This window comes from Sceloporus occidentalis, unplaced genomic scaffold, assembly GCF_023333645.1.
Source record: "Sceloporus occidentalis isolate IW3139 unplaced genomic scaffold, rSceOcc1.0.p SCAF_13, whole genome shotgun sequence".
In the NCBI taxonomy this organism is placed as follows: Eukaryota; Metazoa; Chordata; class Lepidosauria; order Squamata; family Phrynosomatidae; genus Sceloporus; species Sceloporus occidentalis.
The window spans coordinates 21,684,364-21,742,788 of NW_028316993.1; the positions used below are offsets into that span (position 1 = coordinate 21,684,364).

The window sequence follows — 58,425 nt, forward strand, 5'->3', positions numbered from 1 at the left end:
CTAAATGAAATGTTCAACTTGTCGGTGAAAGGCAAGGAGGGAGAGGGCTAGCCTAGTCTCCTATGGAAGGGCCTTCCAGAGAATGGGAGCAGACACCAAGAAGGCTCTCTCTCATGTCCTCACCAGGCGAGCCTGCGAAGGTGGCAAAGCCAAGAGAAAGCCTTCCCTGAAAGATTTTAGCTCTCTGGTAGGTTCATATGGGGAGATACCGTTGCTCAGATAGTCTGGACCTACCGTATATACTCGATTGTATGTCGACCTCATGTATAAATCGAGGGCAAGTTTTGGAGACAAAATTATGGATTTTGCTATGACCCATAGATAAAGTCAAGGGTAAAACTTAGGGGCATATAGCAAAGGATCGAAAGGATGAAGCAAAGCAAAACAATGTCAAAGAACTTACAAAATTCCAGCAGACATAATTCTTTGTATTTACTCTTAAACCTGAATGGATTAGAGGAGGTTGCTTCTTCCAGAACAGAGTATACTCTTGCCTTTCATCAGGGGATGGTTCCTTCCTTTAAATAAAAGTCAAGCTACAGTACTTACATTGACCTGTGGATAAGTCGACTCAGGTTTGTGGGGTCAACATTTTGACCTAAATTTCTAGACTTCTTACATGAGTATATACAGTAAGCCGTATAGAGCTTTATAGGTCATGACCAGCACTTGTGCCCAGCACTTGTGCCCAGCACTTGTGCCCAGCACTTGTGCCCAGCACTTGTGCCCAGAAATGAACTGATAGCCAGTGAAACTGTTTCAACAAGGGAGTTATATGCTCCCTGTAAGTGGCCCCAGTCAGCATTCTTGCTGCGGCGTTTTGCATGTGCTGAAGTTTCCAAAGGCAGCCCCACATAGAGTGCGCTACAGTAGTCCAAACATGATGTAATCACATCTCAAGAAATGGGCACAGCTGGCGCACTAGTTTTAATTATGCAAATACATTCCTGACCACTGCTGAAACCTGGGCATCCAGGCTCAGAGTTGAGTCCAGGAACACACCCAAACTGCAAACCTGAGATTTCAGGGGGAGTGTAACCCCATCCAGCGCAGGCAAAGTCCCTATTCCCTGATCTGCCTTCTGACTGACCAGGAGCACCTGTTTTGTCTGGATTAAGTTTTAATTTGTTTGCCCTCATCCAGTCCATTACTGACAGCAGACACTGGTTCAGTATAGAGACAGCTTCCTTGGAATCAGATGGAAAGAAGATGAGAGACAACGGCCCCATTCAGACTGGCATCAAAGATCTGGAAGGAACTGGGCTGATTCGGATGCCCCTCCCCGAATCTCTCCGTTAGCAAGTGCCCACTACAAAAGAGGGGCATTTTAAATCGAATGCATTCTGTGCCTGCTGTCAAAGGTGCCTGCTGTCAATCAAGCGATCGTCATGGTGACTTTTTGCAGGGGCATCGGAAGTGTCTTCCCCCCTCCTTTTTTTAAAAGAGCCATGCACAAAATGCCCCATAGTGTCAATTTTTTAAAACCTCTTTTTTGTGTGTTGTGTGTATATTTGGGCATTTGGGTCAGATCTGCCCCTGTCCCCATTTTCAATCCCATGCAAGCTAATGCATCCCCCACTCCTTGCCCTCCTCCTCCTCCTCCTCCTCCTTCATCACTTTTTCCACCCTCACCTCTCTCTGAAAGCCCTCTGCAGCCCAAAAGTCACCCCTGATTTCCCCCTTTCCTCCTGTCACCCTTTGCATCCAGATTCCCCTTTTTTCGGCTCTTTCCTCCACCTCCTCCTCCTCCTCCCTTCTGATGATGGGAGGGAATGCTCCGACCTCTGCCCGCCCCCTGACCCTAATCCCTCCCTAAATTTGCCCCATTCGTGATCGAGGGCAAGTTTCAATTTCGCGCAACCCAGGTCTTTTCAGAAAAGACGGATTTTAGCCCGAATCTGGATACCCCAGTATAAGGGACATTTCCTTGTGCAAGCCCCGGCATGGATTGTGATGAATCGGGCCCAGTATGAACTTCACGTGGAAGAATCGCTTTCAAACCCGGTTTTTAATGTAGTCTGAATGGCCCCAAAGTTATCCTTGGTTACCTCTCAGATGGTGACTGTGCCAATTCAGCCTTTAGCTTCCACAGACAACCATAAGGAAGGTTTTCCTCTTCTTGACTATGTGTGCAGGGAAATAGCAAGTTTGCTGTACTAGAATGTGATAAAAAGTTTCCATCTGCTTTCACAGGGATAAAACGATTCTTTGTCTAGACATCACTTTACTCCCCAAAGCAGCCTCACAGTTTCATGTCAGCCAAGATATAGTCTGACCTGTGTTTTACCACTTGAGAGATCTCTTTACATTTTAGGTGTTATGTGCGTAAAGGGCACTTACAGTGTTCGGTGAGCCCTCACCTTCTGCAGTAAGCAAATTGTTCCTTTCTGACAATTCACTAGACTGTCTACTATAGGGGTCCTGGAAAGGGTTATCATGTTTTTTGCAGAAACTCTCTAAATAGGTGGTGTAAACAATTCAACAGTTCACACATGCTTGCCAAAAACATGTTCCTTCCAGCATTCCACCAGAGCCATAACATCATCTGCAGCTCTTCTTTCAGCATACATCCTTGCCTGAACTTGTAAAGCAGCCATATGGCCTCAGCCTTCAACTTTCAATGTCATTATAGATTAGACTCAGTCATATTGATTTTGGTCATGCTGTACTGTAATGTGAAGTCGAAGGCTTTCATGGCCGGCATCCATAGTTTTTTGTGGGGTTTTCAGGCTATGTGGCCATGTTCTAGCAGAGTTTCTTCCTGACGTTTCGCCAGTATCTGTCAGCCACAGATGCTGGCGAAATGTCAGGAAGAAACTCTGCTAGAACATGGCCACATAGCCTGAAAATCCCACAAAAACTGTGCTGCAATCTTTGTTTCAGTGTCCAGACCCACCTCCTGTTCCATCACCCATTTGTATGAGGCACAGAAAATGCCCTACATTTGATTGTCCTGATGAGAAATCTGTACTGTCCAGAAAATCTGTATCATGAATTACTTCCAAATGCATCTGAAGAAGCAGATTTTAGTCTATGAAAGCTTATGCTGCCAACTTCTTTCTTTTTGTTAATCTCAAAGGTGCTACAAAAGCTCTCTACATACTGTTTTCAGAACGGCCCAACAAAGGAAATGGTGATAAATATGTAGTTTTTAATACTGTATAATTATTTAAAATAATATGTATTTATTTAAACTACATGTAATTTTAAACTGCAACTTTGTTTCCTATTCAAACAGCCCTCTAGTATTTTCAGGGTTTTTTCACATTTATTTTTGAAACTGTCCATCTCAATAAGAAAATATATTGCTTTTTACTGTTCTCAGATCCAGTGGAATACATCCTGTTTGTAAAGTTCTGAGCACTCTTGCATCCTTCATGCATTGCACGCCAATATACTCCCTACCTCTTTTCCAACTCTTTCCTAAACAAATTTGGTATTACCCCTCTGCTAAACAGCTGAAATATTCTCTTTCCTTACATGTAAGGTCCAAGCATTCAATTACATATTTGTGGACCATTTATGTTGATATATTAGTTTTCAAAATTGCTTTAAGAAATTGTTAAAGCTTTTTCAGGTTCTTTATCTCTCTCTCCTTCTTGAATGACATCTAAACCTATGGTCCTGATGCTGTCTTGGACTTCAACTCCCCAAAGCCTCTGGCAATATAGCCAGAGAAATTCTGAGAGTACACCTCCGAGACAGTGCTTCTCAACCTGTGGGTCGCGACCCCCTTTTTAAAAAAAAAATAATTTTTTTATTTAATCTTATTGCATACATACATTTATCCAATTAGATGACTAAACATAAAAAAAAATTATAAGCAGACCAAATAAACAAAAAAGAAAGAAAGAAATAGAAAAAGACAGATAAAGGAAGGGGGGGGGGAGAGAAAAAGAAAGAAGAAAGAACTCTAAAAGATCTTCCTTTCCCAAATGGAGTCCTGGAATTTCTTCATTACTCAATATCTGATATCCTATTAATAATTAGTAATTAATTATCTAAATGTTCAACAGATCCCAACTTATATCATAAAATACTATTTCAAATAATAAACCTTATTTTTCCTATATACTTATTTTAAACAAGCTTCACATACTTATATATTCAGTCTTTAAACACATATTTCCAATGGTTCATGCCAGATGGAATCATAACACACCAAGGAGAACTCCTACCAGCAGATCCTCCTCCATCTTATGAAGCATATGCCAACACAGGCTTTGACAATCCAAGCTATTCAGGCCAGACTGAATAGAAAACCGAGACAATGCAATTTTATGGTTGAGGGGTCACCACAACAGGAGGAACTATATTGAAGGGTTGTGGCATCAGGAAGGGTGAGAACCACTGTCCTAGAGTTTGGACACCATTCCATGCAGAACATTCTGAATCTCATCTGATTTCAGAAGCAAGGCAGGGTTGGACCTTGTTGGTACTAGTATAGGACATTATTATTTTATTTATTTATATTCCTCCTTTCTCTCAAGAGAGGAGCTCAAGGCGGTTAAGCAAAAATTTAAAACAGTACAAATTAAAAGCAATTCAAATGCATTAAAATGTAGATTAAAAAACAAACAATTCAATTTTTTTAAACGTTACACATTAAAATCTAAAAGGTTTTACAAACTCTATACAAACTTTAACATCTGAATTGTACAGCACTTAAAGTCCAACTCTTGTCAGTTTGAGAAAGCCTGATGGCACAAGTATGTTTTTTATCTGCCTCCAAAAGGAGAGCAAGGATGGGCCATCCTGGGCTCTCTAGGGAGGGAGTTCCAGAGCCTGGGAGCAGCTACCAAGAAGGCCCTGTCTCTTGTAGCCAGCAAACAAGGCTGAGAAGGTCATGGGAAAGAGGCCTCTCCTGGTGATCTTAGTGCACTACTGTGCTCATAAATGAAATGAAATTTATTACAGTCGATGACCAGTATTGGGCTCATAAAGGGAAATATTGTTCTTCAAATAATCTGGATCCAAGCTGTGTATCATCAGAGATCTCCAGATAAGGCTGTTAAATAATGCCACTTGAAACCCTGGATTGACATTGTTGCTAGTCAGAGTTGATAATACTGGGATAAAAGGAACAGTGGTCCAAAACATTATGTTTCTGTGTAAGCTCAAAACATCTGAAGGGACAAATGCTGAGAACCATTGCCCGAGGCTGTTGCCACATTGCAGAAATAAAGTAGTTTGACACTACTTTAACTGGCATAACTCAATGCAATGGAATTCTGCAGTTTTGTGAAACTTCCCTGTTAGAGAGTTCTGGTGCCCCACCAAACAACACATCCCAGAATTCCATAGCATTAAACCATGGACGATAAAGCGGTGTTAAACTGCTTTATTTCTATCTGCAGTTTGTAATGACATGGAAGTAGAGTCTATGAAACATATTTTGCTGCACCATAGTCTTTACAACCAGATTTGACAAGCCAGAATCGATCCATTATTAAGTAAGTTGAATAGAAAATCAGATCTTTTTTATGTACAATTCTTGCTGGAAGATAAATGTTCAAATGTCACTCTTGTAGTTACCAAATTTCTCGCTGAGGCAGCTAGGATCAGAACCCACTGTGTATAAAGGGACAATTAGTATTAGAATTAGGGTTAGGGTTATATTTAGCAACTTCCTTACCTCTTGTTTTATTGTGGGGAATTGTACTGTGGGGAATTTTGAGAACTTGAGTATCTTGACTGAATGCCTAAATGTTGGTTCTGTGGGCCATAATAAATTATGACTGACTGAATGACTTTATTTCTACAGTGTGGCAGCAGGCTTAGAGCATTGTGTTCCCCTCAAGGCTGTCTGGCTATCTCTGGGCCTCATACAAGAACTACACATAACATATCCCTCTAGGAAAAGACTGGTAGGCTAGTGATGAGTGAATGATGCTATTACAGTGAAACACTTGGTTGGTAGCTCTGCTATTAGTATCTCAGAGACCTTTCTACAGAAGAGTTTGTTCATTTGTCCTCTAAATGCTTGAATGTCCTGCACCTTTAATTTGGTTAACACTGGCATTTTCCTTCTGATGGTGGCTGCTTCTTTCTCTGGAGACTGCTAGTTCTCCTATGAATCACTTTCACACCATCCCATCCTTCTTGCAGATCAATTTCCTTGTTTCTCAGAGCCTTGCAGATAGTATTGGCTATGGTCTCAAAAGCTAAATCTACATTGATGTTGTCCTTGGCTGATGTTTCAATGAAGCGTGTTCCCAAAGAAGTTGCCATTCCTTCCGCTTCCTCAGTGGTGATCCCGTTCATTGACTGAAGGTCACACTTGTGGCCAACCAGGAGGAAGATTACTTTATCCATAACGTTGGTCACTTCATTGTACCACTCAAAGATGTTCTCAAAGGACCTTCGGTTGGTCATATCAAAAATAAGCAGCACACCCACTGCATTGCGGTAAAAAGACCTGGTGATGCACCTAGGAACACAAACCGACAAACCCAAGGTGGTTAGCATTTGCAAATATCTTATTTCTGAGAATTCCAACACAATTCAGTTAGAAAATGCATATTTTAAATAATAAATAAATAATAAAATAATAAAATAAATAAAATGCAGATTTTAGAGAAATTTGTGTCCTCTTTAGTGGCTATTCTAGTCTACTTTGAATGGCAGTGGCTTTCCAGGTGTCTTATACAGCACTAACTAGAGACTGCTATTTTCTCCATGCCATGTGGAGAAGATGGCAAAATGCTAACAGAAGACAGAGAAAAGGCAGAATTACTCAACACCTTCTTTGCCTCAGTCTTCTCAGAAAAGGCAAAGGGAGCTCAACCTGAGGATAATGGAGCAGAGGACAGAATAGGGGAATTTCAGCACAGAATAAGTAAAGAGATAGTAGAGGAACACCTTATTAATCTAAATGAATTTAAGTCTCCGGGACCAGATGAACTCCATCCAAGGGTATTAAAAGAACTGGCAAATGTAATATCGGAGCCATTGGCAATAATCTTTGAAAACTCCTGGAGAACAGGAGAGATCCCAGCTGACTGGAGGAGGGCAAACGTTGTCCCCATCTTCAAAAAGGGGAAAAAAGAGGATCCCAACAATTATCGTCCAGTTAGTCTGACATCGATACCAGGAAAGATTCTGGAGCAGATCATTAAACAGAGAGTCTGTGAACATCTAGAAGGCAATGCCATAATCACAAAAAGTCAACATGGGTTTCAGAGAAACAAGTCATGCCAGACAAATCTAATCTCTTTCTTTGATAAAATTACCAGCTTGGTAGATGAAGGGAATGCTGTGGATATAGTATATCTTGATTTCAGTAAGGCCTTTGACAAGGTTTCCCATGACATTCTTGCAAACAAGCTTGTAAAATGTGGGCTAGACAAAGGAACTGTTAAATGGATCTGTAATTGGTTGACCGGCCGAACCCAAAGGGTGCTCAACAATGGCTCCTTTTCATCCTGGAGAGAAGTGACCAGTGGGGTCCCACAGGGCTCTGTCCTGGGCCCAGTGCTGTTCAACATCTTTATCAATGACCTGGATGACAGAATTGGGAGCATACTTATCAAATTTGCAGATAACACCAAATTAGGAGGAATAGCTAATACCCCAGAGGACAGGATCAAGATTCAAAATGACCTGAATAGACTAGAAAGCTGGGCCAAAGCTAACAAAATGAAATTCAACACAGAGAAATGTAAGGTATTGCACTTAGGGCAGAAAAATAAAATGCACAGATATAGGATGGGGGTCACCTGGCTGAATGAAACTACGTGTGAAAGGGATCTAGGAGTCCAAGTAGACCACAAGTTGAACATGAGTCAACAGTGTGATGCGGCAGCTAAAAAGGCCAATGCTATTTTAGGCTGCATCAATAAAAGTATAGTGTCTAGATCAAGAGAAGTAATAGTGCCACTATATTATGCTCTGGTCAGGCCCCACCTGGAATATTGTGTCCAGTTCTGGGCACCACAATTCAGAAAGGACATTGAGAAACTGGAGCGTGTCCAAAGGAGGGCGACAAAAATGGTGAAGGGTCTGGAAACCATGCCCTATGAGGAACGACTTAGGGAGCTGGGGATGTTTAGCCTGGAGAAAAGAAGGTTAAGAGGTGATATGATAGCCCTGTTTAAATATTTGAAAGGATGTCATATTGAAGAGGGAGCAAGCTTGTTCTCTGCTGCTCCAGAGAACAGGACCCGGAACAATGGATGCAAGCTACAGGAAAAGAGATTCCACCTGAACATTAGGAGGAACTTCCTGACAGTAAGGGCTGTTCGACAGTGGAATGCACTCCCTCGGAGGGTGATAGAGTCTTCTTCCTTGGAGGTCTTTAAACAGAGGCTGGATGGCCATCTGTCAGGGATGCTTTGAATTGGATTTCCTGCATGGCAGGGGGTTGGACTGGATGGCCCTAGTGGTCTCTTCCAACTCTATGATTCTATGATCTCTGTGATCTTTTCTTGAACTATGGTCCTTTCTTTCAGAAGGAATGAATCCTCATTTTCAGTTTTGTTATGCTGTTCTTACTTAGTGTACTTATAGCACTTGCTTAGAAGAATAATTTTATTAAGGTTGCACAAGTTAAACCAACAAGAAAATTCTGCATTTGTCAGGAACTTCCCAAGAGTGACTGCTAGATGCAGAGCTAAAGAGAGCCCTGTGATACTATAAAGACTAACAAATTTATTACTTGTGTGCTGTTAATTATCTTGTATTTACAGTCAAAAGGGATCTCAGTTACATCCAATAATGTAAAAGGTAAAGGTAGTCCCTTGACATGAATTTCTAGTATAATCGACGTAGGGGGCAATGCTCATCTCCATTACTAAGCCGAAGAGCCAAACGCTGTTACCTTCCCAACAAAGTGGTACCTGTTTATCTACTTGTATTTGCCTGCTTTCAAACTGCTAGGTTGGCAGAAGCTGGGGCTAGTGATGGAAGCTCACTCCATGTGGCACTTGGCCCTTGAACTGCCAACCTTCTGATCTTCCAATTGTCAGAATTGGCATCTTAACCTCTAAGCCACTGCAGGGGAATAAAAATACCAAAGGAAGGGAAATAACCACATTAGTTGTAAGTTTCTGTTAAAGCTGACCAAATGTTCAAATTTAAGTCCCTTTTGTCTATACATCATTCTTTCAAATGTTGTAAACATTGTTAGGTCAATGGATCAAAGGTGAAGCAAATTATCTTCCAATAATGAAGTCAAAAGAGTGCCAAAAATCCACTTCTGTTGGCCATTTGTTAATTTCCAGGACACAGTTAAACAATTCTAAAGTACATGTACAAATTTATTATAACATTAGGTTGCACAGACAGAAGCTCTAAGGGAAACAGGAAGGCATGGCAAAAGTGAGGGAGAGGAAAACAAATGTGATTATTTCAGTCTTTTCTCAAATCAGAAATTTAACAGACAGACATAAATCAATCAGGAAAAACTTATGTCAGTACTGTCTCTGAAGAAGAATTGATAAAGATGCCACTGTTTGCATAAAATAAGAGGTTGCTCTGATTGGTTCAGCAACTAGATCAGTAAGATCAGATAAATTAAATCAGATATAGGCTACAGAGTCTTGTCCTCTAGGTCTTATTTTCCAAGTTGACACTGTTTATCAACACAGCAAAAATATTACTGATAAAAATATCACCCTAATATGGATTTAACAAATTAATGAATGCCACCCTGGGGTTTGTTTGTTCTGAATACCATAACTGAACAAAGCTCATGGTCTTTCACCACAAAAATCCACTGCCACTTATCCCTAGCTTTCATCGTTTTATTAGTATCATTTCATAGAATCATAGAATCATAGAGTTGGAAGAGACCGCACGGGCCATCCAGTCCAACCCCATTCTGCCATGCAGGAAATCCAGTCAAAGCATCCCCAATAGATGGCCATCTAGCCTCTGCTTAAAGATCTCCAAGGAAGGAGACTCCACTACACTCCGAGGAAGGAGTGTGTTCCACTGTCAAACAGCCCTCACTGTCAGAAAGTTCTTCCTAGTGTTGTGGTGGAATCTCTTTTCCTGTAGCTTGCATCCATTGCTCTATTGGGTCCTGTTCTCTGGAGCAGCAGAAAACAAGCTTGCTCCCTCCTCAATATGACATCCTTTCAAATATTTAAACAGGGCTATCATATCACCTCTTAACCGTCTCTTCTCCAGGCTAAACATCCCCAGCTCCCTGAGTTGTTCCTCACAGGGCAAGGTTTCCAGACCTTTCACCATTTTAGTTGCCCTCCTTTGGACACGCTCTAGTTTCTCCACATCCTTTTTGAATTGTGGTGCCCAGAACTGGACAAATTTATTGTTATTCTCTAATGCATTGCTATGTTATATTTGTTTTTTAATTTATGTTTATTGTTATTGCCTTGTATTATCCCCTCTGTTGTAAGCTGCCTGGATTCCAAGTGATTGGGCAGCATATAAATAAATCCTATTATTATTATTATTATTATTATTATTATTATTATTATTATTATTTAAGGTGGGAACCGTTTTGCTCCTACTCCTGCTGATCAATAGGAAGTGGAAACCTTTACTATTCTGGGTGCCTTGCAGGGCCAAAAACTCTTGCTTGCTTTATTTATTTATTTTAAAACTTGCATATTTCAAATGGTGCTTTCTTTAAAGTATTGTGTTCTGCATGTTTAAAATGCTGCTTTTTGTTTCAGTTTTGGAATTGGGCTTTTTTTTATTTCAACTTTTACAAAAGTGTTTTTATATTGCTTGAACTGACTTTTTGTAGCCTGTATAGGAAAATTTAAAAGGATGGTATAAAATTATAACATAACATAAGGTAAGTTGCCTGACCCATTGAAATGAATGGGAATTTAGTTAATCTCTACAGCTTGTCCCATTGACTGCAACACTAATTGTAGATCATACAGCCAATATATTTAGAGGGTACCACATTAGGAGAGGCTGTTTTAAAAATAAATAATAATAATTTTATTTATATGTCCTGCCTCTTCCAAGGATTGAAGCAGGATTACATCATTAAAATAATACAATGCAATTGAACAGTCAATACAATACTAATACTGAATTATATATCCTATTAGTTCCTTAAAATCTCCAAACATCAATTCATCTACCATCATACTTAGAGAGGGGGGTCTTAATCATCATCTCTATACCTAATCTGATGGGAAAGCCCGCCAGAAGGTCCTTTCTTCCAGAAATGGGATCTTATACAGTTTACAATAAAATTAAAGCAAGCACAGTTAAAACAGATGAAAACAAGTACAGGTAAAAACATACAAAAGGTTATCATGTTGAAAAAAAAACTATTATATTAAAACATTTTTGAACTAAAAACATTTTCAAAGCACATCAGTTTTTTAAAAATCTTGGCGTTTGTAATCAAGTGAGCCTTAAAGTCCAGCTGCTATCAATCTCACTTGCCATTAATGCCAAAAAATAACCTGCCCCAATTTTCATTTATGCTGGAGAACACTAGGAATAAAAATGGGCTCAGGGCTTCCTTCGCTGGGGGAAGGAATTTTACTACTTCCCTAATGGACAGCATACACTGAGGATCCCATTTTCTTCCAGACACTAGATAATACTCATAATTTGGCTTCGATTGACTGGTTTTGCCAGGCGCACAACCTGAATTTTATTTCCAAATGCGTAGATTACCAAATTAGTTTTTTCTCTTCTGCCTCCATTTGGTACAGTGACAATGTGTGTTGATTAAAAAGGCAAAAGGCTTGGTCTATAAGTGACAATAGCAACCAATTCTACATTTCCCCAGCCTTAACCTAATAACACCATACTTCAAACTGACTTTTCAAACCAGGACAGGAGTCTCCATTTTGGGAATTTAGTAACTACCGATTCCATAGCAATAACATCTGGCTGTGGTTATTATTAAACATACCTGCTTCTCCTGCCATCCAAAATTTCATGACACCCACCCAGTTTAATTAAGTTCCAAAGGACTTGAAAGCTTGCTTTCTTAAAAATAATAATGTATTATTTAACTCTGCTTTTTGTTTTCATATGGCTAAGTATCTATTTCATCTGTCCAAAGGTGGCCCTTCTGACTAAGAAATAACTGAGTTATTTCAGTCCACACATCCCAGGGAAATGAGATGACCCTCTGGATTTATTTATTTGGACTACAAGTCCCAAAGTCCCTCACCATTGGCTACGTTCTATAAAGCTAATGGAAATTATATACTAAAAGGGGATAAAAATCAACTTATTTGATGTACTTGGATTTTGTTTCTTTCTGACTAGACTGTATTATTTTAAATTCAATTTTTTAAAAAGGAAATTATACACTAAAAACATCTGCTTTATTACATGCCTACCCCTACTTTAATCAAAACTCTTCCTTAGCTGTTGAAAATCTGGAGAACATTCTGCTGCTCCACTAGATTAATAAACTGTTCCTGATTTGAAAGCATAACATTGCTGCTTGCATCATCTAGATGAGTTGTTGTTGTGTGCCTTCAAGTTGTTTCTGACTTATGGCAATCCTAAGGTGACCATATCATGGGTTTTTCTAGAGCCAAGAGCATGCATTTCACTCAAGAACTCCCAATAGGTTTCTATGGCTGGGCAGAGAATCAAATTCTGGTCTCCAGAGTTATAGTCCAACACTCAAAGCACTGGCCACACTGGCTCTCAGTTAACCGCTCCTGAAGTTGTTTTTCTAGGGTGAAATTCTGTTGGTACACTACACTGCCGTTAAGATCACTGGTGTAGGTTGTGATGGTAGTGAAAGGAAAAAAGTGTGCAGGTAGAGTGGCAGTGAAGGCAGTCAGTCTGGAGAAATCATTGCCTTCCCTCACCACTGCTGCATGGGAAATACACCTAGACAAAGTGCAACAGCTAGTGAGTACTCCAACAGGATTTCAGGCTCAGACTGCAGCTCCCACAATCTCCTAGCCATCATGGCCATTGGCTAGAATGGCTGTGAGCTTCTGGAAATTGTGAAGTCGAAGGCTTTCATGGCCGGCATCAATAGTTTTTTGTGGGTTTTTTGGGCTCCATGACCATGTTCTAGAAGAGTTTATTTCTGACGTTTTGCCAGCCACAGATGCCGGCAAAACGCCAGGAATAAACTCTTCTAGAACATGGCCACGGAGCCCGAAAAACCCACAAAAAGCTTCTGGAAATCATACTCTTAAAAATAACTTTTCCAAATTCTGGTTGAAATTATATGGCGTGAACAGGCAATATTGTTCCTAAGTGAAGGTAGTGGCACAGTACAAATTTCTAAGGCAGTGGGTGTCTCACCCCTCACTTCCAAAGGGTGAGACAGCCCCCTCTTTTATAGGATTGGATTGGATTCCAAGGCAAAAAAAAGAGGTTTGGAAAAGGAGACATCGTCCAATTTAAGCAGTGCCAAGCCCCCTCCTGTCTTACTTTTGTCCTTCTCACCTGAACCTCTCTTGACCAGCCGTGTCCCAAAGCTGGAGCTTGACCTTGATTCCTGGAGGCAACTCCATCATCTTACTGTAGAACTCAACTCCCACGGTGGGACACGGGGAAGGAACAAAGCACCTCTCCGTGTAACGCCTCAGCAGAGAGGTCTTGCCCACTGTTGAATCCCCAAGCAAGAGGATTCGGAATTGATAGTGCCACTTGCCATTCAGGTCCAGAGGCATCGGCTCCCATTCCATATCAGGAGCTGCTTCCATGGTGGAAGGAGGCCCTTGGTGTCAAGCAAAAGAAGAGCCTTCACATGAGCCAGTGCTTGAGGCAGATTTCCACAGCTAAGTCTTGTTTGGAGAACTTTGCTTGGTTAGGAGGGAGGCGTCTCCACCTTCAGGAGCCTTGGTCTTCTCTCGCCCTTCTCTAGAGCAAAGACAAGCCAACCTATCTGATATAGGGACAAGACCCTCTTTCCCCCACCCTTTCTGCCCCACCCAAGACATTCTCTCCTACTTTTCCTCTCCTTGACAGAAATCTGATACCAAGGCTTTCTTTTCTTTTTTGTAAGAGAAACAAGGGAGGGAGAAAAGGGGAAGGAGGAATACACAAGTCCTTATCTGCTGACTGGACTGCTGCTAAGCCTGACCCAGCATTTTCTGCATGCTAGGCTTAAAGTGTCTTTTTAAAAATCACCCAAGTTGAATTTAAGCACATCCTTGTCAGCAAAACCAGTCTCATTGAGGCAAAGGCAGTACAGTTGTCCCTCCATATCCACGCATGCTTTATCCATGGATTCGGCCAACCAACCATTTCTAAATTCCAAAAAAGGAAACCTTTTGCTTTTGCTATTGCTATTTTATTTAAGGGACACAATTTAACTACACCACTGTATTTAATGCCACTTGAATATCCATGGATTTTGGGAACCATGGGGATCCTGGAACCAAACCCCAGCCGATACCAAGGCCCCACTGTACAATTTAGTATTGCCCACTTCTCTGAAATATTACAATCAAAACCAGCAATTGCATTTTTAAAACAGAATTTAAGCTAAAGAGGAAACTCTTAAGGGAATGGGGGCTTTATGAAATCCATGAGCCCTGTCATTTGAATTTCTCCTGTAGTTTTAAATAGCTAATGTGCCTGCCTTGCCTTCCAAAAGCAATAGGTGGATGGGGCATGAGAGCCAGCATGGCATAGTGGTTTGAGTGTTGGACTGTGACTCTGTAGACCACGATTGGATTCCCAGCTCAGCCATGGAAACCTACTGAGTGACCTTGGGCAAGTCACATTCTCTCAGCCTCAGGGGAAAGCAATGGCAACCTTCTCTGAACAAATCTAGCCAAGAAAACTCCATGATAGGGTTGTCTTAGGGTTGCCAAAAGTCAGGAATAACATGAAAGCACACAACAAACAAAACAACAAAGATGGGGCATAAAATCACCAAGCAACCTCTTTTCACCCCTAAAAACAGGTAATATCAAAAACAAATTGCATTTTGCAGATGGGAGCAGATTCTGGCTAAGCAACGAGACGGATTGCCTCACAGCCATTTACTCTTATCTAATCAGCTCCTCTGTCCCTTGGTCATATGCCTTGCAATTTGCCAATCTTTGACAATGAATTCACCTTTGGGGAGCTACAGTTTATTCATGTAAAACATACCTTACATTGTTGTTCTACCTGTTTCCGGGCAGATTCAAAATCTTATACAAGCATATAGTGTTGTCAGATTCAGCCAGTACCTGCTTTGTCTAAAAAGGTACTAGGAATTTTAACATCCCAACATTCCAGGAAAAGTGAGTATAAATTGTTCCTGGCCGCATACATTTTATCTTCACAATAACCCTGTGGTTGGGCTTACACATAGTAACTGACTCAGGCAGCCAATGAAGGTTTAGGGCTAGTGGGGATCAAAACCCAGGATCTAGAACCTAGAAATACAGTGATTTTAAAAGAATGGTGCAAAACCAAGTAAGGACAGCTTTCCTTTTGCACCGTTCTTTTTTAATCACTCTTCCCAATAAAATTGGTACAAACATTCCAGCCGCAAATATTCCCCTTGCAAAAAATTATTAAATCTTTCTTCTGCTAAAATGCTGAGGGTAGCATACATCCTTCTCTAGATTAATTTTGTTTCCACAACTGATCCGAAGTCCTGCTTTGTGCTATATGGTTGAATGAGGATTTGAATTAAGTCTTAAAGTCCCAGACCAATCCTTAAAACACTTTGCCAGCCAACTTGGTACCTTCATTGCTCTTGGATGAGAAACTCGCCTCACCACTAACTAGGCCAAGGAAAGCTGCACTGGATCATGCCAGCTCCCTTTCATGGCTCCTGATCCCGATGGCGATCTTATCCTCAGAAAAAAAATGTAGTAATTGTTGGGGAACACAAGCAGCAGAATACTATTCCACTTAGTCCCAAGTAGACTAATCAACTATAGATTCTATGGAGCTACTTAGTAAGGAATAAACTAAAGGACTTACACATTTGTTTTGTTGTGAACATCTGACTGGTCGATATGAAAATAAAATTGTTAAGACAGGCCTTCATTCTGACCCAGGAAAGCTCTTTCAATCTTGACATTATGGGATTTGGGTTGATCCACTGTGAGTCCATTTCATATGCAGTGTGAGAAAACCATGGGTCATGCCAAACTAATCTGATCTTTTTTGATTAAATTACCAGCTTGGTAGGCAAAGGGAATGCTGCAGATAAAGCATATCTCAATTTCAGTAAAGCCTTTGACAAGGTTCCCCATGACATTCTTGCAAACAAGCTTGTAAAATGTGGGCTAGACACCCAAAAGGTGCTCAACAATGGCTCTTTTTCATCCTGGAGAGAAGTGAGCAGTGGGATCCCACAGGGCTCTGTCCTGGGCCCAGTGTTATTCAACATCTTTATCAATGACCTGGATGACAGAATTGGGAGCATACTTATCAAATTTGCAGATGACACCAAATTAGGAACAGCTAATACCCCAGAGGACAGGATCAAAATTCAAGACCTGAAGATTAGAAAAACGAACGTTGGGTACTTACTGTGACACGTTCATTTCCAGCAGACGAGGGTCCTGGCATCCTGAATCCTGGGTTATGCACCTCCCATTACCTCCTGTAGGCAGGAACAAAGAAAAGACCGGACCCCTATATAAGGAGGGGCTAACCGCCCTTGGGCCTCAGTCTTGTTCCTGCCTAAGCTCCTAGCGGGACATACTTCTTTGCCAGCGAATTCGTTTACCTTCATCGAAGCGGTCAGTGTTGTTTTTTATTGGCCTCCCTCCCCCCTCTTCCCTGCCTCCCTTCCCCTCTTGGTGGTGGGCCATGGCAGAGGACCCTAAAACACGGGTGAAGGGCCTCCCCAAGTGCAGGCTCCCCCAGCTCAGGGTCTGCCGGCGCAGCAGCAAGAGCTGGCAACAGAGGGAGAGATAGAGGGCCAGCCAGAGGAGAAGATTCCCCTCCATGGCAGTGATCAGGCCCCATCCTTCCGCCCGGTCCTCCCAGGTCCCCAAGGCCCCGGCGCCAGCTGGTCTCACCAAGGTGAGTGCGGACCGGGAGCTAGGTGACTTTGTCAGGGCCATTTTCGCCCGCGAGGCAGCGAGCTTTTGGGGCTGGGGGACATTTCCCAGGCAAGGCAGGCCTGCCTATGCTCCTAACAAGATGTGTCTCTTTGAGCCAGCAAGGTTTTTCCTTCTCCGAAAGCGGTTTGAGAGTTTTCTTGGCCTTCCCTCCTTCTCCTCTCTCCTGCCTTTCCCCTCTTCTTTGGTGGTGGCTATGGCAGAGGACCCTGAGAGCATGGGTGAAGGGCCATCCTTAACCCAGGCTTCCCTAGCTCAGGGTCTGCCAGCTCAACAGAGGGAGCTGGCTTCAGAGGGAGACCCATTGGGATGTGTTTGCTGTTGCTCTGCAGCGTTTTCACTACTGCCACTCCAGTCCTTTTATTCTCTTCGTTTCTCTTGCTGCCTTGAGAGCATGAAGAAGGACTTAATATGGCAAGGGCTACCAGGATTGGAGAAAGGTCAAAGAAACTGGGTCAAAGCTAACAAAATGAATTTCAACACAGAGAAATGTATGGTACTTCACTTAGAGCAGAAAAACAAATGCAGAGATATAGGATGGGGGACACCTGGCTTAAGGAGACTACATGTGAAAGGGATCTACGAGTCCAAGTAGACCACAAGTTGAACACGAGTCAACAGTTGCAATGCAGCAGCTAACAAGGCCTATGTGATTTTAGGCTGCATCAATAGAAGTATAGTGTCTAGATCAAGGGAAGTAATAGTCCCACTGTATTCTGCTCTGGTCAGGCATCACCTGGAATACTGTGTCTTCTGAGCACAATTCAAAAAAGACATTGAGAAACTGGAGTGTGCCCAAAGGAGGGCGACTAAAATGGTGAAGGGTTTGGAAACATTATCAGAAGGGAGTTGGGTATGTTTATCCTGGAGAAGAAATTATTATGGGGTGATATGATAGCCCTGTTTAAGTATTTGAAGGGTGTCACATTGAGGACAGTGGATTCTGCTGCTCCAGAGACTAGAACACAGAACAACGGATGCAAGCTACAGGAAAAGATTCCAGCTCAACATTAGGAGGAACTTCTCAATAGTAAGAGCTGTTAAGACAGTGGAATACATTCCCTCGGAGTGTAATGGAGTCTCCTTCCTTTGAGGTCTTTAAACAGACAGGATGGGCATCTGTCGGAGCTGCCTTGTGAGTTCTTGCATGACAAGGGGTTGGACTGGATGGCCCTTGGGGTCTTTGAACTCTGATTCTGGCAGATAATTAAGTTGAACCTGTTAGGAAGTCTCTCGCTTAGGGGAATTTTAATTAGCTCAAATTTAGCAGAGAGGTGGCTCGAACACCACGTGCCGGAATCGGGTCCCAACAGTGTATACCAGAGGTCGCCAGTAAGCCCCAAGAGAAAGAGACGCTGATACCAACCAGGCCCAATTAAAAGAGTAACGTTTATTAAAGCACAGGGAAAACCACACAGCAAAGGGGGAGCATACACATATTGAATGCTACAGCAGGGGATGGGTGTTAGGGAGATAGGTTTGAGAAAGAGGCACCACGAAGGAATACTACCTTAAAAGTCTTCCAAGTCTGATGAAGCTTGGATGGATAGTGGATCACGGCCCCAGGAGCACGGGGGAAGAGGGCCGTGGGAGCTAAGAGCAGAGTTCAAACTGGAGTGGACCAGCTTGCAACCTGGTGATAGCACAAGAAGGGTCCAAAAACCCGGGGTTCTTATAGTGCGAAACGTAGCTGGAGGCTAGGGAGACTTGCTAGACAAAGGTGTTGATTGCTTGGGCTTTGTTAGGCCAAGAGCAAGCAATGTGTTGCACAATGCATTTAGGTCTGGACACAATTCGGAGGGGTATCCGACTTGATTACCGAGTTGTTAAGCTGATCACTGGCTCATCAGGTGTGAGGCCAAGTCTACTGTCTTACTTGAGCAAGCAGTGGCGATTATAGTTTGGCGACTCCCAAACTTCCTGAGAATTTCCAGTTCCAGTTCTTTTTCTAGGGACTCTGCCTTTGGCTTACTGGCGGGTCCTTTATGAGGTCAGCCAGGGGTCATAGCACATACCGCATGTACCCAAAATTTTATCAGAACCAAACTTGATAACAAACCCAAATATCTTATAGAACACCACTGCCAATTAATATTAATGAACCTTGCATCCCATAAGGACTTGTACATAAAAAACCCAGTTAATTCCAAGTGCTTGTGCACTGAAGTTAAAGCTCCTATTTAATCAATCCTGCAGTTATTAGGTCACGCCAGTTAAAAGCCATGGAGAAATGTTCTACCTGCCAGTTAACCAGCATTTAAACACTAAACGTTTAAGCATTTAACTCCAGCTTGAGAAGTGAAACCAGGGAATTATCAATTACAAACTGCATTGTTATGTACAACTGTTGGCCCAACAGAAATATGAAGCAATGGAGACTTCTAGTCTCTGGAGGGTCTGGATCCCTTCCAGCTGCGAGTGAAGCCAATTTACCAAAAATGCCACACTAAAAAAAAAGATTCTCATGACTAGTCTACACATTATCCCAGCTGCTCCTCGCTGAAGCCTTACTAGTCATAAACGTGGAATACTACTTGTGAGCACTGTAAGCTGAATCCTGAGACCCTATCAGAAATTCAGTGACTTACGTCTGGCATGCTAGATACCGTTGTTGCAGCTGCTGGGAAACTGATAAGAGGAACTTCCTCCGCTCATTGTATCATTTACAGTTACATTTGGGTAACATGGGCTGACTAAGGAAAAATAAATTGAATGCTCTATTGTTGATTGTAGAACTTAGTTTTCTATTTAAGTTCTACAAGTTCAGTCTTGGTACTGAACAACTTTCTAGGCTCACAATGTGTTCAAGATACCCTGTCTTGTAATTCTATATCTGCAGCTTTTGCATTTGGCTCCAGTTGGTGGATGTTTTGGTTGTCTTTTTCTTTTAAAGGACAGTGGCCTATTTGAAGTGCTTGTCCAACCCATTGGACTATTTTACAGTAACAGTTCACCTTGGGGGAGCTACAATGCATTTATGTAAAACAAACCTTTTACATGAAAAGACCCATTGAATCAATGGGTTTACTGACCATTAAACAGCTAATTCAGGGCATCTGCTCTATTTTGGAGCCGTAATGCCCACTCTTGTCTCAAGCATCACCAGGGGCATAAGTTAAACCTTTATAGCTAATCCACCCAAGATCCTTTGGTTCACAGACAGGATGATGTTAACTATAATATTAAGGTAGCACACATGTTTTAAGTCAAACTATGTAGAGAAGTAAACAAGAGACTGTAGATGGTACTCATGAAAATGAACAAAAATCCTTTAATAAAACACAGGTATGGACATGTAGCTGTTTCAACCATGGCTCCGCAGATCCCAGAAAATTTGCTAGTAACTTCTTGTTTTTTGTCAGTTTGTTCCATGACAAGTTCCAAAATGTTTTTGAAGACCTAGAAGAAATAATAGATTACTCTGAAGTTAGGTTTTAAGAATTTAAGTACTCAGTTATTTACAGTTAGGCAGCAGATAGATCTGCTCATATATTTTAGGGTAAGTTGCAGTACATCTGCAAGAGCTACTGACTCCCATCTGTCCAATACTACCAACAACTAAAAATCTCCATCCCTCCGCCAATTGAGAAAAAAAAAACTGGTAATGGATTATGGTGTGAAACAACTTGCTATTTCAATTCTGGTGGTTGCTGATGCTGTTAGTGTGTGCCGTCAAATTGGCTTTGACTTATAGTGACCCTAAGAAAAAGACTTCCTAAGTGTCCATAATCTGAGATAATGTAAATTCAGGACCATGTCTGTCCTCCTCTTTTCCTACCACCTTCAAATTTACCTAGCACTGTCTTGCTGTTTATATTACGTTCAAAGTACAATAGCCCATTTATTCATTTTTGCTTCCAGCAAGAGTAACATGAGTGTATGCATATTGGTAACTGAAGCTGTAACCAGTATGAGAACCAAACAAGGAAAATAAGATTTCTATTCCAAGTATAACTCCAACCTCCAAATCCAATTTATAAAAGGGCTAACAATGCCTACTATACAAATGGCATTCCCACATTATAGGAATCATCCAAGCTCAAAATTAAAATCCTAAAATAGATTATGAAGTCAGTTCAAAGAAGTTGATCATTTTTGGTTCTGTGTAAAAGTTACCAAAGCACTATCTTTGTACATATATATGAACTACAAGATTGGCACATTCCAGCATTATGACAATGGATAGAGTAGAACAAGCAAAGAGGATTTTGTCCTTTGGACAAATTGTTTCTTTCCAATGTATCTGGTTGGTCTCAGCCCCATATCCGCAGGATTCATCCAGCTGTCACCATTAAAAACATGAGTCATCACAGACCAGTCAGAAGTGTTCTTCACTCAACATATGCCATCAGTCACATGCTTCCCAGCAGGAGAACTGTAACTGCAACTGAAACAACTATAAGTTGTTTATTGATACATCTTGGAAAAATTTATTTGGAGTACAATTACCAGGGTTACCCAGCCAGCTTGGCTGGGAGGTTCTAGCAAGTGTACTCCAAAAACACCACTTTTCCAAACTCTTTGTTGTTGACAACTATATTTTACTCAATACAGGTCAAGGAAAGACAACATGTATCCTATTGTTAGTAATAGGATCTTACACATTATCCAAGACATGTCAACTGTTTCTTCCACTTGAAGATCCCCTTCAGAAGAACAGGAATCTTCCCACTCTGTATAACCACTCCTATTAAGACAAAAACAATACAAGCCCACAAATCATACCCTAAACTGAGCAAACATTAACAGTGCATCCCCTTAATAGCTTAAATAAATACAATGAGGCTTATGCATAAGTGAGCAGGTGTAGGATTCAAGCCTCAATTACAGGAATCTTTGGCCCTCAGCTGCTTAGGCCTAAAAGATCCCATCATCCCCACCCCATTATTTGTTTTTGAAATTAATCTTAGATCAGTAACTTTTCACCTCATATGAAAAGAATACTCCTTATCATGACATCTCCAATACTGATTCAAAACATTCTGGCAAAATTTTGTTACTTTATTTGGGGTTAGATATCATCTATTCATCAGCTTACACACAGCTATTTTTTTATATTACTGCACAAAGTAAATTTTGTATGTTTAGATCACATTTCCCTCATACATCCATATGGATCCTAAGGTCCAAAAATTTTGAGCCCACTTTATTATGTATTCTTTTTTTACAGGGTCATCTTCTGTCTCTAGTTTCAAAAGCCATTTTTACACTTTAATGATATAGTTATCATTAAATCACCAAGGGGGAATTCAAACAAATAGCTCGCCTGTGTAGAGGTAAAGTCAGAAAAGCTAATGTGCAGAATGAACTCAGGCTTGCTAGAGAGGTTAAGAACAATAAAAAGGGCCTTTTTTGATATGTCAGCAGCAAAAGGAAGACAAAGGAAATGGTAGGGCCACTGCGTGCAGAAGATGGCAAAATGCTAACAGAAGACAGAAAAAAGGCAAAATTACCGAACACCTTCTTTGCCTCATTCTCAGAAACGGCAAAGGGAGCTCAACCTGAGGATAACGGAGCAGAGGACAGAATAGGGGAATTTCAGCACAGAATAAGTAAAGAGATAGTACAGGAATATCTTGTTAATCTAAGAGGATCCCAACAATTATCATCCAATTGGTCTGACATAAATACCAGGAAAGATTCTAGAGCAGATCATTAAACAGAGAGTCTGTGAACATCTAGAAAGCAATGCCATAATCACAAAAAGTCAACATGGGTTTCAGAGAAACAAATCATGACAGACAAACCTGATCTCTTTCTTTGATAAAATTACCAGCTTGGTAGATGAAGGGAATGCTGTGGATATAGTATATCTTGATTTCAGTAAGGCCTTTGACAAGGTTCCCCATGACATTCTTGCAAACAAGCTTGTAAAAGGTGGGCTAGACAAGGCAACTGTTACATGGATTTGTAATTGGTTGACTGGCCGAACCCAAAGGATGTGATGACACCAAATTAGGAGGAATAGCTGATACTCCAGAGGACAGGATCAAAATTCAAAATGACCTGAATAGACTAGAAAGCTGGGCCACAGCTAACAAAATGAACTTCAACATGGAGAAATGTAAGGTACTGCACTTAGGGCAGAAAAATGAAATGCACGGATATAGGATGGGGGACACCTGGCTGAACGACAGACTTATGTGTGAAAGGGATCTAGGAGTCCAAGCAGACCACAAGTTGAACATGAGTCAACAGTGCGATGCGGCAGCTAAAAAGGCCAATGCAATTTTAGGCTGCATCAATAAAAGTATAGTGTCTAGATCAAGAGAAGTAATAGTGCCACTATATTATGCTCTGGTCAGGCCCCACCTGGAATATTGTGTCCAGTTCTGGGCGCCACAATTCAAAAAGGACAATGAGAAACTGGAGCCATGTGTCCAAAGGAGGGCGACTAAAATGGTGAAGGGTCTGGGAACCATGCCCTATGAGGAACGACTTAGGGATCTGGGGAGGTTTAGCCTGGAGAAAAGAAGATTAAGAGGTGATATGGTGATAAACAGGAGCCCTGTTTAAATATTTGAAGGGATGTCATGTTGAGGAGGGAGCAAGCTTGTTTTCTGCTGCTCCAGAGAACAGGACCCAATAGAACAATGGATGCAAGCTACAGGAAAAGAGATTCCACCTCAACATTAGGAGGAACTTCCTGACAGTAAGGGCTGTTCGACAGTGGATCAAACTCCCTCGGAGTGTAGTGGAGCCTCCTTCTTTGGAAGTCTTTAAGCAGAGGCAGGATGGCCATCTGTCGGGGTGCTTTGATTGAGAGTTCCTGCATGGCAGGGAGTTGGACTGGATGGCCCTTGCGGTCTCTTTCAATTCTACAGTTCTATGAATCGTTTTTTCATGTGTCTAATGCAATTGCAATTTTGACACCAGTGCATGACTTTTTGTACTTGAACCTGATACATTATCACCTTTACACAAGTCACTCATTTTTTTATCATCGCTATGGCTGCATTTCTCTTGTCTTGATTAAATCTGTCTTCAAGCTATATATGAGTAAACCAATTATGATCTTTGTCTTCCTTAAGATTCATCTCTTCATTTAAACTTTCAGCTACCTTGTCCAAAATACAAGTTGATCATAGAGCAACCATCTCCAAAAGGGATTATAAAGTGAAAACTGTAGACATTTATATTTGAGTAAGGCTTTATGAAGTCAATGAAAGAGGGAGGGATAGAATCCAAAAATGTTAAGAAGGGAGTTGTCACAAACCATCCGACCCCTTGAAAATAGGGCCATATACAACACAATAAAGCAATGCAAAGTGATATGGCTGTCACCCACTGTCTCTTATTTCATGGGATTGGCACAGCAGAGACTGACAAAAATGTTTCAAGCTAGCCCAGTTCAATGCAGGAATTGCCTCAGCAATGATGTTAGGGCCAGCTTTCAATTTACTTTCCCTCCTTTTTGACCATAAGATCGGTATTCAGATCTAATGGGAAAGGGATAGGGAGGATGCTATTATTTATCCCACATCTTTTTTTCTCTTATAGGATTGGCAGACACGAGTGTAAAATGTACACAGTACCTTGTAGACTTTGCTGATAGCCTGATTGTTTCAACAGGGCAAGGACTCAACGACTCCAGACAGTATCTAATAAGAAAAGGAACAGCACCAAGTATATGAAGAAACCTGCAGCCACCAGCATTCAAGCAACTACGGTTATTTAATAACATTGAGCAGGATCTTTTATGTAAAACACACAAACCCAAGACAAACTATTCAGGCAAAGTGAGTTAATGGGAAAATAGAGTTTGATTTAATGCTCTCTGAAAAACAGCTGGTTGTAGGAGAGGCGAGTGACATCTGCAGCTAAGAAAAGCCTGAGAAGTCAAAGTCACTCCCATCTTGTTCTTGCATGCTGTTGGAGATCCTGTGGCTATTTATTAAGCCATAGCTCTTGGTTTAACATGCAGCCCACTTGCTAGAAAAAAAATCACACTGAGACTGAATTTTCTAATTTTATCTTACCTGTGTTCTGAATAGAACTCTACAAACCTCAAGGGAAAGGTACTTTCCATCTCATAGGCACAAGACCATTTCACCTTCTCTGTACTTGAAAGGGAACACAGAAACAAGAACTGAGAGTTAAAGCTATGCTATTGCCTTACTGACATTCCCATGTCTCTGTATATCCAGATGCATTCATTCCCCATTCAGGTTTTATCCATTTTTCCAATCCAAATGAACCATACATATTATTCCTATTTTTGTTGTTGTAAAGTCTGGCCTATTGAAACAAAGAGTGCTAGCAAGTTTTTTTTAATAAGCATTTTCTTCCATTTCTGTTTTCTTATTTCTAAAATTTTGTGCATGCCTCAATCTTATCATTTTGAAGTTAAGGAATGGTCAATTTCAGTTTTTAAAATAAGTTCTTCCTTCTATGTGACTGTATAGTTTTATTCTCTATAACTTTGCTTTTAAAAAAAAAGCTTGGAACAAAATTAAGATTCCCAATGGAAACTTGAATTTTTATTTCTTACATATCTGTCATGTTCCTGCTCTGAAAGGAAATCTTATTTGAGTTCACACTTATCCCATTATCCCCACAATCATTCAGGATAATTGTGAAGCCTAAGATTAATCAAAAGCTGTAGGGCATCCCCACTGGACTCTGTTTGGAAAGTGGGACTCATCTCTAGGAAACCCTAGTCCAAAAGTGTGAGCATGCTCACTTTTCATCTAGAGCCCTACTCTTCCACCTAGTTTTATACTTAAGGAGTTGCACAGTACCATCATCCATAAATATCATTGTATTTTCCCAAAATTGTTGCTGGACAGTTATAGGGGGGAAACGGAACAGCGACCGTCAAGGGAAAAATTTACTTTTGGCACCTTTTTGACCACATCAGCCACATAAGAGACAGACGCAGCTTCGATAGGGCCATAGAGGGTTGTGAATCAGAGTGAAAGGACAGGCCCAACGCCATCTGGCCTGAGGAGGAAGAGCCCTCCTTCCAACTGTCATCTTCTGGCCTTAGAGGGAACAAAAGGACAGGCCCAACACCATCGGGCCTGAAGGGGAACAGCCCTCCCCTCCCTCCTTCCAACTCTCATCTCCTGGCCTTAGAGGGAGTGAAAGGACAGGCCCAACACCATCAGGCCTGAAGAGGAAGAGGCCTCCTCTCCCTCCTTCCAACTGTCATCTCCTGGCCTTAGAGGGAGTGAAAGGACAGGCCCAACACCATCAGGCCTGAAGAGGAAGAGGCCTCCTCTCCCTCCTTCCAACTGTCATCTCCTGGACTTAGAGGGAGTGAAAGGACAGGCCCAACACCATCAGGCCTGAAGAGGAAGAGCCCTCCCCTCCCTCCTTCCAACTGTCATCTCCTGGCCTTAGAGGGAGTGAAAGGACAGGCCTAACACCATCGGGCCTGAAGAGGAAGAGCCCTCCCCTCCCTCCTTCCAACTGTCATCTCCTGGCCTTAGAGGGAGTGAAAGGACAGGTCCAACGTCATCGGGACCGGCCTCAGTTAAGAAAAAGAGCCCTCCCTCCAGTCCCTCTGCCTTGGTCCAGGCCTCAGAGGGAGAGAAGAATGCTGGACCTGATCCCCCCCACCATTCCCTTCTCCTTTTGTGTCCTGTCTCTTTAGATTGTAAGCCTGAGGGCAGGGAACCGTCTATTATCCCCTCTGTTGTAAGCTGCCTGGATTCCCAGTGATTGGGCGGCATATAAATAAATCCTATTATTATTATTATTATTATTATTATTATTTTTCAGGGGCAGATGAGTGCTGCTTTCCTCCACAGGAGGAAGAGTTTGGACACCAGAATTGTTCCACAAATTACTCTTAAAAAGCTTCCCCAAGCCAGAACCACCTACCTTGGGCTGCTCCTATTCTCCCAAAGGCATCAGTGCTCTTGCTTTTTTTCTATTCCAAGCCAGATTACGACAAGCAAAGCCATTTGTGGCATCTGGTCCAGCATCCTTGCACTGCTACCTGGCAAAGCAGAGAAAGAACAAATGGTCACTACCACATGTAAGCAACACCAGAAAGAACTTATTCCTATTAAGAGTCTGAACCACTGGAAGGGACAGATGTTTTTACTGCTTTATTTTTATGCAACACCTTGTTTAAATAAACAGTAATCCAATACCTAAGAACATTCATAACCTATTCAAAGCTACAGCTGTGTTCAGAGGATGTAGACTGAAATCTGTGGAAACTCATGGTACCAGTTTCCTTCTTTCAGTTATTTTCAAAGCTGCTACAATATCTCTTTGCAGACTGATTCCCCAGACTAGCACAGCTATGGCTTTGAATATCTTACAAATGTTCTTAGGTATTGCATTATTTATTTATACATGATACTATTTTAAAATAAAGCAGTAAAAACCTATGTTCCTCCAGTCTGAAAAAAGATACTGTAGCTCAGTGGTTCCCACATTTTGATCTTCCAGGAGTTTGGGACTTCAACTCCCAGAAGTTCCAGCCAGGAATTCTGGGAGCGGAAGTCCCAAACATCCAGAGGAGCAGAGTTTGGGCATCACTGCAAGTCAGCTGCAGCACCTTTTGAGAGTATTGAGCAAAATATTTTTATTACCCATTCATATTTCCATAAGCCATAAAAAATCCTTATCACAAAGTAATAAGCCCATTTCCTATATCTATTTCTGCTTACAGATACATATATATCCCTGTGTGCTTCCCCAATTTATTTGCACAGGGGATTTCTTTTGTTTTTGGTTATGAAAGCCTTACCTCCCTCTCCCCCGATTATATAGGATTAACCTTGCAGTTTGGGTTTACAACAGAGCATGTATATACATTTAATATTCTTCTCCTAAGAGCAACATCATTTCTTTGTACAATCCAGTACTTATACCATTCAAGTCTGATAAGTGTTATGACTGTGCATCTTTGAGATTGTTCTTTGTACATTTTGTAAATCTTTTTTCTATTGCTTTCTGTGTCTTATAATAAATCCTTTTCATCTTTTACTTGTTACTCAATTTTGGCATTATGTTTTACTTCATTGATTTCAACACCTTATTACTAATTTTAAATTATTTTTTCCATTTCCCCTCTTCTTCCCTCCCCTTCATCCTCTCTTTTTAACTACCCTTATATAATGGTCCAGTTTGCTTCATTGCTTAGTTTCCCATTCTACCCAAACTGCCCTTTTAAAATATTTTGGACTACAGCTCCCAGAAGCCTCAGCCACGTTGCCCAATAGGATGGGATTCTGGGAGCTGAAGTCCAAAATCCCTTAAAGAGCACAGTTTGGGGACCACTATACATTATTGCACTACTACTACTGCTATTCCCCTTTTAACTGCTCTGGCTGACTCCCGTTGCATTCTGGGACTTGCAGTTCAAGGAGGGGCATTTAGAATCCTCAGCCATAGAGCTCTTAGGCCTCACTGAACTACAAACCCCTAAATGCAACATGAGGCAGCCAGAGCGGTCGAATAGCAGCACTATATAGAATGTAGTGCGAGAATCTGGAAGGTCGAACAACCACATACTACATTATGGCACTACACTCTTATAGGTTGCAATTTTCTCCGAACCTGGAAAGGAAGGCTCTCGAGGTAAGACATCCAGACCCGAAACATAAATCGCGATGAGAACGACAGAGGATGGCAACGGATTGCGTGCGATGGGCAACTGCGGCCTACTTGCCTCATCTCCCAAAGCCTGCGGCGTCGGACGCAAAAGAATGAGCGCCGCCCCGGTTCGGCCTTTTATAGCACGTCCCTTCTCGCCCCGCCCCCCGTCTACGATTGGCTCGTGTTAGAAAGGGATTCGCAAGGGCTTGTGGGAGACGTAGTAGTGCTGAGGCACACAGGAACTTTAAGCTGAGGGGGAAAAAGAGTAGGACGACGTAGGAGTTGGGCCTACAGTGGTTTGAGCTCAAGTCAGGCTCTCAGCCTCAGAGGAGGGAGAAACCCCATTATAAGGTCGCTGTAATAACTCAGAAATGAATACAAGGCACACAACAACAACCACACAACACACACTTAGTGCAGGGTGACCAGCAAAAGGAGGACAAGGCACTGCAAAGCGTAGAGGACTCCTCCAGGAGCTGGAGAGAAGGTTGAAATGTAGGGAACATGGCTTAGAAAATGTAGGATCTCTGGTTGCCCTGTCTTAGGGCCGCTGTAAGTCAGAAACAACTTCAAGGCACACAACAACAACACAACACACGTTGCCAATTTCTACAGTATAAATATAGGCCATTCAGTATAAATATAAATTCATGCTTCCCAGGCATGCTCAAAATGGAGGACATTTCAGGACTCCTGGAGAGAAGGTTCAAATGTAGGACATGTCCTATAAAAGGAGGATCTCTGACTACCCTGCCTTAGGGTCACCATGGGTCAGAAATGACTTCAAGGCACACAACAACAACAACGCACACATTACCAATTAATAGTTAAGAACATTCAGTACAGTATAAATATAAATTCATGCTCCGGGCTGCTCTAGTCTGCTCCAAACTCCAAACCCCAGAATTCCATAGCCTTGAGCCAGACAAGTTAAAGGGGTACCAAACTGGGTTATTTCTCCAGTGTGGATGTAGCCTTACACAGAACAGCTTACACTTTGTAAAGTAAAACCACTTTGTAAACCGCTTAGGGAGTGCTTAAGTGCACTGATAAATGGCATAGAAATGTACTTGCTATTGCTATCTATGCACCTTTGTTTGTACAGTCGGCCCTTCTTATACACGGATTTTTTATACCCAGATTCACGCATCCACGGTTTGAAAATGTTCAAAAAAAGTATACATTTCAAATATCAAACCTTGATTTTCCATTTTTTTATAAGGGACACCATTTTGCTGTCATTATATTTAATGGGACTTGAGCATCCAGGGATTTTGTTATCCACGGGGGGATCTTGGAACCAAACCCCAGCGGATAACAAGGGTCCACTGTATTATCATCCAGTGGGTTTACTACTATTTTTAAGCAATTTTTTTCTCCCTGTAATTTCCGCATTCCCAGTCCTGCTAGCAATCCTGTTTCTATTTTTATTTAATTTAATTGTATTTATTTTTATATTGTATTTATACTCCACTCTTCAGAAATGCTCCCAGAGCAGCTTACAAATTGTTAATGTGACGTTTCTAGATTCCTGCCTATCAGACACACATCAGAGTCTGCTGTGGATCCTGTTTCTATCTCACACTCACTAGAGTTCAGTGTGAAGCTACCACTACTTGGATAGGACATTTTTTATCACTAGCCATAGGTTAATTTGCTCAACAATGCTGCGTATCTTTCACTTATCACTGATTCAGTATCTAGAGAGATCTTGTAGCAGCTTTGAGACTAACTGGCAGCATGAGCTTTCTACTTCTTCAGATGCTTTTGGTCAGTGATGGAGAACCTTTTACAGACCGAGTGCCCAAACTGCAACCCAAAATTCACTTATTTATCACAAAGTGCCACGTTCTTCTGGCTTTCTTTTTTTTAATATAAATTTCATTATTTAAAATTCAACAGGACAGACATGTATAACAAACAAATACAGTAACTAAACTAATAAACAAAAACAAATAACCATTCTATTATACTAACATACAGAAACATTTAAAATCACTTCCCATCCTTGAAACTAAATAAACCTGTCTTTTATGCACTTTCCAATTACATCCTACCTTTTTCAGTTAAGTTTAAACATCCTTTCCTTTTAACTGTTATATTGTCTTTATTATCTACCAAAATACAGCATCATATTAATACAGTGGAACCTCGGGATACGAAATACCCGGGTTACGAATTTTTCGGGACCCGAAAAAATCCAATTGGAAATTATTGATCCGGGTTACGAACGTTTTTTCGGGTCCCGAAAAAACTTTTGGTGCTTTTCGCCGCGATTTTACACCAAATCGCGGCTTTTCCCCATTAGCGGCTATGGGGATTCGGCTTGCGAAAGCCGTTCGGGTTACGAAAGCGGCCGCGGAACGGATTATTTTCGTAACCCGAGGCTCCACTGTATTATGGTTTGGCACATTAAATCTTTAAATGTATCTATTTTCCTGTACTCTATAAATTCTTCCTTCACTCATACACTCTATATATTCAATATTTTATTTTTATTTCCCTTATACTATAATCAAATATCACATAGTAAAAAAGTAAAAAGTATGAAAAAGAAGATCCTATTCTCAGATTGTTGCACACTCAGACAAACCTAATTCCACCAGTGTAAATCGAATATTCAAGAAGTTCATATCCATCCCTTTTTGTATTTAGTCTGTTGTTTTCTTTGTTCTTTCTTTTAAATGTTTGGTAATACATGCCCATTCATTTTCCCATCTATTTTTATTCCCTTCTCTTAACATATTAGTAAGTTTGTCCAATTCTATCATGTCATATACTGTTATGTAGCAATCTTTTAATAGCAGTTCATCCTTACTTTTCCATTTTTTGCTATTACCATTCTGGCTGCTATTACCATATAGAAGATAATTTTCCCATATTTACTCTCCAATTTTACATCACTCATCATCCCCAGTAGGAAAAATTTTACTTTGAATTTTATTTTAACATTTAGGATTTCTTTGATTAATCTGGTGTGGTGACGTAGCAGCAGCACGCACCATTCATTTTATCTAATGGAAGGGGGGGTCCTTGGGGTCCGGACCCCCCCTTCCATTAGATAAAATGAATGGTGTGTGCTGCTGCGCCGCTGCACCCAAGCCCCATTATAATGGTGGCACTTAGTCTGGACCCCCCCCCCCCTTCCCAAAGTCCTGGCTACATCCCTGCAGCCAATAGGATGTGGGATTTGACAGTTGAGTCCAAGAGAGGACTGGGTGCCATGAGTTCCTGAGGGAAGAGTCCTTTAGAGCTTGGGATCCTGAGAGTGAGGCTTCCAGGGATAGAGGAGGACGGTGAGGGCTAGAGTCTGAGTGGGAAAAGGCTCCCTACCATTTCACTTCCAGGACTCTAGGAAAGGGATTGATTGGAGTGTGATATCCTGTGGGATAGTGTTACCTTTGGTGGCTGTTAGGTCTAAGTTTAAGAGAGGAACTTAATAGAAGGACCGAGTGAATCTTAGTTATAAGAAATTGGTGATTTAGCTAAAGAGTTATAAAACCAATGGTAACTATGGTGCGTTACAGAGCGCCCAAGAAGGGCGCTCTGCCGCTGCCGCCGGTTGCTATGTCCGCAAACCGCAGCGGCCAAACTGCATGGTTCCCGGACGCAGCCAAAAAGAAGCGCCGAAATGGTGCTTCTTTCTGTGCCCTGGAAGTGGCGCCGCGAGGCGCTAGTCACGAACTCGCGACGTCCTGACGCTATGCATCCGCATGTCAAAATGGTGCCCCCCGTGTGGAATGGGTGCCGCCATTTTGTACGGACTCGGTCCGTACTAGGGTTAGGCGCGTCAGGAAGTGACACCCCTTTCTAACCCTAGTACGGACCCAGTCCGTACTATAGGCCCATCTGTAACGGGCCTATAACAAAGTAGAAAGTAACAATTACATAAGATATCATATTAAAAACAACACTGTTAAACCTTCTTGCAAATAAAGTTTTGTTTGTTTGATTCAAGAAGGACACGCCTGGACTTGAGTTAATACCACGCTACTCGCAATACAAAACACAGGTGGCAGCGGTGGGATACAAACTCCCAGGTGTCTGCCATGATATAAAAGGATTGTGGTGTGGGTGTGCATCACATAAATTGGTGGCAGCATTAGGGTGAAGGTTGACCAGACGGGCCCTTCACATAATTGGGTGGCACAATAGGAAAACTTCCAATTTTTTTTTAATTTTTTGCATTCCCACCACATATGCATAAAATTCCCTGTACCATTTTGGCAGTCCCAGCATTCTTTCTTGTTATTTTTGTAAATTTTACTTAATTTTTCAGGTGTAAGGTACCACTTATATTGTATCTTAAGATAATTTTCTTTAACATCCGCACTTAGCGTGTATTTCAAACTTACATTCCAGTTTTCTTCCCATTCCTCTAAAAATATTGGGTTACCTAAGTCTTATGCCCAGTTGATCATATATTGCTTGACCATCTCATCTTCCATTTCTAAATATAGTAATATTTTATATAGTTTTGAGATTGTATGCTCCAAGTCTTTACTTAATAACGTCCCAAATTCCGTATCCTCTTTTTCTATCTGATAAATTTTCCTGTCTGCTTTAAATCTTTCTACAATTTGCCTCTATAAAAACCAGTTACATTTGAAGCCTTCGTCAACTAATTCTTCCATTGTTTTAAGTTTAAACTCCTTTTTCCATTCTTAAGAAATCACTATATAGAACCCACTCAGTGTCTTTCATCCTTTCTCTTTTAAGAAAAGCCTCGTTTATCGATGTCCATTTGGGAATCTTGGGTATAAAAATTGGTTTGCATTTTTGCCAAATTCTTAATAGGGCTTTCCTCACATAGTGGTTATTAAAATTTTTGTTTACTCTGATTTTGTCATATAAGAGATATGCATGCCAGCCAAACACATCATCGAAGCCTTCTAATTGTAATAATTTGTCTTTTTTAATTTGTACCCAGTCTTTAATCCATTCGAGAAATAAGGCATGATAATATAATTTAAAACTTGGCAGCAAACCTCCTTTTTCTTTACTGTCCTGTAGTACTTTTAATTTAATCCTTGGTTTCTTTTTGTTCCATGTAAATTTAGTTAAATCTTTATCCCATTCTTTAAATGGCTTATCATTACAGATAATAGGTAAGTTTTGAAATAGGAATAATACTTTAGGGGTAATATTCATTTGTATAGTTGCTGTTCTGCCCATCCAAGACATTTTTAGATTTTCCCAATTTTGTAAATTTTTAAAATACTTTCCCATAATGGTATATAGTTATTTTTGAATAAGTCAGAGGGTTTTTTTTGGTAATATATACTCCCAGTTATTTTATCTTACTTTTTATTTCAAATCTTAAAAGAGCCATAAGCTTTTCACAATCTTTTTGGGTTATATTTAGGGGCAAAATATTTGATTTGTCTTTATTAATTTTTAAACCTGCATACTTTCCATATTCCTTTATTACATTTAACATTTGTGCCATAGCCTCCATCGGGTTAGCCAACATGATAACAAGATCGTCTGCGTATGCCTGAAGCTTATATTCAAAATTTCTAATTTTTATTCCTGAAATTGTCTTATCCTGTCTGATTTTATTATTTAAAATTTCTAATGCCATAATAAATAATAGTGGGGATAGAGGACATCCCTGTCTAGTTCCCTTTTGAATTTGGATACTTTTTGTTCTTTCACAATTGACTAGTACTTTAGCTTCTTGCTCTTTATAAATTGCTCCTATCCATTTTAGATAATTTGTTCCTAATTCCATTTTATTTAACACTTCGATCATGAAATCCCATCGTAGGTTGTCGAATGCCTTTTCAGCATCTAGGAAGATTAAAGCAGATTGTTTATCCGGTCTTTTTTCAAAGTATTCTATCAGATTTATTAAATTTCTTATATTATCTTTAATTTGTCTTTTGGGTAGAAATCCACATTCTTCTGGCTTTCTAGTAACAAACTCTGGCGAACTCTGTGCTGTGGTGACAGAGCATGTGCCCACAGAGAGGGCTCTGAGTGGCACCTCTGGCACACATGCCACAGGTTCGCCACTACTGCTTTTGGTGGAGTGGAGTGGCGCCACCAAATGCCTCTGAGAAAGTAGACTGAAGTCTACGAAAGCTCATGCTGCCAACTTCTTTCTTTCAGTTAGTCTCAAAGCTGCTACAAGATCTCTCTAGATACTGATTCTACAGACCAACACGGCTATATCTTTCAATTCTTACCGATTATTACAAGAAAGGAGATTCCACCTAAAGATCAGGAAGAACTTTAGTGTAAGAACTGTTTGACAGTGGGATGTATTGCCTTGGAGGATGTGAACTCTCCATCTTTGGAGGTTTTTAGAAAGAGATTAGATGGACATCCTTCAGGAATGGTTTATTCCTGCATGGCAGGCAGTTGAACAGGATGGACCTTGTGGTCACTTTCAAATCTAAGATTCAGTTATCTTTTACTATCTATTATAAAATCATTTGCTGATACCTTTGGCATTTCTATTGCTGCCTCTCTCACAATGAGTATAAATATCTACTGAAGCTATGTTCTATGCAGCAAATTAAACTGCTCTGAAACACCTCTACATTTTGTAGCTTCTTAGTTCTAAATATAGCAGACAGCTACCAAGATACAGGAACATTCTCTCATCATGGAGAGAATGGGGTCATAAGAAAAACCTTCATCAATAATGGATCAGATGAAGGTCTCTATTTAATCCACCATACTGCTTGCATCATAGAGGCTGTGTAGTGTGGTGGTTTGAGTGCTGGATTACGACTCTAGAGAGCAGGGTTTGATTCCCAGCTCATCCATGAAACCCACTGGGTGAGCTTGGGCATGTCACACTCTCTCAGCCTCAGAGGAAAGCAATGGCAAAGCTCCTCTGTGCAAATCTTGCCATGATAGCTTTGCCTTAAGGTCATCATAAGTCAGAAACAACTTGAAGGCACACAACAACTGCTTGTATCTCTGGTCAGCCAGATGCTTCTGTGGATGGAACCTGTTAGCAGGGTGTCAAAGCAATTTGTTGTTGTGCCTTCAAGTCATTTCTGATTTATGGTGACCCTTTCAGGCTGAGTATGTGTGACCTGCCCACCCAATGGGTTTCTATGGCTGAGCAGGGATTTGAATCCTGGTCTCCAGAGTCATAGTCCAACACTCAAACCACTAATCCAATAGCCCCTGCCAAATATTATCCAGTGACATATTGCTTCTGACCATGATACCTAATCTTAATAGGCCTATCTTATAAAACATTTTCTAGTCTAGTCTTCTGTCAGAGAAAGCTGCCTAATTTTAAGTTAAACCATAGCAAGCTATTACACACCAACACGACCTCTATGAATATGTCAGTAATGTCTATCTATAAAATTCTAAAGTTTCAACATTCCCATTTTCACACAGGACAAGAGCTGCACATTCAAGCACCTCACAATCTTGGACACTTCATAACTGAACTTGAAGCAAATGGTTTTGATAACAATGAATAGTCCAAACACCTATCTAGTCTAAACTTCTGTTCCTACCAACCAGATGTAGCAACAGAATACCCCCCTTCCAATTTGTGTTCCCCACCAATTGCCTGGGATTTGTTTTGGTGAAGAACAAGAACTCTCTGACTATTCTAAATACCCCTTCCTAAATTGCAAATCCCAGGACTCCATAGGATTTTGCCATGGCAAAATGGATTCATAGTACAGTAGAGTCTCGTTTATCCGACCTTCGTTCATCCGACGTTCCGGATTATCCGACGTCGGATTGGTCGGTGGGCGTGGCTTGGAGCCCTTGCCACGCCCCCAGCTGGAAAGGGCTCCTAGCGTGGTGGCGAGCAGCAGCAGGCCCCAAGCACAGCAAGCGTGGAGGCAGCGGCCATTGAGCGTGGCCCTGAGCGCCACTGGCCCCGGCCCCAAGCGCCATTGCAAATGCGGAGGCACCGGCCCCCGAGCACGGCCCTGAGCGGCCCCGAGCGCCACCGGCACTAGGCCGCAAGTGCGGAGGTGCCGGCCCCCGAGCGCGGCCCCGAGCGGCACAGGCACCAGCCCCGAGCGCAGCGGTAAGCGCCACCAGGCCCATAGTGCCACCAGGCCCAGAGCCCATAGCGCCACCAGGCCCAGAGCACCACCAGGCCCAGAGCATGGCAACCCCAAGCACATCCCCAAGCATTCCAATGAAAAGGAAGAAGGTTCTTGTATCAATGGAGCAGAAACTTGAGGCAATCAAGAGACTGGACAATGGAGAGACATTGCAGAAGGTAGCAGATGACTATGGAGTTGGAAGGGTAAATGTAGGAGACTGGAGAAGGAACCGAATGGAGATAGAGAAATGGTGTTCCTCCAGATTAACAGATGAGGCTGTGAAAGAGAGGAAAACCATGAAAAAGTGTGGCTATGAAAAGGTCAGTGAGGCTTTGTATGTTTGGTTTCTGCAGTTCAGAGACAAAGGTGTGCCTATTTCAGGGCCTATTTTGCAGCAAAAGGCTTTGCATTTTTGAAAGGAATTTGATGAAGGGGAGCCAGGTTTTACGGTTGTTGGTTGGCTTGACAGGTGGAAGAAACGTTATGGAGTCCGCCAGTTATGTATTTGTGGAGAGAAATTATCTTCTGATTTTGAAGAAATGCAGACATTCAGGAAAAAAAATTCTAGACCTTGTTGAAACTGAAAGCCTAACGGACGATCAGATATTCAATTGTGATGAGACCCGCCTCAATTACAAATTGTTACCCAGTAAGAGCCTTGCATCCAGAACTGAAGCAGCAGCCCCAGGATACAAGCGTAGTAAAGAAAGGCTGACAATTTTAGCATGCAGCAATGCATCTGCAGCCCTCAAAATGGACCTTGTACTGATTGGGAAGTCCAAAAATCCAAGAGCCTTTAAAAACATCTCTTCCTGTGAAGTACTACAGTCAAAGGAGTTTGTGGATGAGCAGAGAAATGTTCAAAGAATGGTTTTTTAAAGAATTTGTTCCTTCAACGGAGAAATTTTTGAGAGACAATGACTGTCCCAGAAAAGCAGTTTTGTTGCTAGACAACGCCCCGACACACCCTGATGCAGAGGAGCTTCAAGATGGGAACATTAAGGCTATGTTTCTCCCATCTAATGTCACCGCCATATGCCAACCAATGGATCAGGGCGTTTTAGAAACGCTTACAAAGAATTATCACAGGAAGTTGCTGTCAACACTGATAGAAGAATTTGAGGAAGGGCAAGACATGATTGAAAGACTGAAATGCATCAATGTAAAGGTTGTTGCTTATTGGGTTGCAAGGGCTTGGGGTGATGTTAAGGATCAGACAATTGTCAAATCTTGGAATAAATTGCTATGTGAGAATGAAGAAGATGATGCAGACATCATGGAAAGCACAGATGAAGACAAAGATAGCATTCTGCCCTTAGTACACCGTATCCCAGGTTGTGAGGATGTGTCTTCTCATGAGGTTGACGGCTGGATGAAAGAAGACGATCAATATGAAATCATTGATGAAGAAACTGTGGCTCTTGTAAACAGTGGTGATGGTGACGAAATAGAAATTGATGAGCAAACATCGTCTGTGCCTGTCAAAATCTCTCATGGCAATGGGGTCAGGGCTATAGAAACTGCAGTGAGGTACATCGAGCAACAAGAGGAAGTTACGGGGATGGACATTATGATGCTGCAAAGATGGCGAGATTTGGCTGCAAAAAAGCGGCAATCCTCAGGAAAGCAGAAAAAAAATCAGTGACTTTTTTAAAGTGTATGTGGACTGAAATGTTTAAACTGTACAGGTAAGTACTTATAGTACTTTTCTCCAAAATGTTGATTTTTTTTCCAATTTGTATTTTCATAGTGATTGGAAGGCTTTTCATAGTGATTGCTAGGCTTTTCATAATGGTTGCTAGGCTTTTCCTATGACCCTCCGGATTATCCGACTTTTTCGACTATCCGACCTATGGGACCGCCACATTACGTCGGATAATCGAGACTCTACTGTACTATTAAACAGTATAGTATAAAAGGGTCCTAGTAACACAACAACATTATATTCTATCAAATTATCTAATTGTCCCTTAAACATGGGTCCAAAACACACTGCAGAAATAATCCAGTTTAAGACTACAATTGCCCTGGCTCAGTGCTAGGGAATCCAGGGAACTGTAGGGAATCCAGGGAATCTGGCAGAGAAGACTAAATGTCTCACAAACCTACAATTCCCAGAATTCCTTAGCATTGAGCCAGGGCAGTTTATGTTAATTGTCCTGAATCTCCACCACTCGGCTCCATTGCACACTCCATGCTTCCAGTATTAGATTCTCCATATCCACATGCTTCACTCTGTGTTTCATAAACCAGTATCATCCACAAACGTATTGTGCCTGTTCTATGTTAAAATAACAGTATGGATGGTTTTTAACTACAGCTCAGCGGAAAACACATGCTACTTAAAGCATACTGTAATTTTTATCACCAAAACTGCCAAAAATAGACAATGGCTTATAGCAGTCCTGGGATTTCCAATTTACAGAAAGGTATTTAGAATACAGACTCCATTGTTACTTCAGTTTACAAAGTCTCTGACAAAGAAGTTTATGTCTGCCCAGGCCCTTCTTCCTCATCCTAGAAGGCTTTTTTAAAGCAGCATTAGCAATGGGAGAGTTATGGAGGACTGGGGAAGCACAGACTTCTGTTGTTGGTCTGCAGAAAACAATGCAATAAAGCTTGAGTTGGGAAAAAACAGGATTCTACTCTACCTGATCCTACCATACTGTTTGGCCATCAAAAATGGAAATCGTAAGAAAAATGGAGGCTAGCAAAATTAAAAATTATTCCGAGATACATTTAGCAAGAAGCATTCAAATGGTCTCTAGAAGATTCAAAACGTTTTTGTTAATACAAGGCTTAGCTGACCTGGTCGTTTCATTTCATGTATGCTTATAAGTTTTAGATAAAAATTCTGCAACAACACGTCAAACTGTTCTTTTTGTAGCATAGGGACCTATTCCTATTTTTAACATACTATTTCTGACTCTGGTTTCAAACGTTCTGTTAAAGTAGTAATGTCAGGTAAGATATCTATTTAGCTGAGGTATACCTGTACTGCTTTCTAACCAACACCATTCTTCCAACTTCCCCAACCCTGTTCTAAGCTAAAATAAAGCCTGAATATTGCAAGCTTTTCTTGTAAGGGGATTGTTAGTTTGCAACATGCTTGCATCTACTTTTAAAATAAATAAAATATTTGCTTAAATCCAAACTCATCCTCCACTGACCAAGAAATTTATTTTTTAAAATGGCACTGTCACTTCTGATAAGACTCGCAGTGTAAGATGATGACAACGATGACCTCAGGATATACTCTTTTCTGCCATGCAGGAGAAAATCACATGTCCTGCTTCCTCTGTAAAAGATATTTTTATTGTATGTACATTGAAGTAAAATTTCCCCCATTACACCTTGTTTAGGTTTATAAATTACAATTCCTTGACAAGGATCAACAAGTCTGTTTTAAGGTCAAAACATGGGGAAGAGGAAAACTGAGTGTCTGGATTCTGGATAAAGGTGATCTAGATGCTCCAGTGCACATAGGAAATGTCACAAGCCCTCCTCTTTGTTCTTGAGTTAGTGATCCAGAAGAAAGGGGAGGTACATCCCTTATGCAGCTGCGGGTTCCATGTGCTTGACAGGAGTCCAGGGCACGCTGGTATGTTGTTTGGAGACAGCACATTAGTGATCAGGCATTAGTGATCATGGCTTGAATCTCTGAGGAGACACTGTCCAAAGGCTGCCAATGACATTCTATCAAGGCATCATAGAGTTCTTCACTCTGTTCCATAAACTGTTTGTTTGCTTCACCCACATCCATTTGGGGCATTGGGTCTGAAAATAAAAGGAAGCCTACATAAGTTAGTTTCAGGTGAAAGCAACATGAATTGTTGAAATAAAGAGCTAGAACTGACTTGGAATATCACATAGGTTCATCTATGTATATTGATCTAAAGCATTTTAACGGTTCAGTAATGGTATTAACAACAACCATTAAACCCTGTATGAAAAGCCCGTATGTATTTTAATCACATTTTAAAAAGCAAACATCTCTAAAACTACATTCCCTTAACGTTCTTCAACTCAGTGAACCAGTTGCAGCAAACAATATTTTGCATCCAGTGGGCCCTCAGTATCTGAGTGTTTGATACCCACTGATCTCAACAACTGCAGATTGAAATGAAGCAACATTTAATTCTTTGTAACCTGCAATGGCCAAGCTGAGAAGCAGTCCCAGGGCAATAGTGGAGGTCCCAGGCCAATGGTGGAGGCAACCGGGCAAGCCAAAGCCTCCCTCCACACCACAATGCCACAGTCAGAACTTAATCTCATTCTACTTAAAATTTGGCAAAGGCTTTGTGATGGGAAGGTTGAGAAGGTGAGAAATAGTCAGGAAAGAGATTAAATTCTGGCAGAGCTTTCATGATAAGGAAGGTGGGAAATAGTGCAGGAAGAATGTCTTCCTATGGCCCGGACTCAGGTAAATTTAAATGTTAAATACTGACTTGAGCATTGTGGATTTTGGTATCCATTGGGGTTCTGGAACCAATCCCCCATGAATACCAATATCCCACTGTACATGAAAAACTGTGAGTGCTCTGACAGAATTGGGGTACATAAATTAAGAGACTCCAAATCAAATAAAAAAAGCCTTTGCTGAGATACAAATGGAAGAAACAATTTATCCATAGCTAGCTCTATTGCATTAGAAGTGCTAAAACAAACTACACTATAGTGAATTATGGGGAGGGCCATGAGCAATAATCCAGGAGTGGAGTTAACACATTTATCAGCCTGTTCCATAAGGACGTGCATGTTTCTGAAGATTTTGCATTCTCTTAGCCTTCTGCTATTCCTGAACGTTTTCAAATTGGGGTACTTTGAGTTGGTCTTTCCAATTCAAGATTATAATAAGCAATCTTACCTTCTAGTGCATCTTCACCAACCTCTTCATATGTCTGCAACAATAAAAATTACAAGTTGTGAGAGCGAGGAGAGCATTATTACAGCTCCTGCAAAATAGGTGTATGTCCTAAAATAAACCTGTGGGCAGGTAAAGACTTTGTTTAGACCATTTTTTTCTCTACTGCTGTTTTTAACCTGCTCCACTATTACTGGCCCGGTCTGAGAACTTCCACTATTGCACTACACTCCAGAGGAGATCAGAGCCACCTGCTTCTATCTGTTGTTAGATTTGAAGTGGGACAAATTCCAGAAACAAGTGGTGCTCTGGAACATAGAATGAAAGTAATCATTCAATAAATAAACAAATTTCCAATGTATTTTTGTAAGTTGGCTATTGCCACGGAGTAGGCTATGCCACAGAGTAAATGCAGTGTATCTAGGACTTCAACAGAAGCTATCCAGACTATATTCCAGACATACTTGTTACATGTATTCAGATTGCAAACACATATACACAATTATATACTACATTGATTGACTATTTTATAATAATAATATAATAATAATAATAGAGTATATATATCTTCCCGCCTCTCCCAATTGGATCGAGGCAGGATCACAGCAGAGTTTAAAAAATACAATTAAAACATTACAATATTATTACCACACAAGTTAAAACCATAGTTAAAAACATAAAATCAACAATGATGGGGTCAGATGCTCTCGTTCCATACAGAACAGTCTGTAATTCATAGAAGGTCTGGTGGGTATTCACGCCAAAAAAGCTCTGTCTTAACCGAGGGATGTAGCAAGGCGGATCTCCTCTGGGAGTTCATTCCATAGTCTGGGGGCAGCTATACTAAATGCTTTTGGGGAAGTAGAAACATATTTAGATGCTGGTATCTCTAACAATTTCTTCCCATTTGTTCTAAGAGTGTGGGGCGGATTGTATAGGGAGATGCGTTCCCGTAAGTAACTAGGGCCCAAGCCATGTAGGGCTTCAAAGGTAATAACCAACACCTTGTATTGTGCCCGGAAGTTAACTGGAAGCCAGTGTAGGTCTTTCAGAATAGGTGTTATGTGGTCAAATCTCGAGGATCCAGTGACCAACCTGGCTGCCTCATTTTGCACTAATTGGAGCTTCCGAACTTGATACAAGGGTAGCCCCATGTAGAGCGCATTGCAGAAATCAAGACGAGAGATTACCAGAGCATGTACTACAGCTTCAAGGTTCTTTCGGTTGAGGTGGGGTCGCAGTTGGCGTATCAACCGAAGTTGATACCAAGCACTTCTGGCTGTCGCATCTACTTGAGATGACAAATGTAGAGACAGATCGAGAAGTACTCCCAAGGGAGTATTATTATAAGGGAATAATATATTTTAAAAATGGTGTATGACCCTCCAGTAAAAATAAATTGATGTTTACTATGAAGGGGTGGGCAACTTGTGATCCCCTAGGACCATGCTGCTGATCTGCAACTCCTATAATCTCTTATCCTTAGCTATACCATCTGGGAGGAATGATGGGAGATACCTGACTTCTGGAAAGCCATAATTTATCCACCCTTCTGCTACAGCAACAAACATATTACTTTTGTATAATACAACAATAATACATAATAGAGAACAATGCACATGAAAAGCAGCATTTTCCTGTAAAAGACTTAACCAGGCTACTTCAGAACATGTTGCTCCCTTTCTATTTATAAGAATACCTGGGCATATCTGTGCAGCTTCATTACATACACCACTACCTAAGTGTGTTTGTGATTAAAATGCTAACTACCTCTTGACATAGAGAATAGTAAACTTGTAAAATTGGTTTGCTATGCTCTTACCTGCATGGTACTTTGCGTGTAGCCATACTGTGGATAGCTATAACTGTAGCTCCCTGTGTTCTGGTCATAACCCCAATGGGCATAGTAGTTTTGATACTGTTGGTAGTATTGGCTGTAGTTATAATTGTACATCTGATTGTACTCAACTGTCTTCAGCCGGTTGCTTTAGGCGGAGGAAGAAGAAGAAGGGGGGGAGGAAGTGTCAGGATATTTATTGGCAACATTTTAAGCCAAGCTCCCATGCTACATTTCGGTATTCAATGATGGCAAAATTCAGATTTTCTTCCCCTTCTGGTCCATCTGCAGGCCTCCACTAAACACAAATCTCCCCCAGAAGGTTTCCCAGAGCTACACCTTAGAAGTGAGATTTCTGTCCAGCATGAATGGCTAAAGTAAGCACTTCTTCTCTTCTGGAACTGGGTGTAGTTCCAGACCTCTCCAAGAATTCTATTGTTGCGAACACTGACATGCATTACTGCTTTAAGATAGTTTTACTAGTGGCAAATGGTGCAGCAGATAATATAGAGAGAATTATTTCAGTCCTTTTGCTGATGTTATCTAGCATTTCATCATAGCCAATGGCAAAACTTGGCCATTACACACTAATTCGACCCAGACTACCCCCAGCCAGTGATAAAATTCAGTCCCTGTGCCTGGCAATATGGCGCCCTAGGCAAATGTGCATGTGATCCTCCAGGAAGAGGCTTGTGGAAGATGGACTTCTTCAAATTATATAGTGCAGGAGCAAACCAAAAAATCCAAGTGCACAAGCATGATCCATCTCCCTCTCCCCCGAGAGAACTATGCAACAGGTTAGCAAAAGAATAACATTCACTCCCGCAGTCCGTTCAAAGTCTTCGTATCTTTGTCTAGCCTCAAGCTAACAAGCTAATATAAATGCTGACAATCGTTGATGTTTGGCCATGATAATAACAAGAATGTTAAAACCCATGCAACAACTACAGCACTTGTGAGAATACTTACGCCTTGGGTATGGCAACGCTCAAACGTATCGGTTTAGAACCAAGACCAACAGCTCCTTGACATTCTACTAGTGCTCTTTTCTGTTCCAATTCATCTGAGAATTTCACAAAACCATAGCCTCTGTCCAAAGATAAGCATCCAACAAAGAGAGAGAAAGAGGTGGGAAAAAGTGAATAAATCTAAAAATAGAGAATATAATTCCCACTTTCCAAACAAGCATAAGGCCACACACTAAATATGTTTTGACACTTCCAGATGTTAAGAGCAGTCTACCATAGAAGAGGGCAACGATTTGTTCTCTGCCTCCCCAGAAGGCACGGATAGATACGATGGGCTTATGTCACAGGAGGGTGAATTTCAAATGAACATCAGGAGAAATGTATTGAATGTAAAAGCAATCTGACAATAGAATCATTATTAAGGAGAGTGGTGGGCTTTCCCTTCCTGAAGGTCTTCAAGGGGGGCTATTCAGGATCATCTAGCTCTGGACTTCCTTCAATGAGTTCATGGATAGAGATGACCTAAATGGCCACCTCCAACTCTACAATGCTATAAAAAATAAGAGCAAGGCCCTGCAGATCTCAGTGCTGTAAAAATCGAGGGCACCATAAGTACTGCAGGATCTGTACTCCAAGTCAGGATTGCTCTAATGCCATGATGGAAAAGATGCTGTTGGAGTACAATTCCCAGCAGCATTAGCTAGCAGGAACAGTGGAGAAGGACCATGGGAGTTGCAATCCAATAATACACACGGGATCATGGCTGCTTTAATGCAAAAACAGGCATTCATCACCGTGTGAGAAAAAAGCAGCAGCAAGGGGAGCTGGAAGGAGAAAAGAAAGCATTCTCCCGATTTTTTTTAATTAAAAAAAATTATTGGGCTTGAAAAGTTAGGGGATGAGGCCTGATCAGTTCAGAAAATGTAAGGATTTCAGTGGAGCCTTCTGCTCGAGCTGCAGATGCTCATGTCTCATCCACAAATCATAATATTTCTAAGTATCCATGCCCCTTCATTTTGCTAATGCAGCACAAAATACTCATAGGTGGCAAGCTGTCCACAAAGGTTTTAAGTGAAACGGCACAAGGACTTGAATTAATGCTATCATTTTACTTTAGCATTTTCCCAGCCACTGAACTGAATACACCATCAACATACTCTCTGAAGGGACATACATCAATAAAAATGAACACCCAAGAGTTAAGTCCCCTCTATTTAGCAGGCAAGTAAAACACTTAGATAAAGAAGCAAAACTGTTTGAAATTCACACACATCTTCCTGCCCACCCCCTGGATTAGTACCTCAGCATTTAATACAAAAGATTCAGCACTAGATTTTAATTGGGCTCTTAGACTTAGACCACCAGTGGGTAAAGTGAAGTCCTCACATGTGGATGGACTACATAGCCAGCACAGTCAGAGAAGAGAAATGCTGGTAAGTAGAATCCAAAAACATCTGAAGGGCAGCACTTTGTTCACTCTCATTTAGATCTTGCTGAATTATATTTCTCTTGTGAAAGAAATACTTTTAGATTCAGGTTGCCTTATTCTTCTTGTCCTTATACAGTACCAGATATAGAAGTGAGGAGCAAAAAGCGTACTTGGAAACACCCGTCTGGTCCACAACCACTTTGCCACCCCTACATGAAGGGTACACTTTTACAAAGAATTCGTATATCATCCCATCATCCACATCGGGGGAAAGGTCTCCAACAAACAATGAATATTCTGGGCTGTGGGGGAATAAGGAATGAATTTGAGAATAGTAAACACACAAGATTAACCATAAGCATCAACAAGAGTGAATCAGCATGTACTGATTATTTTTATGAGTTTCCTCCACCGCTGTAAAACCAGATTTACAACTTCTCAATTAAGAATAACCTTCCCCAACCCAGCACCCGCTAAATGCAGTGGCCTACTACCACATCACCCAGTCTGGGAACCATGCTGGCAAGGAATGATGGGCAGGCATCTGCATCTGGAGGGTGCTGAGTTAGGGAAGACTGTGGCAAAGATTTGTGACATCTTAAAAGAGCAATATTTTTGTGACAAACATCTTGAGCATACCAGGTGGCACATGTGAGTTCAAAATGGGGCAAAATGCCAAGAGATAATATAAGAAGTAACTGCAGGTAGGCCACATTCTATGCAAATCTAAGTTTATGAAAGATAAGCATGTTGTGCAGAACTTTCACAACAGCAGGTGCTGATAATATTTATTTTCTTGCTATATTAATTTAACACCTAAAGTGATACAATTATTTCCAGCAATGGAATAATTTGCTATCCCCTCCCTATGAAGTCTTCTTACTGTTATTATTGAACTAATTCTTACTATTATTATTGAACTAAGTTTTATCAGCAAGTTACATTTTGCCAACCAATAATCAAATACTTCATGTGCCTGGCCTGATAGGACTGTAGCCAGTGAGAGCTACTGTGACGTAGTGCAAAGTAGGAAAGCTTTGCTCTTCCAGATGTTTTAAACTTTAAATTCCAGAATCCCCAACAAGCATGACCAGTGGCAAATAATTATGGGAGGTGTAGTCTAAAATATCTGAAGGGCAAAAGGTTCCCAATACTCCTCAAAATTATTTAACACTGGCCATACTGACAGGGGTTTCTGGAAGATACAAGTAAAACATATCTGATGAGTCAAAGGTTTGAAACACAAGCACACACACACAGAAGCATGAAGTGTAGTGGCAAGTGTTGGGTTAAAATTGGGAGAAATTGGTCCATATCCTCACACTACCATGAAGCTTGTTATAAACTATAAAAGAAGTTTAGTTTTAATATAAAGAAGATTTATTGCTTAAGAACTTTCCACATAGGAACTTACCAACTAAATTTGTGAACTGCTTCTTGAAATGTACTACATAAGACAAAAGATCCAAATAGATTCAAAGGACTACTCCGGACAAAAGGGAGGCCCGAGTGTTAACTAGGCTGGTCTGGTCAGAAATAAATGTTGGCCCATATCAGATTCAAAGACATAATTTATGTTTGGTTTGATCTGATTTGTTTGCTCAGGATATTTATATACTGCCATCCTAAAAATGAACTGAAGGTAGTTTATTGCTTTATTAATTTGCAGTAACAAATAATACAGAAAATAATACAGAAAATATGTACTCAAACTTGCCCACATGTAACAACAAACATTATAGTGGCAACAATTTTAATTACTTTCATAATGTTTTGCTTACCTGTTATCAGGCTGCTTTCCATATGTGGCATAATTTAATTTAAATCGCTTTGTCTGAAAAACAAGAAACAGGAACTCACCACTCCAGTACATTTCTATAGTAGCCCATATCCTCAGGAAGGTAAATCTATTCTGCAAGGCAAATGCTCAGGACCGACTGACTGAACATTCAGGTCAAACACATAATCAAGCCTCACTTCCCTGAGATTTAGACAAGCTTTCCTCTCCTATGGCAGGACTGACAAACACAAAATACACAAATATGAGCATATTTAGTACAAAAGCAATCAGTGAGAAGATTACCTCTCACTATGGGTGCATCTGCACTGTAGAATTAATGCAGTTTGACACCACTTTAACTGCCATGGCCTGGGATCTGTAGTTTTGTGAGACACCAGAACTCTTTGGCAGAGAAAATTAAAGACATGTAAAACTATAAATCCCAGGATTCCATAGTACTTAAAATGGTATCAAACTACATTATTTCTTCAGTGTAGATGCACTCTATATCTTGCAGGATCATTTGCAAAATGGGGACCTACATAAATGTTAAACCATAACTCCTACTATCTCCAAGCAACATGGCTATTGGAAGGTACTGTGTTGAGAAAGATTGCCTTAGGACCTAATCTAGAGAAAGCTGAATAAAACAAAAGCACAGTGTTCATGCGATAGGTTGCTAAAATCAAGTCCCTTTACATATAAGTCACATGGTGGTGGTATAAACCCCACAGGGAATAACCGCTTCTTGCCAGGTGTCAGCTATCTATTAATATACATAAACGAAAAGCTAGCTAGATTAGGGGGAAACAAAGGAAGGAAATGTTTATTGATTAGCCCTTAGGCCATTTCAAAATAACAAAAAATAACACCAAAACAAGTAAAACACACAATAAAATCATATAGAAATTCTATAGCAATTAAAAAAGAGCTAAAATGTAATAACACAGAATCTGAAATGTACATAGAGTACTGTATGGATGTCACATAAATGTAAAACAATATAAGTACATTAGAAGTACAGTACCTAAAAATGAAACATAATTATAAAACTGATCATAAAAATCTATACCGCAGGTTCAAGATAAAAAAATGGATAAAAAGAATAAAAATGAATGTATTACAGCATTAAGATAATACATAAAGTAATAAAATTGAACACGACACATCATACATCAGAATTCTTCATCCCCTCTGCAATTTACCCCAATTGACCCCACATATCTAACTCTCGGCTGTATAGCTTTACATAGAAACCGAGCTGTGATAATAGATATTTTTGAATCTTGGCCACTCATGAAGTAAGAGATTCTGACATGGGTATCCCAAAACATTGTTCTTTTGGGACCAAGATACTGATCTCTTTCCTATTGGTACAGATTACACTTGAATAAAATATAAGCTAAAGAAAAAGGAGAGGAGTGAGTGAGAAAGAATGGACGTGTGTAAGGTCCAAGCCAGGACCTCAAACCATGCCCAGAAGAAACCTGGAAACCAATGGCCTGCTGACACTCTGGTGCAATATGTTGCTGATGGCTTGCCCCTTGTGGTGTTGCATTCTGCAGCAAAATAGTTCTTTGTTGTAGTACTGTGTAAATTATAATGCTTCAAATTTATATGGTGCATTCCCCTGAGCACTTGAGGCCCCCCTTTTTACACAATGCCAGGTCGGTAAAAAACAAGACCCATATCATCCAGGACCTCCTCCTGGATGAAGATGCCGACCTGGCTTGCTTCACAGAGACCTGGCTGGGAGAGGATAGCACTGCCATATGGGCGCAGGCCCTCCCAGCTGGGTACTCTGTCAGTGAGCAGGTGAGGGGAAGTGGGCGGGGGGGCGGAGTGGCTCTAGTCTATAAGAACCATCTGACCTTGGCCAGGATACCTGTCCGGAACACAGTCCATTTCGAGTGTATGTACCTTAGCCTGAAGACCAGGGATAGTTTGGGGATTTTGCTAGTCTACCGGCCACCCCGTTGTCTAGCAGACTCCCTGACCGAGCTGACACAGCTGGTCTCTGAGCTGTTGTTGGAGACCCCCAGACTTTTAGTTTTGGGGGACTTCAACATCCTGCTCAAGACCAGTTTAAGAGGTGCAGCTCGGGAGTTCATGGAGACCATGACAAACATGGGCCTATCCCAATTGGTCAAAGGGCCCACACATTGTGCAGGTCATACACTCGATGCGGTCTTCAGTACGGAACAGGAATATCCGTGGGTGGAGGTGGTAAGTACCTCTGCATTGTCATGGACAGATCATTTCCTGGTCAAGACGAAACTTAGAGCCAATATCTGCCCCACCGGGGGTGGCGGACCCATTAGAATGGTCCGCCCTCGAAGGCTGATGGAGCCCATTGGATTCCAGACAGCCTTAGAGGGTTTACTGGTTGGGAATGCCGGTGATCCTGTCGATGCTCTGGTCAATACCTGGAACACCGATCTTACCAGGGCTATTGACACGATCGCTCCCAAGCGCCCTTGCCATCCCGCCCCAAATCGGAGGCCCTGGTTCACGCCAGAGCTGAGGAAGATGAAGCAGTTTGGACGACGGCTAGAGCACAGGTGGCGGAAGACTCGACTCTTATCCGACAGAACTCGCCATAGAAACTTTCTTCGTTCCTATCGGGAGGCAATACGTGCAGCGAAGAGAGCCTTCTCCTTTGCACGTATTGCGTCGGCAGAGTCCCGTCCAGCAGAGCTGTTTAAGGTGGTGAGGGAAATGACGCAGGTGCCCCCTGCACCAAATCCCTTACTTAACCCGACGACGGCCTGCTGTGACGCGTTTAACAACTTCTTTGCAGACAAAATCTCTCAGATAAGAGCCGACCTAGATGCCACCGTTGAAACAGAGTCGACAGGTGAGGCGTCCAGTGACTCCGCCGATGTAGTCATACTGGATCAGTTCCAATCTGTGAGTACTGATGACGTGGACAAGCTGCTTGGTAAGGTGAGGAAGACAACTTGCCCTCTCGACCCTTGCCCATCATGGCTGGCCGTCCGGGGGGGGGGGGGATGCATTGATGAGATTCCTTACGGATATCATCGGTGCATCCTTCAGGGAAGGGCATATTCCATCTTGTTTAAAGGAAGCGGCGGTTAGGCCACTCCTGAAAAAACCTTCCCTAGACCCCCTGGATATGAGGAATTATAGGCCGGTGTCATTGCTGCCATTTTTGAGCAAGGTGATTGAGAGGGCGGTTGCCCTTCAGCTCCAAGCTTGGATGAAACCGATTATCTAGACCAGGGGTAGGCAACCTGCGGCCCGCGGGCCGGATGCGGCCCGGCGAGGCCTTGGGACCGGCCCCAGCCCGGTCCTGCCGACGATTGCCGCCGGGGCCTTTGGCCTCTCGCACGCAGGGGCAAGGGGGGGAATTGTCTATAGACGCCTCAGAAACATGCATTTATATTAACATTTTTTAAAAAAATCAGCAAATTTTTTTGCGTGTCCTCCACTTTTTTAAAAAAAGTGTACACCATTTGAAAATGTTGTCCTACATTTGTCCCGGTTTATTTATTTATTTAATTTTTTTATTTATTTATTTTAATTATTTATTTTTTGGCTTCGTCCCCCCAGTTGTCTGAGGGGCAGCAACCCGGCCCCCGGCTCAAAAAGGCTGCCTACCCCTGATCTAGACCCATTTCAAACCGGCTTTAGGACAGGCTTTGGGGTTGAGACTGCCATGGTTGCCTTGACCGACGATCTGCGTCTGAGCATTGACAGGGGGAGTGTGACCCTGTTGGTGCTCTTAGACCTCTCAGCGGCTTTCAATACTATAGATCACGGCATCCTCTTAGACCGCCTGAGGGGGTTAGGTATCTGGGGCACTGCTTTGCAGTGGTTCCGGTCCTTCCTCTCGGGCAGGTCTCAGAGGGTGCTACTCGGAGACTGTAGCTCCAGTAAGAGGTACCTCACTTGTGGGGTTCCTCAGGGGGCTATTTTGTCCCCGATGTTATTTAAGATCTATATGAAGCCGCTGGGTGAGATAATACGGAGTCATGGTGCTGGGTGTTATCAGTACGCTGATGACACCCAAATCTATTTCTCCGTATCTCGTTCGTCGGCCTCGAATTCTGATGGCATCTCTTCTCTCAATGAATGTCTTCAGGTGGTAATGGGCTGGATGAGGAAAAACAGATTGAAACTGAATCCAGACAAGACGGAGGTGCTCATGGTAGCGGCCCCAAAACCAAGAATTGGGTTGCAACCTCCAGTCCTGGATGGGGTCACACTCTCCTCCAGTGACTATGTTCGCAGTCTGGGGTTGCTCCTTGACTCGTCGCTCCTGATGACAAATCAGGTAAATGCGACGGTCAGGAGTGCCTGTTATCAGCTTCGGCTGCTATGCCAGCTGCGCCCTTTTCTGGAAGTAAGGGATCTCGAGACGATTGTGCACGTGCTGGTAACCTCATGCCTTGACTTCTGTAATGCACTCTACATGGGGCTACCCCTGTGCTTGACTCAGAAATTACAGCTGGTTCAAAACATGGCAGCCAGGCTTGTCTCAGGAACATCTAGGAGGGACCACATTACTCCGGTTTTGAGGTCCCTCCACTGGCTGCCTATCAGCTTCCGGGCCCAGTACAAGGTGTTGGTTATCACCTTTAAAGCCCTAAATGGCTTGGGTCCAAGCTATCTCAGGGACCGCCTCCTCCCGTACAATCCTCCCCGCGCTCTCTGGTCCTCTGGGAAGAACTTAGTGCAGCCTCTAAAATCTAGGCTTGCAGCGACCTCCCAGAGGGCGTTCTCTGCTGTCGCCCCCAAACTCTGGAACGACCTGCCGGATGAGATCCGTCAGATAACATCATTAGACAGATTTAAAAAAGCGGTCAAGACGGATCTCTTCCGGCAGGCCTTTCCAGATTAACCATCCCGGCCCAGGTTCCCCGATTCCCTCATTCCTCCCGTGGCCCCATCTTAGTGATGGTTGAGGATCAACAGAGGGATATCAGGAGTTTTAGTTTTTAATTGTTGTTTTTATGTTTTGATATTGTGTTTTTAATATGTTATACTGTTTAATACTGTCTTAAGGGGGGAGGGATAAAGTGTTTTTAATTGTTATATTTTATATTTTACTGTTGTCAACCGCCCAGATTGGTTTGCCATAGGGCGGTATACAAATAATAATAATAATAATAATAATAATTATTATTATTATTACCAGGTTAGGTGCAGATTAATTATTCTCAATTTAAATACAAGAGCAGATGCTGAGAGAAGAAGCCACTCCATCATTTCATCACTAAACTGAGAACTGAACATGGTGCCGGTTTCAATATCACCCAACCTATTAATTATTTGAAGATAATTATCTCAGATTATTAATCTTAATATACGTAAATTGATAAAACATAATGCACAAGATTTAGATAGATGGGTGACCTTAAAGATGAATCTGAAGGGTAAGGTAAAGAGGATTAAAATTAATGTTATGTCTTGAATTGTTTATATTATTTGCAGAATCCCTCTACTCATACCTTGCAAATATTTTCAAAAACTAAATGCATTGTTCAGGAGCTTGGGGATAGGGGCTCATCTCCTCCTAGAATTTCAATGAAAAGGATGTGAATTCCAATCAGGTGAAGGTTTCGGCCTTCTGAATCTTCTTACATACCATCAGGTATATCAGTTATCTTGTATGAATTTTGGACGTATCTACTAAGTAATCTACCATGACCAACCTTCATTTCTTGCACCACTATTCAAATGGACAATACTTGGTTCTCATTTCATTAAAAAGGACAGTGTTTGCCAACATTTTCAGCAATTAGAACCATGTGGCAAATATTATCTTGTCACTCATACATGCCAAATTTACTTTATGAGGGATCCAGATTTGAAAATTGGTAAGGAACCATTTTTATGCAAGCTGTGGGCCAACAATGGGATTGTACTTTTGCCAGTTCCTTCCTCTGAAATATAGCCTAGAGCACCTGGTGTCTGTTGGTGGTCTCCCATTCAAGTACTAACCAGGGCTAACCCTGCTTAACCTCCAAGACGTATTACATTATAGGAAGGAAACTCTAATACCCAAAAGCACCACTACAGGGAGGACCAGGAATTATTCTCTTCGGAAGCCCAGCGCTTGTCTCCCCCAGTAATGGACCAGGACTTGGGTCCCGCAGCCCTTCCGCCCTTCTCTACTCACGTCTCCCATCCACAGGCTGGTGGCCTCGGGCAGTTCTATACATGTTCTATATATTCTATACTTAGAGACAAGACTGAGTTCAGTGTGACTGCACCTCCCTGATCTTTTAGCAATGTAATTTACTACTACTACTACTACTACTACAACTTACCGGTGTGGCACCAGGAAGGGGTTTCCCATTGATTTTGTGTAAACATTTTTCTGCAGTTGCCAGATCAGCAAATTCTACAAAGCAGTAGCCTGCTGGAATCCTGGAAAAACAGAACCACTGCATGAAACATATGTTTTGAACTGACATGTGAAAACAGTTCTGCAAACTGACAGACAAAAAATTAAACAATCACATTTACATGATTTGTCTGTCTTTTAGGATCTGCAAAACAAAACAAAACTTCTTTTGGTACCCCTGCCTACACAGCTGCTCAACTGCAATTCTTAACAGTCTACTGCAAATTGTGAGGGTTAAAGAGCTGTAGTTCAACAATATCAGGAGACCTACATATTCTCCAAGCCTTGCACAATTGCTGGCCCTCAGGAATTGTGCAGCTCTCCAGATGCTGTTAAATCGCAAGTTCGAACAGCTGTGATGTAACCAGCATAGCTAACAGTGAGGAAGATTGGAGTTCAGCAACATCTTGAAAGCCGGGCAATTTCCACTTTTGGTTTGACAAAAGCCCTTCCAGCCCCACTAACAAAATCTATCTTAGGGGAACATGAAGGGAGCTGAATTTAAGATCTTCTAAACATCTAATCATGTAATGTGAAGAGGGTTTGGATCCCAATCCAAGGTTTAAAGTATAGCATTTCTGCTTCAACTATGGTACTTCAAGACTGAGGAGTGAGGAATCCCCATTATTGTCTTTATCTCCAAAATAAAGGCTTTTTTAAAAAATGAAGCTCAGTGGAAGAACACACATTTCCCATCAAAATGCCTGATTCAATCCAGTGCATCTCTAGTAAAACTGGAGAAAGCCATTGTGTGAAACCCCAGAGAGCTGCTGTCACCCAGCAGCTAAAAGGACTAGTGTTCTGACTCTATGCAAGGAGCTTTCTGTAATAACAAGAGATGGTTGATGATCTTTGATCAGACAAATGTTCCATGTTCTGGTCCTACTGCATGGACCATGCAGCTTAAAAAGGTATAAACTCTACCACAACTGCAAAAAGATCTACATGCACACTAGTAAGTAATGATATTTTTACATAGTAAACAAAAAAAAAACACACACACAGAAAGAGAAAGAGAAATACCCTGTCAATCTGTTTCGAATGATTTTCACACTCAGAACTAGCTCTCCCATAGTGGCGAAGGCTCTTGAAATGAAGTTCTCATCCATATATGGTTCCAGCTGAAGAGGAAAAGGTAAAGGGAGAGTTCATCCATTAGTACATTAAGATATATACAATTAAGCTTCGTTTAAGCAATGCTTCTTTACCTGCAGGCAACTTAGTCTAAAGATTGTTTGAAAATGGGTACAGAAGAGAGTTTTCCAAAGTGAAGCAACTAATCTTTTGAAGGGAACCACAATAGGCTGGAAAGGCAGAATAAAGGTGCCGTGGCTGGCACTCCCATAACAGCACAAGTCTCACTATTACAGTACAGAAATAGGAGACACAAGGGATTTTTGTGGTTTTTAGCCAAGCATCTTTATAACCTACAGCGACAGCCATAGTACTGAAAGCAATTAGGGGGATTTGATTAATGTGTTCTCTCTAGGAATATCTAGGTCCTCCAGTGCAACTCTATGGTCAACCTTAACTAAAAGTTACACTGAAAGGCCTAGAGAGTATTCCTAGAGAGAGTACTCTACTGGGTATTTGGAGATCCTTTAGCGCCCTTCTATGGCCGGTGTCTGTCGGACGTTGGCCAGAGAGTTGCCCCGGAGGACCTCTCTGGTAAAAGCATGGTGTCTTTGTTCTCTGTGGCTCTTCCATGTCCCTGGAGCCTTGAGCCCTATCCCTAGCCAATACGGAGGGACAAGTGTACTGACCAGCTTCCAGAATCAAACAGCCTTATTATGCCCATCTTCGACCCAAAACACCCTGCAGAAATAACTGAGACTGCTTTAAGTGCCTTGGCTCAATCCTAGGGAATTCTGGGAGCTGTGGTTCTGTCAGGGAGCTCTCCATGACTCCAGGGCAGTTAAAGTGGTGCCAAACCGGATGAATTCTGCAGTATAGATGCAGCCTTAGGCAAGGGACACTCAGTCTGCAGAAACAACCCAGTCTGACGGGGCTTTCGCTCTCTCATGGGGGCAGTTGGGCTGCTGCTAAAGGGAGCGAAGCGGGCCGTGTCCCTGCCGTGCAAAGGACCCACTGGGAGCCCCGGAGCCTCTGCTCAGAGTCAGAGCGCTCTGGCGCCACGGCCAACAGCAGTTCCCAGAATTCCACAGCAGGGAGCCAAGGCACTTGGAAGCGGGGCAGAGGGGACCATCGCAGCCTGGGGTGCCTCGGCCATGCCTTCCTCGGAAGGGCAGCGGGGGCTTCTCAGCCTTCGGGCCTCCAGATGTTTTGGACTCCAATTCCCAGAAGCCCCCGTCAGTAGAGACTCATTGCTCAGGAATTCTGGGAGCTGGAGTCTCAAAAACCAGCCCCGAGGAGGACCCAAGGATGGGCGCCAGCAGCTGCTCATCCCCGGCGGCCTCCCATCCGAAGGCCAGCCAGGGCAGACCCTGCTTAGTCCCAGAAGCAGCAGCGCCACCTCGGCCTCCGCCTGAGGCAGAAGGGGCCTCCCTCCCTCCCTCCCCGACTCACGTCTCCCATCCAGAGGCTGGCGGCCATGCTGCCCCCGCCGCCCCGGGACACAGGCCTGGGCCAGGCAGGGGCGACGGGAGCCTCCCCCGCTTCTCCGCCTGCTGCTCCCTCCTCCGGCAGCCAGGCCCAGGCCCAGGCCCACCCCACGCGCGCCTTCGCCTCAGCCTCCCGCGGCAGGGGCTTCCCGGCTAGAGCGGCCCGGAGGAGAGGGAGGATCCCGGCCGGGGCTCTTGGCCCACAGCGGCCTCTGGCGGGCGGGAGGAGCAATGGCGGCAGCCCCATAGAAGCTGGGATTGATAGACAGAGAGCCCCAAGGGCCTCTTTCTTCCGCCATGCAGGAACTCCCCGTCAGTCTGGGTATTCCTGCATGGAAGGAACACACAGAGATTGAGTCACATAGCAATCCAGAACCATAGAGCTGCCTGGGAGAGACCAGGAGGGCCGCTCTGCCACAGGAAGAAGGCACACTCCCTGAGGCAGATGGCCCTCCATCCTCTGATGAAGGCCTCCAAGGAAGGAGACTCCATTGCACTCCAGGAAGGAGTGGGTGCCACTGTCAGGAAGTTCCTCCTAATGTTGAGGTGGAATCCCTTTTCCTGGAGCTTGCATCCATTGCTCCATTGGGTCCTCTTCTCTGGAGCAGCAGAAAACAAGCTTGCTCCCTCCTCAGTATGACATCCCTTCAAATATTTAAACAGCGCTATCATATAGTTGAACCTGAGTCAACAGTGCGATGTGGCGCCTAAAAAGGCCAATGCAATTCTAGGCAGCATAAATAGAAGTACAGTGGACCCTTGTTATCCGCTGGGGTTTGGTTCCAAGATCCCCCGTGGATAACAAAATCCCTGGATGCTCAAGTCCCATTAAATATAATGACAGCAAAATGGTGTCCCTTATAAAAAATGGAAAATCAAGGTTTGATATTTGGAAATTTATACTTTTTTTGAACATTTTCAAACCGTGGATGCGTGAATCTGGGTATAAAAAATCCGTGTATAAGAAGGGCCGACTGTATAGTGTCCAGATCAAGGGAAGTAATAGTGCCCCTCTATTCTGGTCTGGTCAGGCCCCACCTGGAATAGTGCTGTGTCCAGTTCTGGGTAAAACAATTCAAAAAGGATGTGGAGAAACTGGAGCCATGTGTCCAAAGGAGAGCAACTAAAATGGTGAAGGGTCTGGAAACCATGTCCTATGAGGAACAACTGGAAAAGAGAAGGTTAAGAGGTGATATGATAGCCATTTAAATATTTAGCTTTGATTTAGATTTCCTGCATGGCAGGGGGTTGGACTGGATGGCCTTTGGGGTCTCTTCCAACTCTATGATTCTATGATTCTTAACCAGCTCTTTTCCAAGCTTAACATACCCAAATCTTTGATGCCCCCCCCCCCCCGCATTGACCTCCTCCTTCTCCTCATATACCACCCCATACAGTATACATAATCCTTGGTCATGGTTTTTATATTCCTGTTACCAATAAATTGTAATTCCTGTATATCACTAAAGGTAATGGCAATAGTCATTAGGATTGGCGGTCATCTGGTGCGGTCACACACACATTGACCTCCTCCTCCTCCCATTTCACACCATACAGAATTGTTAGTCGTGATTTTTTGCACAAATGTACTGTATATACTCAACTGTAAGTCAACCTTGTATATGAGTTGAAAGCAGGTTTTGGGGGCCAAATTAAGGATTTTGATATGACCCGAGGATAAGTCATATGCATATACATAAGGCATGTAACAAAAAATGTAAAAGATGAAGCAAAGGAAAACAATGCCAAATACATTACAAAATTCCAGCAAGCATAATTGTGCTAACACTAAAGGCTGGATGAATTAGAGAGTACAGGACAGATTATGCTCTTGCCTTTCACCAAGGGATGGTTCCTTTTTAAATAAGAGTTAAGGACAGAACTTAGACTTGTTAGGAAGGATTGTTAGGTCCTTTTATACCCCTAAACATAACCTCAGGCTATGGCAGCCTGGCAAACAAAGGCTTGATGACTTAATCTTTGTCTAAGCTGAAACTTACACAATGGATACACAAAGAGGAGGTCTGGCACTTTTCAGGAGGGGACAAATATCTCGATGGCCGAGCCATTAAGTCAAT

The 58,425-nt window shown here is 42.0% G+C and overlaps 2 protein-coding genes, 1 long non-coding RNA gene and 4 other non-coding genes across 10 annotated transcripts; all 7 read right to left on the reverse strand.

The window, feature by feature from the left end:
- Positions 1-5,775: 5,775 nt before the first annotated feature.
- LOC149305176 (ras-related protein Rab-42-like) lies at positions 5,776-13,622 on the reverse strand. Its single transcript, XM_089478203.1, has 2 exons — positions 13,363-13,622; positions 5,776-6,430 (listed from the first exon to the last, which is right to left on the reverse strand). Exons 1-2 carry the CDS (start codon positions 13,620-13,622, stop codon positions 6,010-6,012), a joined length of 681 nt encoding a protein of 226 aa, XP_089334329.1. The 3' UTR covers positions 5,776-6,009.
- A 6,566-nt stretch (positions 13,623-20,188) lies between these two features.
- On the reverse strand, positions 20,189-28,612 carry LOC149305177 (uncharacterized). Of its 3 annotated transcripts, XR_016271808.1 has the most exons (7): positions 28,458-28,612; positions 26,766-26,883; positions 24,917-25,000; positions 24,473-24,538; positions 22,391-22,438; positions 21,539-21,624; positions 20,189-20,336 (listed from the first exon to the last, which is right to left on the reverse strand). It is a non-coding gene; the product is annotated as an uncharacterized LOC149305177 (long non-coding RNA). The 3 variants fall into 3 exon arrangements; XR_016271806.1 differs by lacking the exon at positions 22,391-22,438 and having other exon boundaries at positions 28,458-28,610; XR_016271807.1 differs by lacking the exon at positions 22,391-22,438 and having other exon boundaries at positions 28,570-28,596.
- LOC149305178 (small nucleolar RNA SNORD99) lies at positions 21,183-21,256 on the reverse strand. The gene has a single exon (XR_016271934.1). It is a non-coding gene; the product is annotated as a small nucleolar RNA SNORD99 (small nucleolar RNA).
- Positions 24,267-24,401, reverse strand: LOC149305179 (small nucleolar RNA SNORA61). Its single transcript, XR_016271929.1, has one exon. It is a non-coding gene; the product is annotated as a small nucleolar RNA SNORA61 (small nucleolar RNA).
- LOC149305180 (small nucleolar RNA SNORA44) lies at positions 24,728-24,861 on the reverse strand. Its single transcript, XR_016271928.1, has one exon. It is a non-coding gene; the product is annotated as a small nucleolar RNA SNORA44 (small nucleolar RNA).
- LOC149305181 (small nucleolar RNA SNORA16B/SNORA16A family) lies at positions 25,695-25,835 on the reverse strand. The gene has a single exon (XR_016271927.1). It is a non-coding gene; the product is annotated as a small nucleolar RNA SNORA16B/SNORA16A family (small nucleolar RNA).
- An 11,216-nt stretch (positions 28,613-39,828) lies between the features above and the next one.
- Positions 39,829-56,489, reverse strand: TRNAU1AP (tRNA selenocysteine 1 associated protein 1). 2 transcript variants are annotated; one of them, XM_089478829.1, is made up of 9 exons: positions 56,313-56,489; positions 54,810-54,907; positions 53,710-53,809; positions 47,415-47,467; positions 45,804-45,935; positions 44,206-44,325; positions 43,222-43,384; positions 41,403-41,436; positions 39,829-40,330 (listed from the first exon to the last, which is right to left on the reverse strand). In XM_089478829.1, exons 1-9 carry the CDS (start codon positions 56,337-56,339, stop codon positions 40,167-40,169), a joined length of 891 nt encoding a protein of 296 aa, XP_089334955.1. In that variant the 5' UTR covers positions 56,340-56,489; the 3' UTR covers positions 39,829-40,166. The 2 variants fall into 2 exon arrangements, with proteins under 2 accessions (XP_089334955.1, XP_089334956.1); XM_089478830.1 differs by having other exon boundaries at positions 39,829-40,312; positions 56,313-56,486.
- Positions 56,490-58,425: the final 1,936 nt, after the last annotated feature.

Excerpts from the sequence above, each read along its gene's own strand:
- LOC149305176 (XM_089478203.1), bottom strand. The coding sequence starts at position 13,622 with ATGGAAGCAGCTCCTGATATGGAATGGGAGCCGATGCCTCTGGACCTG. Across the intron at positions 6,431-13,362 it reads GCTGGTCAAGAGAGGTTCAG|GTGCATCACCAGGTCTTTTT; the intron begins GTGAGAAGGACA and ends TTGTGTTCCTAG.
- TRNAU1AP (XM_089478829.1), bottom strand. The coding sequence starts at position 56,339 with ATGGCCGCCAGCCTCTGGATGGGAGAC. Across the intron at positions 53,810-54,809 it reads ATTCGAAACAGATTGACAGG|GATTCCAGCAGGCTACTGCT; the intron begins GTATTTCTCTTT and ends CTGTTTTTCCAG. Across the intron at positions 43,385-44,205 it reads AGCGTTGCCATACCCAAGGC|CAACCGGCTGAAGACAGTTG; the intron begins GTAAGTATTCTC and ends CTCCGCCTAAAG.